The sequence below is a fragment of the Stigmatopora nigra genome, chromosome 11 (genome assembly GCF_051989575.1).
Source record: "Stigmatopora nigra isolate UIUO_SnigA chromosome 11, RoL_Snig_1.1, whole genome shotgun sequence".
NCBI classification, from domain to species: Eukaryota; Metazoa; Chordata; class Actinopteri; order Syngnathiformes; family Syngnathidae; genus Stigmatopora; species Stigmatopora nigra.
Genome location: NC_135518.1, coordinates 4,086,531 through 4,154,738, shown reverse-complemented (window position 1 = coordinate 4,154,738; position 68,208 = coordinate 4,086,531). Strand labels below are relative to the sequence as shown.

At 37.8% G+C, this 68,208-nt stretch overlaps 3 protein-coding genes across 3 annotated transcripts; all 3 read right to left on the bottom strand.

The window, feature by feature from the left end:
• Window positions 1-5,971: 5,971 nt before the first annotated feature.
• On the bottom strand, window positions 5,972-9,230 carry rpe (ribulose-5-phosphate-3-epimerase). Its single transcript, XM_077728791.1, has 6 exons — window positions 9,046-9,230; window positions 8,726-8,805; window positions 8,508-8,647; window positions 7,110-7,244; window positions 6,951-7,037; window positions 5,972-6,891 (listed from the first exon to the last, which is right to left on the bottom strand). Exons 1-6 carry the CDS (start codon window positions 9,165-9,167, stop codon window positions 6,769-6,771), a joined length of 687 nt encoding a protein of 228 aa, XP_077584917.1. The 5' UTR covers window positions 9,168-9,230; the 3' UTR covers window positions 5,972-6,768.
• Window positions 9,231-35,614: 26,384 nt separating this feature from the next.
• On the bottom strand, window positions 35,615-46,331 carry LOC144204606 (atypical chemokine receptor 3-like). Its single transcript, XM_077728672.1, has 3 exons — window positions 46,197-46,331; window positions 39,614-39,701; window positions 35,615-39,521 (listed from the first exon to the last, which is right to left on the bottom strand). Exon 3 carries the CDS (start codon window positions 39,468-39,470, stop codon window positions 38,337-38,339), a length of 1,134 nt encoding a protein of 377 aa, XP_077584798.1. The 5' UTR covers window positions 39,471-39,521; window positions 39,614-39,701; window positions 46,197-46,331; the 3' UTR covers window positions 35,615-38,336.
• An 18,702-nt stretch (window positions 46,332-65,033) lies between these two features.
• Window positions 65,034-67,417, bottom strand: LOC144204256 (NAD(P)H dehydrogenase [quinone] 1-like). The gene is made up of 6 exons (XM_077728123.1): window positions 67,263-67,417; window positions 67,020-67,193; window positions 65,990-66,120; window positions 65,799-65,912; window positions 65,434-65,535; window positions 65,034-65,370 (listed from the first exon to the last, which is right to left on the bottom strand). Exons 1-6 carry the CDS (start codon window positions 67,264-67,266, stop codon window positions 65,041-65,043), a joined length of 855 nt encoding a protein of 284 aa, XP_077584249.1. The 5' UTR covers window positions 67,267-67,417; the 3' UTR covers window positions 65,034-65,040.
• Window positions 67,418-68,208: the final 791 nt, after the last annotated feature.

The window sequence follows — 68,208 nt, the reverse complement described above, 5'->3', positions numbered from 1 at the left end:
TATAAGCAAGCCATATCATCGATTCAGTCATTTTTTGTCCAACAAAAGCAGCTTATATGCGAGTAAATAGTTGTTGTTTTATTACAGATTCTGTTTACAGTGAAGCTTTGGACCGACCGATTCAAGGCCAACTGGAGAAGACGCTTCTCAGTGTCAATGGCACTGAAGGTCACTTATTATCAGCCTTTCCAGTTAAAATACCACTGGACGGCTTGTTCCACTTTTCTGAGTCATACTGTGATGCAAGCATGAGTCAATACAAGGTCGAAATCTAGTCCGATGGAAGCCAGGAATTTGCCATTTTCCCAAACGAGGTATTCAAAAGCAGTGGAATGAGAAATGCTCGCCAGAGGAGATCGATAGTCTTGTATTAGGATACATAATACCAACCAGCCTCGGTGGGGAGAATGTTGCACTTATCACAACGGAAACAAAAACAAGTATAACGATTTGCACAAAACACATCTTGTTCATAAAGCACTCTGCACTCACAAAACCTTGCAGGATGTCAATGAGTTTTTTTTCACATTATTCATATTTTGAAGAAACAAAACTAAATCATGAACGTAGAGAGATGTTATTTTTTTCACCATTTATGCTTCTTAAAATGGCTTAATTTTCTCCCTGATAAATTGTTTCAATTGTGATGTATTGAATTAACTGCATTCTAATGTATAATAACATTATTTCAATTGTTTTTTTTAAAGCCAGTCCCAACCCAAGTATACAGTATTAATACTCTGAAATTTTTGAACACAATTTCTGTAATATAAGGTTGTGTATTGTTATATGTAATACATCGTATAGTGTTCGAATTAAAATCTCTGACAAAAAATGTATATTCATGCAGTCAGAAATATTATGAAGTACATGAATTGCATATAAAAACATAGAAAATACTGTAATTAACAATAACAAAACGCCTTTAAAAATAAACATCTTGTTTTACTGTATTAAATACCTTGCAGTATTTTTTATGATAGTTAACATGAAAACAAATACAATCAAAAGTTAAATGGGTTTGTGCTATTTGTGTAAATGTCTTTTATTTACCTTACTATTTGGGCAAAAATACTTTTTCCACTGTATAAAAATAGCTTAAGGCCATTTTTTTCCTTGGGAAATCATAATAGAACAAAGCGAATATTGTCATATTTTTTTAACTGTAAAACCACAGTCACCTTCAATTTGATTTTTATATCTGGTCATGTGCGCTTTTTAACAATTCCAGCCATTATTCTGAAGAAGACTTTCTCCGTCTCCATTTTTCCACTCATCCGAGGATTCATCAAAGTTTAAGTGTCGAAAACGCCGACTGTCGACATCACAGCCGCCGCTGAGCTGCTCCCGACATTCAAAAAAAACAACAACAACAAAAAAAAACAAAGCGCTCCCGTGGCATGCATTATGCATTGAAAATATGTACAAAAATGCAATATTTACCGTCAAAGTGAAATCCCCTTTGCCCATTCATAATTGATACAACTAAATCTGCTTGCATGTGCGTCGTGGGGGGATTAACCTGCAAAGGTTGTCGGTTCGAGTGGAGTTAATTAACTTTCATTCTTCTCTTTGTTTGGAGAATGCACATGAGTCCAAGCTATCTAAATAGCTACAATTACCAGAGCCGCATTTATTCAAACGAGGCTTTGTTTTGTCTTCAAGTTGTCACTTGAGAACAAAGTTGAGTACACAAACCAGGATTTACTTGCTCTTTTTGATGATGTATGTCAGCTTGGGGAATGACTTGTTTTGGCTTAATTGCTACATGGAGTATTGGCCGTTACAGTCCACTTGCATCATAGGCGAGCAAAGGAGGGCCGCAGTGCTGATTTTTGGGGTAGCAAGTAGATTTGTCAATGTTATCCAAGTATCGATATAAAATTTGTCATTTGAATCACAAGAGTAGCGGTACTCAGTTATTGATTTGTTTTTGCATCGGCACAGATTCCCCCAAAATTCGTTGTCATTTGAGTTTGCACTACAGTCGCTCCCCTACTTACGAACATTCGAGATACGAACAACTCTACTTACGAATGTCAGCGCATATGTCGAAAAATGTTCGGAAAGAGATGCTGTAAGTTAGATTTTGTATTGCGCGCCTTTTAGCGAGTAGTATTTCGTTCCGCCGCAAAAAAACAAATATATAAATATATAAATAAATAATTTTACCACAAAAAGCTCTATTCATTTCCAATGGGAAAAAAAACATTCACATTTTCTAACTTTAAAATGTATCATGTCCGTATAGAGGTGAACATTTTGAATCTTACTCGAGAAAAATTGTAAAATTAAATGATTTTAAAGGTACGGCTTATAGGCGGAGGAAGCTAATAAGTGAGAAAATACTTATTTTACAACTGCAGCTTCAAAACGTTAAGCTTTTTTCCTCTCCCTATCGCACGGCTGTCCAAACGATTCCACAAACGGCTATGGTGTGTGTGCAGGTTTTTTGTTCCAATTGACCCAGCACAGACAGTTTCACTAATTAGATTTCTTGTGAACCCAGCAGCACCTGACAGCAATCAACTGATTACACTTTAAGGCACCAGATTGGTGAAAATGTATCTTCTTCAGTTGGAATGAAAACCTGTACCCACTGCGGCCCTTGAGGACCAATTTGGATACCCATGTTCTATCCATCTGGTTTGCTAACACACCCTAACTTCATTTTTAGATGTATACCCCGAAGCTAAAGTTTCTGAGGTGGGAGTATATACATGAATCATTGTGTAAATCTGCATCCTGTCATTTGTTTTGACTTCCCAGTACGGGGAATTTGTTAATCACTCACGCAAACGTGAAGTGTGGAGGATGACGACAACAACAACAATAGCAACCAGCTCTTCTTCGCTTCTCTCCTTGGGGAGTTCAAGTCATTATAACAGTGAAAGGCAAGGCAAACACTTGCTTAATGCTCGCTTAGCGCTGAGGAACAGAGGAAAGCGTATTGCATAGAATGTCGGAGATGGAATGAACGTGGCAGAGAGTGCGGATTCCCCGGAGGCGCCGGTACTTCAAGCGGCCTCTTTTTTTGCCAGTCGACTGCATATTTGACGACTTGCGGCAACATTTCTCTCCTGGCGGTCAATTGTAGAACTCAATCATATGGAGTTTGTTCTTTTTTAGGGGATCACATGATCAGATTTTGGCTGCAAGGGATTCATTATTCAGTTGCCACAATCCTCCCTCAGTGGCGTCAGATGGGCTTTTGCGTAATGTTGCGAGAGATAAGAGAAGTGCCAAAATGGGGGGGGAAGATGCAGAATTTGGATGGCTACGCTAAGTCATTTAGTTTGAAAACTTTCATTTCATTTTCCGAACTGCTTTATCTTCACTAGGGTCGCAGTGGGTGCTGGAGGCTATCCCAGCTGACTTTGAGCCAGAGGCGGGGGACACACCCTGAACTGGTGGCCAGCCAATTGCAGGGCACAAGGAGACAAACAACCATACACGCCCACAATCATACCTAAAGGCAATTTAGAGTAGTGTTTCCCAACTTTTTTGAGCTGTGGCCCTTTTTGCATTGAAAAAATCTCAAGGCACAACCCTATCTTAAAATCTTCTCATTTAAATCTATGTCGCCTATATTAACATTATGAAGTCATTCTCAACAAGGTTTTATTAACAGGAATTAAGTAATCCCACCTAAATTATTCCAAAATGGTTTTTTTCACACCGATCTAACGTCATCAAAGTTGATGTTCGCAGACCCCAAACAGCTTTCAGTTCAACTGATGTTAAAATAATTACAGTAGTACATCGAGATACGAGCTTAATTCGTTCCGGAACTGAGCTCGTATGTCGACCAACTGTGAGGCCGACGCGCTAACCACTCATCCACCAGGCAGCGTTTGAAAAATTTTAATTATTGAAATGATTCACCGAATCAGTTTTTTAAGATCTAGATATCTATTAGCCTTTTTTGCCAAACCTATTTCAAGAGTGATAACCACAATTATTTCCTATCACACTACATATTTTCTTGGATTTTTTAAAATTATTTTAATTAGCTTTTATTTTCATTGCCCAACGGGGAACATTCAGATCAGAACATCATAATTATTTATTCTTTTTTTTTTTTTAAATTTTATTTCACTATACATTTTCTTATAGTTGGTGGCAGAGTTTACTTTTATAAATACTTTTTCCTTCATAATGGGATGATTTACATTATTGGCTGATTCATTCATTCACTCACTCATTTCTTTCACAACACTTAAAATAAATCAATAAAAACATGTATTCTGTAAATTCATGTATTTTTTCCTTGCTCAATTAGAAATTTAGATGAGATCATTTTTATATATTTTATATATATTTCTTGTCATTTTATCATATTACTACTCTGTGATTTTAAAATGATTATTCTTGTACCTTTGGAGAATTTAATGTTAAGCAATATAATTGTTTTAAAGTCAATTCTGTATATGTCAAGCTCTTGGTAACACTGTTAAATCACTACCAAAACCTTCTATCTACTCCCTCATTTATTTGACATTTTCTACTTTCTAATAAAAACTTTTTCATTAATCAAACTTCATCCTTATGTCAATTTATTTTATTTAAAACATTTCCAAAAGTGTTCCTATGAAAAGTGAGTGAGCGAGCATGACTCATCAAAAATCAATATCCGCTTGAAGCGCATTTCTTTCCAGTAAGGGCTACCGTTCTAGTAATATCATCATACATAATATAATGGAGCGTCATTAAGAAACTTCAGAAAGCCTCTCTCGTCAAACTTGGAGCTTTGTGTGCGCGAGAAAGGCTCTTTGAGGTGAAGCCCATCACTCAGGGACTCCATTAAGTGTCACGCAGTGAGAAAAGCGCACATGGCCATTCGTCCAATCAAATTAGCACTGTCGTGTGTGATGATGAATAAAGAAAGTGAGAAAGAAGCAGGGTAGAATTTGGGCCCGATTCCAAAAAAGATTTGAAGCTGTATTGTCATCAAAATGGCTTTATAATCATTTTGAAAAGTAAATGTTCATTTTGTCATACATGTATTCCTTGAATCTGGCAAAATAAGGATTTTAACATTGTCAATTTTGTAAAAGCCAAGAAAATACAAGGCCTTACTTTCTTTCTAGGAAATTATATAGGAAAAACAATTTATGGTCATAATGACTTCATCCTTGGACAGAGCAAATTACCATTTTATTATCTATTAATGGTTGATTAAAAATTGATGAGATTACTGTTATCGTAAATTATGATTTTTGATTCATGAAAAACTATTGAAAAATTACCTGTGTGGGTTTTCTCCGGGTACTCTGGTTTCCTCCCACATTCCAAAGACATGCATGGTAGGCTGATTGGACACTCTAAATTGCCCCTAGACATGTTGTGTGTCTCATCGTGCCATGTGATTGGCTGGCCACCAATTCGGGGCCTCTGGCCCGAAGTCAGCTGGGAAAGGCTCCAGCACCCCCACGACTCTAGTGAGGATAAAGCGGTTCAGAAAATGAGATGAGATAATGACTTAAAATAAAAAAAATACAATTTCATTTACTTAAAAAATATAAGCCCAATTATTTAGTAACATGAGAACATAATTATTTACAATTTATTTTACTAATATGACCTCATCAGCCCTCCTGGTCAAAATGTTTTGGATTGGACATTTGTGAACGTCAATGGCAGCCATTGTGATGACATAAGGAACGTTCTCACAGGAAACATACAAAATATATAATGATGATTTCAAGGGATGCTGTATGACGTTCGAGAAAGAAAACAGAGATTTGAGCATCAATAATTGAAGAGCCTGCGATTTGCTTCACAGAAACGTAGCTGCATTATTGAGCGCCAGCTTGAAGCGTGTTATCAGCGATTCTCAGCGATGGCTGAGGCGAGATCCCGCGCACGGGCTCGCACCCACGCCCGCATTTCGCTCAGGTTGGAGATTGCATTTCGATCGCAAGCGACCTTCAATAACATACAAAAAAAAGTGAATGATGAGCTCAAACGGTGAACTTTGGGTCATTTTAATTCAATTGTGGCTTTCAATATATTTTGTGTGGCAGTTGCATCATTTTTAGGTAGTACCCGGAGAAAAACCAGGCAAACTCATTTTCTGCCAGTTTTTGTCAAATCAAAACTATTTGACAACTGAGTCTACAACTAGTGCAATTTGAAAGTTCAATCGAGGAAAATTGTCACGTCTATTTGATAATTGGACTACAATTTGATGGCTCTTGTTTTGAAAATTGATGACACTTGTTTGACCCCAACTTCATCCTCTTTACCGCACACCCTCCAAGGGTTGACCTTATCCCAGCAGACTTTGGGCAAAAGGCAGACTACACTCTAGACTGGTCGCCACTCAGTCGTAGGACACACAGAGAGACAGACAACCATTGCAATTTGTTTTTAAGTCCAATCAATAACACTTGAAAAAATGTGTAAACCAATTTGAGAAAGAAAAATTTGGACCTTGAATTCCAATACATCTAGAATAGTTTTGGTTTAAAAATGTATATTTTTTTGTTTTTTTACCTAAATTTCATAATAATGTTATTGATCTCCAATTTGACGCATGTTAATGAAATGACTAGAAAAATAATTGAATGACTTTAAGGGTGTTTTAATTAACAAAAGCAACTCCCACAGAATAATAACAGAAATGTGTATGTGTAGATAGAAAAATAGATTTGGTCAAAGAACTTATTAAATTATTTCACCTGTGCAGTTATAAAACTCTTCAGGAATGTTTTCTGGTACTCTGGTAATTGTAGCGGGTCCGGCCCGTTTGCCATTCGGGTCACCTCAGCGATCCAGCGAGCGTTTCTGGATGGCTTCCACCACGGCGTCTCGAAGCAGGGCGATGACGCTGCGAGGGTCGTCACTTCCGATGATGGCGCTGCCCGACACGATCATGTTGGCACCGGCCTACGAACAAAGAGGCGAAGCTCGGATCGGGCATACCTCGGCCGGAAGGCGGGTCTTACCTCCGCACACTTGTGGATGGAGTTGGGTCCCACACCGCCGTCCACCTCGATGTCCAGCGAGGGGAAGTCACGTCTCAGATCTCTGACCTGAGACACCAGGAAAAACCATATTGCGACAAGTTGCAGAGTGCCATGGTCCGACAGCAATTCTGACAATACCTTTGGCATCATGTCCTCCATGAACTTCTGTCCTCCGAAGCCAGGTTCGACGGTCATGACTAGAGCCATGTCGATCTGGCCGGCCCACGGGGCGAGCATTTCCACGCTTGTGCCGGGTTTTATGGCTAAACCCACCTGTAAGCACAAAAACAAGCACCCCACGTCAGGTCCTATCTGTAATAAAGTTTTTATGTTCTAATGGATATCTATTTATACAATTACGCTCCTTAAAATGGCTTCTGATTTTTTTTCCCCCTGGAAAATTGTGTATCTATGGTTATGGATTGAATTAATTGCATGCTAATATATATATACATACACATATACACATATATACACAAACATATTCATATATATAGACAAATATAACAAATATATATACACACATATATACACAAACATATATTCATATATATAGACAAATATGACAAATATATATACACACGTATATACACATACACATACTCGTATATACACATTCTCATATATATATATATATATACACATACATACACACACATATATACACATACATTCACATATAAATACACACATATATATACATATACATACACATATACACACATATATACACAAACATATATTCATATATATAGACAAATATAACAAATATATATACACACATACATACACATACACACACATACACACATATATACACATTCTCATATATATACACATACATACACACACATATATACACAAATACGTACACATACATACACACACATATACTCATATGCATACACATATATACACATACACACGCGCGCACACACACACACACACGTATATATACATTTATGTATTTCTGTATTCCTTAACACTTTTATATGTATTAAGGTATATGATAATATATTTTAATATGTAATGTGGTTAGCCCTATATAGGGCACTCATTGGCTACCATTGACCGAACAAGGCGTCCAATCCACTCAGACTGGGAAGGCCAAAGGATCAGAGTGAATGGCAACACAACATGAGCTTTTGCAGCCAGTTGGTAGGCTGATTGGACACTCCAAATTGCCCATCCGCATGGGTGTGTGTGTGCATGGTTGAACGTCGCCTTGTGCCCTGTGGTCGGCTATCCACCGATTCAGGGTGTCCTCTGTCTTTGGCCCTAAGTCAGCTGGGATAGGCTCCAGCACCCCCACCACCCTAATGAGAATAAAGCAATTCCGAAAATCAGATGAGATGAGTTCAGATTCAACTTTGTCAAAGGCAGGAATGAGTTATACAAAAAAAATACCCCTTACAAGCCAAATAAACTGGATAGGGTGCTGTGCTTGCTTTATTTAAGTTTCTGTGAGGTGCATTTAAAAACAAAAAGTTTTAACGCAAGACACCACGAATGGCCGCCAATGAATATTTGATTTACCTTCATTCCACTCTGCCGGATCTCCTTGATGAGGTTCCCAGGGTTGTTAGTGGCCTCCAGGTGGAAAGTGTACTGGTTGGCTCCAGCTGCTGCCATGGGCTTCACCCACTGCTCAGGTCTGGACACCATCATGTGCATGTCTGCAACAAGAGCATCCGAAATTAAGCACAGGCACTTGGTATTTTGCAATGAAACGAGGGTTTCAAACAAGTTCTCACCAAAGAATGGCTCTTTGCCAAGTGACTTTCGCAAGCATTCCACCATCGGATGCCCAAATGTGATGTTTGGGACAAAATGGCTACAAAAATAAGAGGAAGTACAGATTAAATCCTGACTCATTGAAGTAAAACTATTCAAAAATGTATCAGATGATGAGGGGGGGGGGGGATACTGAAACAATTATTTCAAATGCTAAAAACATGACATTAATTGCATGAAGTTCGTTTTGAGTGGACACGTGAGCATCCTCGTGCACTCGACTTGGGTCTAGTCATTAGCATGGTGGCTAAACTCGCTGGAAACAAGTGATGAAGCTGACCCGTCCATGACGTCGAGGTGCAAATAGTCAGCCCCGCATTCTATCATCCGCTCGCATTCACTGCCCAGACGTGACAGGTCGCTGCTCAGGATAGATGGCCCGATTTTAGCATAATACGACATGATGACAACTAGTTTGATGTTTGCTCGGGCAGCGGAGTTACAACATAAGGGGATTGCAAGACAACAACCAAGGGCAACTTCCGCTAGGCACCACAATATAACGTGTAATCATTTTTAAGATAACTTAAATATATTGCATTTTTAGTCAACTACGTAAGCCTTTATCATTTAGACCAAAATGAATAGTATATATATTTTGTTTATTTGCAGGTAAATTACAAATATTGTACACTGACAGAATTACTGTTTTACTTTGTAGGGTCTTGTTTCCTTGACAGGAAATACAACTTAGGTTCGAACTGACTGACTTGATGAGCAAATAAAACAGGCTTGCGTATTACCACTTCCTCATTTAAGTGAACACGGTTACACTCACTCGTCGCTTGAGGGCGCTTTTGTCCTTGAAAAAAATAACACAATCGCCTTCTAAAGTTTACTACCAATACTCCAAAGTTATTACAAAATATGATAATATTCAGAGCAAAAATTAATAAACTTAAGAGAAACAACCATTCACACTCACACTCATACCTAGGGGCAATTTAGAATGTGAAACCCCCTGTCATGCATGTCCATGGAATGTAGGAGGAATCCGGAGTACCCAGAGAAAACCCACATAAGCCTGAAGAGAACATGCAAACTCCACACAGGTGGACTGGCCTGGATTTGAACCCAGGACCCCAGAGCTGTGAGGCTGACGCATTAACCACTTGTGACACTGGGCCTCATGAATTAGTTCATTTTTTTTTTTGGTAGAGACTTAATCAGTTTTCCCATTTGTCGAACGTGTCATATACATTTAGGTTAATTAGGGTGAAAAAATTCTGATTAAGGGTCTTTCTATATTTATACTCACATGACTACTTTTGAATGCTTCATCTTTTATAAATACAAATGGATTGGACTTCTTGAGCCGTCAATGGCAACTAGTGAGTTAATGGTCATTTATAACTATTTTTATCATAAGGTGAGCAGATGTTGACAACCTGTTTTTTATCGTCCATTTTTTACTGTGATTTTGTGAGGAGATTGATTTGTTCATTTAAAAAATCAATAATTAAAAAATAAACCAATGTGGCCAAAAGTTTAAACAGATCATAAACTTTAAATGAGACTATACACACAAACATAATTCAGGTCACCAGCAGTGGTGTGATTTACAAGTTTAGTGTTAAGAAATGAGGTTCTGGGTTGGTCATAAAAAGCGCAAATGGATTTATTTGAGTTCATTATGCTGTGCGGGAGTTTAATGTTGGCTGTAAATTCTTCTTTTCGCCCTCCGTGAAGGTATACATATGCGCTGAACGAGCTGAGATCTCATTCATTTTTTTCTGTGTCTCTAAGTTCTTCTGAATTTGGTATTTGGCCTGGCAGGAAGCAGGTGTGGAAACTCTTTATCGAGATCATGCACCCCCAAGTTGGAAGTGACCTTAGTTCTTAATAATCAACTCCTGCAGTAAAAAGAAAACGCAGTGTCTTGTGCTAGTTTGTGTCCTTCCATCACAATTTCAATGGGTCACATAAACACCATAAAACTGTACGTATTTGTCATTATTTAAGTCGCTACTTTATTTCTCTCCTTTTGAAATTTGCCCCGACTTTGGGTTTGTTTGTTGCTATATTTGCAAGAAGTTGAGTTATTTAGAGGTACACGTCACGACAAGTGTCACAACTGAAGAACTATTTAAAAAAAAAAAAGTACTTGGGTCTTTTCTTAACATCATCAAAACTGAAATCCATCAGATTTTACATTTAATCATTTGTTGATGGATGGCCCAGCGGATGAGTGGTTGGGGAGTTGGGCCATTCAGTTCTGGGGTCTTGTGTTCAAATCCAGGTCGGTCCACCTGTGCGGAGTTTTCCTGGGCCTGCGTGGGTTTCCTCTGGGTACTCCGGTTTCCTCCACCATGCCAAAACCAAGCATGGTAGGCTGGCTGCACACTCTAAATTGCCCTCAGGTATAAATGCGCTGCGATTGGCTAGCCACCGATTCCAGGTGTACCCCAACTGGCGCCCATAGTTAGCTGAGAGAGCATCCAGCACCCCCTGCGACTCTTGTAAGGACAAACGGTTCCGAAAATGAATGAATTGATTTATTGTTCCATCGGCAATAATTAATTTTAATGGTTAATAATAAAACAGCAAATACTTTGTAGCCCCCTGCCTCCATAAAACGGGTAAAACTACATTAAAAATGAAATAATATTGTAATTTAAAAAAACACAATAACCATTCCCAAAACAAAAAGGGCTAAAATCATTTTGAACAAAACAACACAAATATCATTGGGTATGTTTTTTCATATAACTTTTAGCCCCTAAAAGGTGGTCTGTATGTATTTTGCCGTTAATGGCAGTGCATGGGTTAAGTAGCCTAGGCTGTGTGTTATGAGAGTTCATCAGGTGTGCTGGATAGTGAGGTTTTGAGTACAATTTATCATGCGTGCTAAAGCATTTTACATGCCAAATCAAGTCGGCACTAAAAGAAATGAAGAGGGAATCATATATTTCACCCAAGCATGCTGTCCAAGTTTGTCTCTTGACCTCTGTCTGCTGTTTCTAACAGCTGTTGGACCCACTGTGGAGAGTGCTAAAGTGAGGAAGAGGGTCAGCACATTCCCTTGCCGCTTCAGAGTAAAGAACAATTTGGGATTTTGCCTGTTCCGTAAGTCCAAATCCCCTCAAAATAAAAAAAATAAAAACATTGAAATCACCTCCAAGTTGGAAAAGACCCATAGTAATTCTTGTTGACATTTTGTGCACGCTGAAGATGTTTTATTGGCCAACTGAGAAGTTGATGAACAGCGATGAAAATTGTTTATGCTCCTAAGTGTACTCAAACTGTTGGTAAAATTGAAATCAATCATGTCTTGGCTTCCGCTAGGCGTTCCGAGTCATTAGAAGAACGGCATGTTCACCAACATTCAGCCGGATATTCAAATAAACATTTTATAGCTAGCAGTTATTGGCCTCAATAATTCATGGTAGAGAATTTACAATACTTGGGGTTGGACAATCTGGCCAAAAAACAATTAAACCATTTTTTTTAACAGGCTGAAGACCTGTCAAGCCATGAAGTTGTTGTCATTGTTATTGTTCTTACTCTTATTCTTGTTTTTTATGGAATTTCATGGTTCACGAGACATAAATTCATTTTCTTAACCGCCTATCCTCACAATGGTGGCGGGGGTTCATGGGCCAATCTGCTTAAAACTTGGTAGCTATGTAAAATAGATTAGTACCGTTTGATCCCACTTTCTAATTTTGTTGTATTAAGGTGTGGTAAAGTGAAGGATTGATTTCCACTCGGTGGTGCTCGGTGACTGTAAATCACGTGTCAAAGTGGCGGCACGGGGGCCAAATCTGGCCCTCCGCATAATTTTGTGCGGCCCGAGAAGGTAAATCATGAGTGCCGAAATTTTGTTATGGGATCAAATTAAAATGAAGAGTATAGATGTTTATTATATGTCCTGATTTTTGCCCTTTTAAATCAATAATTGTCATTTTTTAATCAAAATGTTCTGTGTTTTTGTTTCAAAAATCATTTTGTAAAATCTAAAAATATAATATAAAAGCTAAAATAAACATTTTTATATATCTATAAAAACTGAATATTCAGGGCTTTTAATCCAGTTCTTTTAACCCATTTATTTTTAAAAAAAATCTAAATATTATATCTAAAATGGTCCAGCCCACATGAAATCGAGTTGACGTTAAAGCAGCCCGCGAACCAACCTTAGTCTGACACCCTTGGTATAGGGTGTAGTCTGCCTTTTGCTAGAAGAGTCAGTTGAGATCGGCTCCAGCACCCCGCAATCCTAACCAGGATTAGAGCTGTTGAAAATGATTGAATGTAAATCATGAAGAGCAGCATGGAGATACAGCACCCTCAATGGGAGGCTAGCAGAGTGTTGGGAGAGCAACTCATTCCAAATAAAATACAGGATGCTACAAGTGTATTTGCATCTCAAGGATGTTCGAATTTTCCCATTGGGGCATTTTGTAACTTGAATATTTTGTATGTAGAGACATTTGTAAGTAGAAGTAAAACTGCATTTAAAAGATGTGTCTTGTAGCATCTCCATATTACAAATGTATCAAAGTCAACAATAAAAAAAAAACGGTGACAAAGATTTAGTTATGTTGCCCTTTTCCATCCCTCTTTTGTGCATTTAAAGTCTAGGGGCTAACTTCCCAGCCAATTACCGGCACCAGACAGGGAAGACCCTAAATTAGTGGTCAGCTAATCGCAGGGCACAAAAGGACAAACAACCATTCCCGCTCATACTCATACCTTTTCGAGCAATTGTAGTACGTGTAATATTACTCTAATGATTATTTATTATTATTTTTTAATAGCATTTATTAATGTTTCTGAAGCATTTGTTTGTGAATTTGTTTCAGATACCAACACCACTCATAAAATAATACATTGCTAATAAACTAATCATGCAAGCAACACACTTATTTATTTATTTGTTGATTTATTCATTTATTAACTTATTTATTACCTATTCTTTTATGTCTAAAATGTTTTTCCTGTGTCTGCATTCTCACCCTCTTGCAACTGTGACAATGAAATTTCCCGAATATGGTATTAATAAAGTTATCCAACCCAATCCAATCCTTTGCTTACTGGTGAATAGATGCTATTTCTGCAATGGGCAAAATAAAATCATGATCTTCCCATCCAATCCATCATTTTCCTGAATAAAATCATGATCTTCCCATCCAATCCATCATTTTCCTGAATTCTCAGTGGGTTTGCATAGAGCGGTTCAAGCTGGGACGGCTCCACCCATGACAGATCATCCATTCTCCCCCATTGTAAGAGAATGTAACAACAATTCCCATAAAATTGAAAGTCAGACTTTGATTCCAGATCCCGCGATTAGTTATGCTGTCACCATCGACTCTAAATCTTGCCGCTATCAGGGCACCCACCCACAGCTTGAGCGACATTTTTGGGAGACGCGCTGACCCGCTGTCACCCTCCTAGCAATTAACCTCCCACAGTCAATGGGTGGAAGTCAAAGCGGCTAAGTGATGGTTTACAGCCCCCTTGAGACTGTTGGACCTGGAGACGGACGGCACTTTGCTATGGGGCACTAGGCTTTAAGTGTTTTCCTTTAGCTTTTTAGTATCCCTTTGAGGCGTTTTCCTACTCTTTTATTCCGTTTATTCTACCACTTGGCACTGGAAATGTCTAATATTGACTTTGCAGATGCTTTTTTTGGTGGAATGCTTGAGGCTTTAGTGGCCGTTGGTGTCTTTTGAGTGGCCCGGCAGGTTGCTGGCTGACAGCCTGGTGTTTATCAAAGGACATTGGGCTCATTGCACGTGCTGTAAAAAAACTAAACAAAATGGGGAAGCCCCCCCCCCCCCCGATTGTGCAGTTGTTCTTTTGCCTAAATTTGGTGTAGTGGTGGTGTGATTGTGAGTTCAAATGAGTGTCTGTCACTATTTATCCCCTACAACTGATTTGTGACCAGTTTCAGTAATTATCCCCCATTTAACCAAAGTCTGCTGGGATAGGCTCCAGCACATAGATAGTAGGCTAGTTGAACACTTAATTCACCCTAAGTATGAGTGTGAGCCTGAATTGCCCCTCGTCTCCTTGTGACCTGTGATTGGCTGGCAATCAAATCAGGTTGTTCCGTATTTTCACGACTATAAGGCGCACCGCATTATAAGGCGCTCCCTGAATGAATGACATTTTTCCATATATAAGGCGCACTGTATTATAAGGTGCACTGTATTATAAGGCGCACTGTATTATAAGGCGTATTTTGGAGAAATTTTATAGCCTTATAGTCGTGAAAATACGGTAATTGCTATTGACTTCCAGGTATGAAGCACTCACTACACAGTCACCTCTAGAGCCAGCCATTGTTAATGTTTTGGATTTTTTTGTATAAAATCTTGCAGTGGAGGAGGAGCTATATGATGGAAGATTTTGTTAACTAAGATGGCATCTGCATATTTAACAGTATTGTCTCAGTTCAGGTGTTTGTGTTTTTTTTAATATCCGCAGTGGTGTTTTTTTGTTTTTGGTTTTCTGTTTTTTCCCATATATAAATAAGGCGCACTGGATTATAAGGCGCACTGTCTATTTTGGAGAAAATTTAAGACTTTTAAGTGCGCCTTATAGTCGTGAAAATACGGTACTCTATTGCCCATAGTTGACTGGGAAACTCCATCATCCCTCAACCCTTATGAGGATAAGCAATATGGAGAATTAAGGAATGAATGAGTCCGCCCCTAAAAAATAATAATAATAACTCGACTACTGTCTATTGTCGTCCGCAGAAATGGAAAATAATTAGCTTTTCCAGTCCTTTATTTTACTGCCACTCGCTGTGCTTCATAAGGTAAACAAGCTTTTTGTGTTGCTGTTTTTAGCCTATTTTACTGTTGCTATGTTACAGTATTTCTTTATTTATTACAGTATTTGTGTGAAATGGATAGTATGCAAGTGACTATCCTACAGAGAGACAGAGATAATTTGGGGGTAAAAGTGCAATCATTATCTAATTCTGGGAAGATGTGTTTCCATCTATCACACTATCTGTGAAAGTCCAAAAACAAAATCCTGGGGATTAACATGTTTTCCCACTTGGCCTCATGGATCACAATTAAAAATCCTCACCAACACCCATTTCATTCTTTTGCTGTTTCCCAGCCAGGGTGGATCTTCCGTTGTTGGATTGTGCAAGGAAAACACCAGAGGTATGCGGTCCGTTATCAGTGTGTCGTCTGTCTGGGTGGAATCATTTGCTACTCGAAACCCATACAATGAAAATCATGATTTATACCTTTCATTAGCCTACCAAGACTTCAAATTCTAATCTGTGAGTGAGCCCAATGAGTCTACAGGTGAAAGCACTTGCCATGTGGAACAAAGCAACTTCATTTATTAGCAGAATATATCTGGTCTGTTTGATCTGTATAAAAGTGCTACAATTCTCCTTCCAAACAGTTTCTCACACAATATAATGACTTCACTGTTGCCATTCTTGGTTGCCCAGCAACGTGTCACATAATGCAAGAAAGAAAGAATGAAATAATTACGATGAATTGCTGTCATTTCCTGCTATAGACGTTAATACATTTGGACTAAGAGGTTTAGCAGCAAACATTTGATTCCTTCAATTGTGACTTTTGGCATTTTTGATAGCATGTTATACCTAGAAAATTACATTTCTGGTGTAATTGTATGGGGATACAATGTTCGACACTGCCTGATTCACGCCTTTGTCACCTTCGCCCATGCTTTACCAGGTGTAAAAAAAGATATATTGTCACCATCAGTGTTGTCACACTTGCCTGCTTTGGGACCCTCCTCCCATGATTGTAACAACACTGCCCTCAACTCTATAATGCTGATACTTATACTTCAAAAGTCAGGTTGCTTAGTTTTGCCAAAGCAGCCAAATTCAAACTATTGCCATATTCTCTGACCTCTGTGACCTTTGACTTTGTCTTTTCATCTTATCAACAACCCTAAACAATGGAGTTAAATAAACTAGTCTGTTGTCATCTCATTTTCTGAACCGCTTTATCCTCACTAGGGTCATGGGGGTGCTGGAGCCAATCCCAGTTGTCTCCAGCCAATCACAGGGCACAAGGAGACAGACAACCATGCACATACACACCCATACCTAGGGGCAATTTATAGTGTCCAATCAGCCTACCATGCATGTTTTTGGAATATTGGAGGAAACTGGAGTACCTGGAGGAAACCCACGCAGGCCCGGGGAGAACATGCAAACTCCACACAAATGGACATGACCTGGATTTGAACCCAGGACCCCAGAGCTGTGAGGCCGACACGCTAGCTAGTCTGTTATTAAGTTAAAAAAGAATTAGTTTTCTGACCCCGGAGACCTCATGACCCCAAATTTATTGTTTTCTTCTGTTTCATATTTCAAACATATCCTGCATTTTTTTTCCATTCTAGTTCTTTGCTCGTACAGACAACAACATAAATGTACTACTCGGCAGAGGTAAATCTAGATGAAAACCAGAGAGTGAAACTTGTTGTAAGGCTGATATGCATAAAACATGGATATATATTTGTACATAGCTATCCATCATGGAAATGAAGATAAATTAGCCAAACTTGGGCGTAGCTTCAGAGAGACAGATTGCATTTCAACTGGTGTATTTCCAAAGGCATGTTTAGTGAGATGTGTGACCCAACACTGGCCAAACACAAGCCTAACCTCTGTCTCTGCTGTGTCTTCACCTTAGCCACAACAAGAGTATAATCCAGAGCAAAAAATAACTTGGCATCGAAAAGCTTACATTAATGTTACTGCAGTATTTTGAATGTCACTAAATTGTACTGGTGCATTCCATAGACAATCCACATTCACTAAGAATTCCCCTTTGCTCACTGTCTGTTTTCTTCCCGAGGTGACGATCAGTTCAAATATGGCTTTGAGAATAACATTGCAATATTTCAATAATTTGGCATAAACCATTTATATAGTTTATTGTGGAGTCTTTTCATTCATTCATTTTCAACCTCACTTTTCCAGATCAGGGTGACAGGGTGCTGAATCCTATTCCAACTGACTTTGGGTGAAAGGCAGACTACACCCTAGACTGGTCGCCAGTAAGTCGTAGGGCACAGATAGAGGCAGACATCCATTCGCACTCACAATCCCATTGCTACCAAGAGGGGATCAATCCCACGCTACCCCCATTGAAGTAGGGCGAATGGACCACTAGCCCTTGAAATTTTTTATTTATTTTTTACTTTTTTTATTGCTATTGACTATTATAATCTATTATAACCTATAATTGCTAATATAAGCCCTCTTAGTAAAAAGGACATCGGAAGACTGATATTGTCAAGAGCACCAAAGGCTTTCATTTTAGAATATGAATAAGCAAAAAAATATATATATATACATATATATATATATATATATATATATATATATATATATATATATATATATATATATATATATATATATATATATATATATATATATATATATATATATATATATATATATATATATATATATATATATATATATATATATATATATATATATATATATATATATATATATATATATATATATATATATATATATATATATATATATATATATATATATATATATATATATATATATATATATATATATATATATATATATATATATATATATATATATATATATATATATATATATATATATATATATATATATATATATATATATATATATATATATATATATATATATATATCAAACAATAATAAGAGTTGTGGCTCAATAAAGTTCAATCTATTGAATTCAGTAAAGTAGTGGAACTTTGATACACTAGTTACAATAAAACGATTAATTATTGACATTGCAATACAATTCCGAGTGTTTAGCGCATCAGTTTCACAGTTCTTGGGCTTGAGGGTTCGATCCCAGGCTGGTTCTCACAGTCTGCATGTTTGCATTGGTTTTCTCCAGGTACTTCAGTTTCCTCTCCCATCCCCAAAACATGCCAAGTATGCTGGTTGAACACTCTAAATTGCCCTTAGGTATGAGTGTGATCATGAAATGGTTGTCTGTCTCCTTGTGTGCTGCGATTGGCTGGCCACTGATTCAAGGCGTCCCCCAAGCGCAGGGAATTAAACTGGTTACTAATACTATTTCATTACATTGAATTGACTTATTTATCTAATAACTATTATTGTTAGGAAAAATAAATAAAAAGTATAAAGTCTCTTTTTCTCCCCACTGAATTGTCATCTGTTGTATCAGTTGAAGCCTAGCCCCTAAGGTAGAACTGTACATTTGGTCAGAATCCAAAACGTTAGCGATGTCAAGGGAGTGCTGGTGTCGGGGTCACAGGGGTGTCCCTCCTGCTTTTCCTCGTCAGTCATTCCTGAGGCTCACATCATGTCCAGATGTTCCTGCACGTAAATGTTATCTACCTTTCTTCTGCTGCAAATGGGACTTACTGAGAAGTCAACACACCGTTCACATTTATAAATATACATTCACCATACGCAATCCTCAACAAGGGCGCCGTGTTATGACTCTCCATTTGAAGTCAGCTTTGACATGAGTTATTCTAGCAATTAGGACTATTATTGTGGGGATCCTCTGTAAATGCCCTTCATAGAACATTTAAATGTTTTTTCCGTCCGCCTTTTCGAAATCCCGCATAGCCTACAGACATTGACCGATTCAATGGTCACAACATTCCAACTTTGAATGTTCCAAAGATTCAAGTCACGCAGGTATACCCCCCCCCCCCCCAATTTTTCCGTTAAAATTCACACTTATGCCAAGAAATAGCAGTACAGTAGGTTTTATCTCCAAGTTTTGTTCCAGCATCTTTTTCAAATAAAATAACCACGGGTTGAACAAGCTGGCATTTACAAGAATACGAAAAGTACAAGAAGTCCTGTTCACACCCATGCTGCAGTATATCAGCAGTCATGTTATACTTTTTTGGCTTTTCTACAAATCATCTAAAAGGTGCCACCAATTCATTATTCATGTATACAGGACCACCTGATGATTTTACAAGACGGTTTGAGAAGATCTAAAACCACTTCATCCCACACCAACATTGCATGCATGGTGCTTGCACACCCACATTTTACTGCGTGGAAAACCTACCATCTGCGCAACACAAGTCTTGAATCACGAATGAAGAATTTGCAAGTATTTGGGTTAGATCAGTGTTTGCATTTACAAGCTAGGCCACCTACTTGGCACTATTTATATATTCATATAATCCTTATTGTGGGAAATAGCTAGAAGCAAAGTAGATGATAATTAAAAAGGCAGATTAAACGTGGAAAATAATTAAAAAGTTTGCAGACTATGCAAAAAGGCACCTGTTCTTTCTTGTGGGGGACTTTAATGCTGTACTTATTGTGTTTCCATGAACTGAGGTAAGAAAAACAAATAGTCCCAGAGTTTGGTCAATCGGATTTGTTTGTAGTACTTATGACTTCATAGGCCGAATTTCTGGATTGCGTTTGAATGGTCATGTTTCAATGGCATTAATAGTGAAAGACTTCATTTTTTTATGATTGAGCAGCTTAGCAGCAAAAACAACTCTCTTTCATACACAATTTGGACACTTTGATCATTTTAACAGATTTAGTTTGTAGTTTTTTGGGGAACGTATTAGAGAATTTACATATACCGCTCTATTTATGAAAAATCCAAGTTAAGAAACAAGTTCTGGAACCAATAAATTTCGTAAGTAGAGGTACCACTGTAAATACCTTCACAAACCTACTTCTTTGAAAAATTAAATTGTTATTTTTAATGGCAAATTATCTAAGTGGTCAATGTTTTGGAGCAGATGTCATTCATCTGCCACCATCGATGGTTTCCAAAATTAATCAAGTAGCGGGTTAACTGTCTAATTTTTATGCTTCCCCTGCCTGCTTTCCCATTCAAATGTAGATAGATGACATTTGGGACTAGTATCAGTTTACTGGGTGTTTTCTTCTCACAGGTGAAATGGACACAAGTCCCACCCTGAGGTGAAGACCCATGTATATGTCACCAGCCGTACAAGAAGTGGTCATTTTTCTATCTGCAACAGGCCTTAATTAAATAGAAGTGAAAGTTCCTTCATTTTTTTAGTCCTACAATGCTGGGAAAATTGACATTAGAAAAGGCTTTAGTTCAAACAACTACTCTTGAGTGTCTTGCTTTCCACTGTGGGAGTATTTTGCTAGGCATTGTTTCACAACGGCTTGACAAATGAGTTTGTAAAACAGCTCCTGAGAAATAAAACAAATCAGCGGCAGATAAACCAGGGGGGGAGCTGCCCTTTCCGGGCGCAGAGGGGCTCACGTCGAGGGAAGCCGAGGGGCAACACGCCCACCCGGTCTCAGCCTTCACCCACACAATCGAGTGAATGAAAACAGAATGAGAGTTGAATCCCCCCTCAGGCCAGTTTTGCTTATGAAAAGATTTCCAGAAGCTGAACTTGGTCATTTGTCCCGCAATGTCCACTGTGGTGTTGAGTCTCCTTGGCGTATCAGTTTCCGCCTTTATTTGTCTTCAGTTGTCAGTGTTGTCACAGCTGGGGGAATTTCATTGTTCGCAAACAGCAGAATGATGTAGGATTAACCCGGGCCGATGGGTCACTTTGAAACAGCTAATACAGTGATTAGCGCCGAGTCACGTCGCCATGGGAGAGCACATATTTGAAGTTGGGGGGCTGCTCCAATGTTTTGCTTAATTGAGTTGTAACGTGGCCAATAACCTTTCTCTTTTTTGGGGGGATTTGATGGCGGGAGTAATTCAATCACCCTTTCCAATTAAAGTATTGCTACTAAAATGTTGTGGGTGGATATGATGTTTGATTACATCAGTCAGGGTTGTTCCAAATTGTTTTGCTATAAGTCTGTTTTTTGAAGAGTCAACCTCTCCCAATCTAACACCAACCAAGATCAGCAATTATATCCATATTATGATATACCGTATTATACGGACTATAAGGCACACTTATTTTTTATAGTTTGGCCAGGGTGTAATTTATACTCCAGTGTGATTACGTGTGAAATTAATTATACATTATTATGTAATTTCACATGTTAGTTTTACACAGTTTAATAATTTCAACATTGGCGGTGGCTTATTTCCTCAGGGTTCACCAAGGTGAACCCTTACAATCACCTGCAACGTATAAAACAGGTAGTAATAATTGTAATTACTTTTCCAAAAACTTTTTGCGAAAAATTATATTCAACTTGTTGTTGCTTCTATTTTTATTATAAGTTTGTTATTTTATTTTAAATGCCTTTCAAGATGACATAGTTGTTCTTTGTTCGAGATTTTATGAAATAAAATTCCACCCAAAATGCAACTCCAGTCTGACTTATATATGTTTAATGCCCTTTCATTGTGCATTCTTATACTATTCAGGTGTGACGTATAGTCCAAATGGTGTGATTTGCATTCAAGGGACATTGAAAAATAATTTGTTTCATTTTTTTTAGTTACAAGTTGATCATATTCAGGTTTTCCCATCCATCTTCCATACTGCTGAATCCAATGACAACCAACTGTGGGCAGCAGGTAGTGGTTACACTGAATTGGTTGCCAGCCAATCGCAAGGCAAGATTTAATAGACAACCACTAATCCATACAATCCCACCACCACCGAGTGGTAATTGAACACAGACCGCCCATACCGAAGTCAGGCGGGCTACTGCATCAAATGGTGGCCAGTTTCTGGCAAAAATTTGAAAATTGCTGCATCTCTAAGACTTCTTCATTATTTTGCTGTCACTGGCCTCTGAATTTTTCATTTTATCAGGACTGTTGAAATTTGTCAACAGACAATTCACCATCTCTATTATTTGCCTGTTTTATCACCTACATTCCTCTTTTTTGTTGAATTTATCCGTGGCTATGACGCACATAACGTGTGGTGGAAACTCAAGTCTGATCTGGATTTAAATGTTTACAGTTTGAAATCCAAATAAAAACATTATTGTCCTGTGAGTAACCTCTATACTCATGCCGTAGCCAGACAACATAGAACAATGCCAGTTCATTCGTGAATTTTCTATACTCCTTATCCTGTTGCTTTTGTCTACGTGTAGATGGGCTCGATTGATATGTGGCCTACTGATTTGGATCAGTCTTCACCACTACTTTAAACTATGGAATCTTTTCCAATGTACCTCTAAATTCCAGTTAAATAGACAAGAAAATGAGAGAATTTCTTCAAATGCAAGCATGTGAAGGAGCTCATTACACTCTGGTCGAAGGTTATAGGTCAGACCTACGTTTCTCTTTGGCCTTTGTAAAAACAGACCAGCAAATATGACTTTGAAAGGTGATTCATTTAAATGTCACTTCTCTGAGACTCTTTAATATTGCTGGTGCCAGACTGGTGCTGCTTAAATACTGAGGTTTAACCCTCACAAAGGCACTGTGAGGATCATCATAAATCCCTGACTTCAAAATGTGAAGCGGCTTTGCATCTCAAATGTGAACTTAAAGACTCAAAAACCTTGAAACTTTTTCTCCCCTTATCTTAGAATAGTAGTTCTCAAAAGATTTTCAGGAAATTACCATCTAAAAAAAAAGCATTTCCCGTCGGAAGCTGTCAATGGCAAGCCGTGAGTTGAAATACCTTTGTGGCATAGGCAATAATGTTCCACAAAAAAATCACCAGTTTAATTAATTTTTATGAGCCAAAATTTTACATTAATAAGTGCCATTGACAGTGACATACATCCTTTAAACTGGTACTGGCAAGAAGGATGATGTTTTTTGACCATTGAAAGACGGAAGAAATCAGGTAAAGGAAATGCACACTTATTGCAATTAATTAGAGTTTCATTATTACAAATTGAATAAAGGGATGACTTGATGATAAAGTAGTTAGCGCATTGGCATCACTGTTCTGGGGTCGAGGGTTCCATCTTAGGTGGGTCCTCACTGTGTGGAGTTTGCATGTTCTTCCTGGGCTTGGGTGGGTTTTCTCCGGGTACTCGGTTTCCCTCTTCCATTCCAAAAACATGCACGGTAGGCTGGTTGAACACTCTAAAATACCCCTAGGTATGAGTGTAAGCATGAATAGTTGTCTGTCTTCTTGTGCCCTGCGATTGGCTGGCACCCAATTTGGGGTAAATTCAGGCCAAATCTTGAAATAGAATTACTGGAGTCTAATAAAACATCCCCATGACCTTTGTGGGAATAAGCAGAATGGAATGAATGAAATATAAGATAGAAACCCCATTCAAAAAAATCTCAAACAATTATTGCCAGTCACTCCCACTTCAAATGTATTGGAAATTTACAGCTGTCAGCGGCCAATGCCACTGCACTGTTTTACACCTAGAAATTGTTCCTATATAGTAGGGGTCAGGAACCTTTTTGACGAAGAGAGCCATATACAATTCATATTTTCAAACATTATTTTTTGAGAGCCATACTCAAAATTTAAAAGTAAAAATACATGAAAATGTGAGCATTTATTATTCATTTCACCACTTTGAAAGTAAAAAAAAGTCTGAATTCTTTTGAGAACATGATTTCACTGTTGCTAATCAATGAGTATCAATGAGAGAATGCATGCAGAAGAGTCTAATGAAGAAAAATTATGATTTAAAAGGCGGAGAGCCATATAAACCCATCAAAAGAGCCACATATGGCTCCCGAGCCATAGATTCCCTACCCCTGCTATACGTATAGTATTTGTAACAAAAAATTCCAAAAAATTAAATGCACATATTTATAGTTTAGGTTGATTATAACGGAATCTGTCTTGTCTTTTGTGTACAACTTGAGAAAACTCTCGTACCAGTTGTGGTACTCAGCCCAAACTTTGAGAACCGCTGCATATATTCTCATAATATCGTCCTTGTCTTTTCTTCCCGTCTTTTTTTTGGTATGTTGCGCTTACCTGCAGACTGATGGGTGATTATTTTCATTGAGGTAGAAGCTGCAACCTAATCCGGGCTCTCCGCCCTGACCTTACACTTGGTGCATGCTCCTGTAATTCTAGACGGGCAGTGAGGGGGTTGAAAAAACACACATTTAAGGTAGGAGCTTCACCCCTCTTTGCTACAGTATTAAATAGCTTCCTTTCACTTGCTAGTCACCTCATAATCAATAAAATGGGATTAACGTTTGGAATGGGAAAGCAATCATACACAAGCAAGCCATCACTCATTCTTCCTCTTAAACATCCATCAATGGTAAGAGTGTGGTAGCTGCTTGGAGAGAGTCAACTACAGCTCTGCGGCTTCCAGGCGTCATCTATCACTTGGGCCCAACCAAAGGGGGTCTCTATATGGGACACACACGTCCAGCGAGTCTGAACCGGATCAGGACACAAATTTGGACACATGGGGATTTTAGTGGAAAGAAAGGTTTACTCTGTAAATTGAAATATAAGAGTTAAAATCATAGACATGATGTGTATATGATATGTATTAGTGCTAGGTGATCACTGTGAGGCAATGGAGATGGATGTCATCACTTGTCGGTCATTCAAGTACAGAGTCTTTCGAGTGAAGTAAATTACTATATATGGCCATTTTGTTTAAAAAGCCTGACGATACATGGTCTTTTTTATTTTCAAGTAATACTATCTTTTTTTAAAAAGCCTTATTATACTTGGTCTTTTGTTTTAAAGCCATATTATACATGGTCTTTTGTTTTAAGGCCTTACTATACATGGTCGGAAAATCAACCCCCCCCCTAAAAATGATTAAAAATTACAATTATTGATTTAAAAGTGGGAAAATCAGTTAATTGAATATACATCAATATTCTTCATTTTAATTTGATCCTAAAACAGAAAGTCGGCACTCATGATTTATTTTGCCGGGCCACACAAAATGATGCGGCGGGCCAGATTTGGCCCACGGGCCGCCACTTTGACACAGGTGGTATACATGGTGTTTTTTTTTTTAAAGACCCACTATTTGGTCATTTTTTTATGAAAAAAAAGCCTTCCTATACATTCTCTTTCTTTAATGCCTTACTATACATGGTCTTTCTTTAATAACTTACTATACATGATCTTTCTCTAATGCTTTTCTATACAAAAAAAAATCTTACTATAACTGGTTGATTTTATGATAAGAAAACATGGTCATTTAAAAAAAACTCCTGGTGTCTGTGTGGATTTTCACCAGGTACTCTGGTTTGCTCCCACATCCCAAATGCATGTATGGTATCTGATTGAACAATCTAAACTGCCCGTACTTATTAGTGTGCGTTCTTTTTTTTAAAACTAACCCAAAGCGTATGTAAGTCTGTTAAGAATTAAGCTAATTCAGTATATTTTAGTGGAGTAAATCACTCACCATCTCAACATGGCCGCCAATTAGTGATTCCGCCTAACTTTTTGCTGGCGAAATAAACAGTTCGTCAGCGAATGATATGTAAAATTGATGCCAAATTTTCCTTTCTCTCCTCCTTGATAATTATGTTTTTGCAGTTTAATTAAAAAATAATCACACATGATACAGATTTACAATCAGTTTTTTTGGTGATAACATTTTAATTCATCTTTGGAATTTAATAGAATAAGTCATATTTAGTGGTAGGATTTTTTTTCAAATCCATTTCTCTAAAAATAAATATATGTGCAAAGATATTCCAATGGAAAATGTGTTAAATGTATTCCACCAAGAGGCTTTGTGTTAATTAAAACCTGCTTAGTGTTTGATTTCACAGAAACCTAACTTCCTGGGGAATGTGATAAATGTGTCATCTCTGCCAAAAAGACAAAATGCCTCCATGATGAGACTTTTATGAACCGTGTAAAAGTGGATTCATTCATTGCTTCTTGACCTGATTGGTAAAGCCGCATTTTGTTTGAATGAACAAGCCCATGTTTTTTTCTTTTTCTTTTTTTTTCTCTCTGTGAAATTCCAGTGTTTGACCCCAGACTGGAACCCAGGAGGACATTTGTCTACGTTTGACTTAATCGCAGACAAAACAGAATTTGCAGTTGAAAAGTTTTCATCACGTTAAGAAAATATCAATCTTTCATTGGAAATTGAAAACAAAGTAAGAAAGCATTGTTGTTCTATCATTATGCCATTACAGACAAAAAAGTTTCTCGACAACACACTTGGATAAATCATTCACGAGCCATTGAAACGAAATGGCTGATTTAATTTCATATCAACAAGCTTTATTCCCTTGAACTTGTTGGTTGCCATTGACAGCAATAGATGTCCAATTCAATTTGGATAGGGGTCTGGCAGAAATCGAAAAAGTGTGAAGTGAAAATTGAATGTCTATCGCCTATTATTGGTAGCCAAGGAGCAAGGAGTAGATAAGTGGATAAGCATGCTTTCTAGAGAACTACTAATAGTTGTTTGTTTGGTTAACAATCAATAGATTCATAATGTAATTTTTAGTGTGAGGGAATAAATAACTCGTATTTTTGTTGCAATAATATCATAAATTGAAGATTTTCAGACTTTTTCTACATTACTGCCACGGATAAAATAGAATAAATTGATTTAATTAAATAAATAATACAATATAAAAAATATACACTTAATTTTTATTATTTTTTTCTATTTTTTTTTTATTTCAAATAGATTTATTAAGAAATTCCAAATAGTCTCTTCCCGTTTGTTTTAATAAAAATAATTGAACTGTATTTGTGAGTAAATAATACTGTAACTATACATTTACATTTTTTTTCAAAATTACACTACAATAAAATGTGTTTAGTGTAAACATTTTTTGGTTGCATTTACTGTGAAGAACAAAAATCTAATTAGGATTTAAAAAAAATATATATATAAAAAAATACAATCGCACATTATTGAATGATTCCATGTTGCTTTATTAAAATATAAAAATGTAAAATACATGAATAAATACATACAAATATTTGTATGTATTATTTTAATAAATTAATAAATATATTGCTAACAATATATGAACAAAATATATGCTGTTTGTTTTTCTTTATTATATTTTATTTTACATATTAAAACTTGTGGGCAAAAATAAGTAATGACAAACAGTTTCACCGTTCTACTTTTTATTATTGGATAAACAATAATTAATAAAAAAATATATTGGACATGATCTATCACTGTCAAACACACACTCACCATTCAATGCTAGCCAGCTCAGTACAATTTATTCATTTTTTATTATGACTTTATTCTCCATTTAATTGTATTATCTATTGTTGTCAAAGGCAATAATTGAGTTAATTGTTTTTACGTTTTATCTTTAACTTCAATAAGTAAATAAACTCACAGAAAGGGGGTTTTCATGTAATTTTGCTGTATTTTTATCACGGGAATCAAAAGTGATTGTTCGCATTTATTGAAAAAATGGGAGCCCATTCTAATATTAATATTTTTGTCTGGTATTACATTCAACATCAAAATATAACTTCTATTGCCAAAATGCATCTGCTATGGCCAATACTCCAGTCAAAACAGACTCATTGTGTTCCAAAGATAACCGCAGCCCTTGGAGTGAGGATTCCTGCTGTTTTCTCTGATGCTCAACTATCTGATAGGAGGGTTCAAGACCTCGTAAAACCACCCGTGGCTTTTCCGAGAGTGCGAGAAGGCTTAATCCTTTCCAGATTTGCAGAATGTAACTGTATAGCACAGAGAGACCCACCTGGATGTTGAAGGCTCCGACACAGGCTTGCTGATTTATTCTGAGTTCCTTGCCAAAACCAGTGTTTAGACTACGCGCCTCCCCGTCCGTTCATCCGGCGTTTTGTCGGACGCTTGGAACTCGTGATGGGCTCTGCTGGTGTCATTGAAAACAAATGAAAAGCGTTTAGCTAAGGAAAGAAGCAGATGCTTTTAAGATTAGCCTTTCATAATACTAAGTACAAGTGGCAAAAGTTACCAATAGGGGCCTACGGGGGTTGTTGCGGTTGCTACGCCCACCGGCGAGCAGTCAGCCAGTTTACGGGTGTCGACAATGAGACTACGCAGTTTTACTCTGTTAATAAAAACAAAACTATTCTAATTTAAGATAAGATGGAGACTGAGGTGGTGTATGTGTGTTGAATTTATAGTTTAAAAAAAAGAAGAGGAAAAGCACAAAACAAGTCAACATTTTTTGGTACTTTGGTAATCATAATTGTTATCAGTGGCGGGCCGTCAGGGCCTTCAAGGCCTTCTCTGCTGGCCTAAGAAATATCTGAATCTTATATTATATTTTGTCCATCAATACCTATTAAATAATTCAAAGTTGTCTGTTGGCTTCCTTTCATTGCTTTTCAACCTGGTTGCACTGCTTCAAGATGTGTTTTCATATTGAAGCATTTAACCAATCACATTTCAGCCATTATTTGTAGCCAGGGTCAGAAATCTGCCTCAAGGCCTTCCCAATCAGTTCTGCAGGCTCTGCTGCATTAAACAAGCATCGTTAAGACTTTAACAAATCAGATTTCGAGTTGGCAACACTACAATGCCTTGTCGCAGGTGTAGGGATGCATCATCGCTTTCACCAACTATGATTGGCTAGCCAGAGTGAGCAAGCTAGAGCTCAGAAGCTTAATCCACAATAGCCGACGAAGGAAAACAAATTTGGTTGCAGATTTGCTGACAAAACCATTTTCCAGACTGACTTTTCAAGAAAAAAAGGTGGAGGTTAGACACCTCCAAAGCAAGCAATCCTGTTGCAACCGGGAATGAACATTTTCAGCAATAAATCGAATAAAAACGTATGCCAGAAATACGACAGAATAGGCTCGACTTTCAGCATTAGCTTCGATGGCGATAGAAAAGATGGACGAAGAAAGGAGGATGGATATCGTGTAGTTAAAAAGGATTTTTGTTGAGCAAAATATGGCTATATTCCTAAATAATATTTCAATTGTTATTAGGAAATTATTGATGTTTTTTTATGTGTCGCAGCTGTATATGTTGTAGAGGTTTTATCGGCATAAAATAGTTTTTGAGGGTTGGATTGATTCGCTGTGAAAGCGCTGCTAGAAAATGCACGGACCGCCACTGAATTTTATGGTGTTTTTTTCAACACAGATTCCTTTTCCACAGTAATTGTCATGTTGTCAGATAGTGGTTGACTCCTCCTCCAGTTTGGAATCAAACTGTCACCTTGGCAGTCAAACACACTAACTACTGAGCTACTGTAGACAGGTATTGTGTGTGCAGAAGATTATGAAAACATGACTCCCTGCGACTTCAAAAAGAGTGTACGTGGCAGGTGAAGATAGACTTTGCTGTCTGCTCAGTAGCTTGAACACTTGATAGACATAGTGACAGCTTAGGTTGAAACACAGTCTAGCTAGGAAAGGGAGGGTGAAAAAGGAAGGAAGCACTTTGATCACAACACCATCAGAGCAGTTAAAGAGCTTTTACTTTTACAGCAATTGATGTAAAGCAACAGCTTTGTGTTGTACAAATATATCAAATAAAATACAATTAAATCAAAAAATATTTTTAGCAGTAGTTTGTCATTAATTTGATCGTTAATATAAATGTCTTGTACATATTAATGTACTTTTTCCATGTGAATTATATCATCCATAGCTGCAAATAGTATTTAAAAAATATTTTTCTTCCAGGAAGAGCAGGCTGGGTTTCCTTTTCTTAGGTGGGATAATTTAAAACAGGATGTTGTTCATTTGCTGCTAGGAAAGGTCAAGAATGACTAAAAGTCCTGGGTTCAAAATTGCATGTAGTCCACCTCCAAATAATTTTAAGTCGCAAGAAGACCTATTTAATGGAGGAGTTACATTAAATAAATAATTCCTTCATTGTCCTTACCACTTATTCCCATTAGGGTCCCCTAGCCCAACTATGTATGGTGGCCAGGCAAAGGCTGGTCATAAGGGGACAGACAATCATTCATGCTCAAACTCATAAGAGAGGACAAATTAGAGTGTCCAGCCAGGCTAGCATGCATGTTTTAGGGATGTTGGAGGAAACCCATGCAAGCCCAGTGAAAACATGCAAACCCCATACAGGAAGGTCGGAACCCTTTGGGGATTTGAATCCTTGGCATCAGAACTGTGAGGCAGACGTGCCAACATCGCATTCATCCCAGCGGCTAAGTAGTTAGCGCGTTTAAATCAGCCCACCTGTGTGAAGTTTGTACGTTCTCCCAAGGCATGGGTGGGTTTTCTCTGGGTACTCTGGTTTCCTACCACATTCCAAAAACATGTATGGTAAATTGATTGAGACCTCTAAAGTAGCCCCTACGTATGAGTGTGAGTGTGAAGGGTTGTCTGTCTCCTTGTGCCCTGCGATTGGCTGCCCACCCATTCAGGGGTGTTACCCCCTCTCTGGCCCGAAGTCAGCTGGGATAGGCTCTAGCACCCCTGCAACCTTTGTGAGGATAAAGTGGGATGAAAATGAATAAATGAATGAATGCATTTCTGTGGCTCGACAATAAGAATTGCATTCATATGGTCATCTCAATCACGTCATCAAGTCTGAAAACCCACTCCAGCTTTCCTTTCTTTATTTAACAAAAGCTTATTAGATTTCCTCTCCATTCTCAATTAAAGAGCTTTTAATTTGCGGAAAGTGGGGTCGGAAAAAACCTTAGAGTCTGGAAAGAGGCCAGAAATAATAACTGTGTTACGGCTGATCATGTACGCACTTGCCTGTGTTTAAAGCACAGATGTTTAAATGACTCCATTCCACCTCTTTGTTCATCCACTCTCTCTTCGCAAGCTGTGAAGTCAAGTTCCATTAAGTCAAATCTCATTGGCTGCCATCGACATCTATAGATATCCGATCCATTTGAACTGGGATGGTTGCAATAAATATTTGCCAGCTAACCTTCCCAGTCTATTTAGTCAAATTCATCCATATTTAATTCAGTTATATATCAGAATGATGAAGAGACTCACCGTATTTTCTCACATATACACCGTATTTTTAACAAAAATAATGATTGACTGAATCAAGGGTACGGCTTCACAGCTCTGGGGTCCTAGGTACAAATCCAGGCCACGCCCACCTGTGTGGAGTTTGCATGTTCTCTCCGGGCTTGCGTGGGTTTCCTCTGGGTACTCTGGTTCCGTCCCACATTCCAAAAACATGCATGGTAGGCTAATTGGACACTCTAAATTGCCCCTAGGTGGGTTTGAGTGTGCATGGTTGTCCTTCTGCGAATGCCTGGCCACCAGGTGTCAGCTGGTGTAGGCTCCAGCACCCCCTGCGACCCTAGTGAAGACAAAGTGGTTCAGAAAATGAGATGAGATAAATAGAATGAGTGGGCGACTGCCCTATCGTTGCCAGCCCAGTCCTAAAAGGTTTGGATGTCATTATCAATGGGAGAGAATGTTGTTTTCTAAAATAACATTAAAGCCTATCTGACAGTAGGCAGGTTATTGTTTTTTCCATGTTTTATGTACGTGCGAATTTGGAAAAAAAGAGATGCGGTTGATGTAAAAACAGAACTGTTGTCCATCACAGGCAAACATAGTCACTGGTCCGATAAATGGTGAAAGGGTGGATTTTTTTTTAGGCTTTCCTCCCACATTCCAAAAATTTCAGTTCAGTGAAGACTCTAAATCTGGGATGTCAAAGTTGCTTTTACTGCTGCCCACGCTGAAGATATGGTTGCCCTCATGTATATAAATCTATCATTGCTTGTGACAAACACAAAACTAAGTTAGTTTTGTTGATTTATTGATTTTGAAATAGTTTGAAGAAATTCAAATTAATATATTAATGAAAGAAAGTTCAAGTGAATAATGGTTAAATAAATCAAAAATTATATTCATTATTGTATCAATTCAGGATTTGATAGGATGAGGTAAAAAAATGAAAAGCAAAAGATTACTGTGGTCTCACATTTTTAAAATTAAAAATTAACCCTTTGTTGCCTCATTTGTTAAATACATTGGAGGAATGCATAAAAAATGTATTTTTCACAAATATACAAAATATAGAAAACTAAGTTAAAACCATTACAATAAGTGATAAAACCCTAAAATATAATTCTTTAAAACAATAAGAGATAAAAAAAATTTATAGCAAAATACAAATTGTATTTAAAAATACAGAATACATAAATTATATAATTATATATTAACATTTTTGTAAATAATAACTCCACAAATGAACAAAATTGTTGTTTTGTTGTCTTTGTATTTTTTTAATCATGTGTTTTTTTTATTTATTTTAGGACCAATATGTTATTTTATTTGTCATTGTAATTTTTTTGTATTTTATATTATTATTTTTATGAATTTGTTTATTTCCCCTAACTTTTTCATATACTATGTTAAGCGTAAATGCAGGGTTAAACATGATCAGCAAGCATGAATCCTTTTTAGAATTATTTTTAAATCATCTATTTAATGATTAGTTTTTGCACTAAAAGAAATAAATAAACAAACAGATACATAAATAACCAGACAAACAAATTAATTAATTCAATTAAATACTAGCCATAATACACGCCACTCTGACTGAAGCTGAGTGGCACTGTCTTTGTTTACTGGTTAGTTATGGTATCATTTCTTCCCCCAATGTTATCTTCATGGTTCTCCCCATCTTTACTGGACTTTCCACCGCAATGCAGTTGAGGTCTGCGGGGAATGCGGGCGAGCTTCCAAGCTGCTGATTAGTGGGAAGGAGATGATTGCGAGGAGGTTTGCAGGGTTATCACATATCCTGAGGCCAACATTGACATCGCAAGGTTAGAGAAACACAAGAGAGAAGGGTTCCCTCAGCAAGGTCAACGGCTCACAAGTTTTACACACCTTGAAATTGTTCTCTTCCTCCTTCAGGGTACGCATCACCGAGAGAGTATTTTTCTATTCGTCAGACCAGAATAGATGATTGTTCATAGGAAAGGGTGGAATCGGCTAAACCGTTTCATGGAAGACATTTTATTTCCCCCAAATATCCACTTATCTAAGAAAATAAATATTCCTTCTGGCAAATAATTGTGGCGTGTAAGCTTGGGGTGGAATTGGGGAAACCATTAAAAGTAAAACAAACAGCACTTTAGTCACCCTGTAGTTCCCATCAAAAAAGAGTCCATTGAGGAAAATCTCCTTTTCTGTCCAAGCCTCACATAACTGGAACTCCCAACCAAATATTGTAACGTGGATATTTGGTAAATATCAGTATATTCTATACTGAATTACCCTTAAAAAATCTTCCAATTTTGTATGGAATATGTATCCACAATGTATGTATTTATTTAATAAAAAGAAAATTATATCAGGAAATTACGTATTTATTCAGCCTTTAGAAAGAATAAGGAAGGCAAAGACATTTTGTGATTGACAGCTGAGTAAACATACATACATAGACATAAACAATTAATAACTTACCGTCAAAAACTATTGAAATATAAATATTTTTTATAGTATTTTTGTCTCGTTACTAAGTACCAGTCAACTTCTCATTGTTGGATTTCTATATTGAATTGTTAAACATTAAACAGTTTTAATAGCCAAATACTAAAGAAGATACTTAAAATTAGCAACAGCGAAATAGCTTTAAAAAGAATACTTATAAAATGTCTTTATTTTTTAATATTTTTATTTACCATGAAAATATCATGCTCTTATATATAAATATACATACATTCCTACTTAGGTACAATTTATAAATAGCAACCATCCTATCCTGCATGTTTTTGGGATTTTTTGGAGGAAACCACAGAAAACCCACACAAGCCCAGAGAAAACATGCAAACTCTACACGGAAAGACCAATCTGGTTTTGAACCCAGATCCCGAGAACAATAAGGTTTACGCGGTAACCACTCACCGCTTGACCGCTCGAGCAAAACACACAAAAAGTATAAATAATATTTTTTTTGTTTAAATGTTACCAAAAAGACGATTTACGATTTACTGTTTATCCCCCACAATAAAACACTGAGAACCACATCTGCCAGTACTTTATTCTAAACATACAGTATGCCATTGAATAATAATTTACATCTATGCCAAAGCACTACTTGACTGTAGTTTATTCACCTGACTTTGATGCAGGCAAATATGTATATATATGTAAAAAAAAAAAAAAAAAAAAAAAAAAAAATATATATATATATATATATATATATATATATATATATATATATATATATATATATATATATATATATATATATATATATATATATATATATATATATATATATATATATATATATATATATATTTATATTTATATATATTTATATATATATATTTATATATATATATATATATATATATATATATATATATATATATATATATATATATATATATATATATATATATATATATATATATATATATATATATATATATATATATATATATATATATATATATATATATATATATATATATATATATATATATATATATATATATATATATATATATATATATATATATATATATATTTAAATTGGATTGAAGGAACTGGATCAAAAGCCCTGAATATTCATTTTCTATAGATCTAAAACAATGTTTCTGTGAGGGAAAATATTTTAATTATTTGTTTTTAATTTCAGAAGGAAACAATATATTATTTTGCAAAATATGTTGAATATCAAAGTGGAAAATAGAATATATTTTTATATATTTTTAGATTTTACAAAATGATTTTTGAACTAAAAAACCCAGAAATGAAAACATTGGATTAAAAAAAATGCTGTCATTTATTTAAAAAGTGGAAAATCAGGAAATATAATATACATCTATAATCTTCATTTTAATTTGATCCAAAAACAAAAAGTCTGCACTGATGATTTACTTACTCAGGCCGCACAAAATGGTGCGGCGGGCAAAATTTGGCCCACGGGCCGCCACTTTGACACTTGCGGTATAGGGTGTAGATTTCCTTTCACCCAAGGTCAGCTAGGATAGGCTCCAGCAACCCCCGCAATGCTTATGCACGGCACGGTTGATGAATGAATGAAACCTACTAAATTTGAATAATTAAACAAATAAACATCTTATGACAAAACCCAGTCAGGACAGAAACAAATATTTTTTACTGTTTAATATAATTGACAACACTTTAACAAATAGCACTGGAACATCACTCAGTCTAAAAAGCATGACATCATATCAGCATATGAAATGAAAATATTCCAACTCAGACTCTCAAAGCAACCCACATTTAGTCCTCTAACCAACACTGATGTTGCACTCCACAACAGCTGCCTACATGTAAGTAATAAAGCTAATCATTTATGTTTTTTTGGTTGTAATGTCATCATTCACTGAGGTTTTCATACAGCAGGACTCTGCAGTGTGAGTGACAACGTCAAGGAGTTCAAGAGAGTATAAATAGATTGATTAAACATGCAATTTCTCAGGTTCCAGCAACACATGCCAGATTTTCCTCTCCACATGCAAGCATACATAATTCTGCTAATAATTCCTAACCACTGTGTCACATGATACAAAATACACTGGGAAACAATTTTTGTTGCATTAAGTCTGACTGAACTCAGGTTTTTCTAACATTTTTTGGGCAGGGAATAATAAGGCCCCTATTTTCTTGAAAACATAATTTAAACTTCTAAAGGGATTGTTTGGCTCTCCCATTGATGACTTCTTTCACTTTTCAGGTAATTTATTTGTCATTGGTCGCCATTGGCGGAGATAGATGTCTAATTCATTTGGACTTGGAGGAGCTTAAGAACCAATATTAATTGTGTGCGCCAATTGAAAATGAGTTGGACTAGGATGAGCTAATGAACAAATGTTCATTGTCATTGGTTATGAAAGATGAGTGTTCACACCCAGTACTCCCAGTTATGTGTAACTGGATGTCTATTGTCAATGGCAGGCAATGAGTTCATTTCGATCACTTCCTTGATAAATTTGGGGAACTTATAAGTCACTGCCTGTTCATTCTGGGTGACTTCTTATGTTATTTCTGTCATTTCTTGCCCATTGAAGGCTTGTTTTTGGGGCACTTTTGTATGAGTGTCATTTCCTGTAAATTTTGGGTCTGTGTTGTTTCATTTTGAGACAATTAGAATAATTTGGAGGGTAAAAAAATAATTACCACCCACGGAGGCTTGTTTTGCAGGTCTGTGTGGAAAATGCACACATTTTGGAGGTGTTAAATGTGCAATGAGACGATAATGAAGCTACTGAAAAGGATGCTGTAGGCAGATTTTGAAAAAATAGTACATATTTGACAGAAATGTTAAGTTCTCTTCACCTTGATTTTGGCAATGTGTCAATTTGTGATTTCGACAAAAATTGCAGAAAGAGTATTGATTTGAAATTTTAGATGTTTTTGCCATTGGAAAATAATGTGGCATTTTTTTCTTTTTTTTGAGAAATTGTGAATCTTAGATGAGAAATCCAAAGACAGCCTGGGAAATATACATTTTTGGAAGAGTGTAAAGTTTGAGTGGTGCGAACTGGGAAAAATGTCGGGAGAAAAATAAAACATCAAATCTGAGTTTTGCAAATAAACCCCACCATTGAAAAATATGCGTATCTTATAAAAAAAAAATCAAATAATGACGTACAATGACATTTGAAAGAAACAGACATGAGTCCAACATTTGTGTACGTGTAACAACTAGGGGTGTAACAAATAATCAAGGTAAATAAATACAACAGTTGCCTAAGCACAATCGAACCAAATTAGATTGATTGTTAAACGTCGGGTGAGATGTAATCCTTTTGTATACAGTTTTAGCAAATAAAATAGTTTTCATTAAAATATCTCAATGTTTCAGAAACATGATTGTCAAAAATGGCATCAGCAAATATTAAACATTTGTCATGAAATTGATTATTTATACCCCTAGTAATAACAACATAAGTGGGGAAAAAGATTAACTTGATAGAGGAGAAAACTGAAAATAGGCACCCAAAATTTAGTTAGGAAAACAACTGTCAGACCTAAACCAACTTTAAAAAAAAAACCAAATTGAAACCCGGTATTATGTGTCATTCACGATTGGCAATGTAAAACTATAGCAAAAAAATAGAACAAAAACGTAATCATAGTATATAGTTATAGTTCTCATACAAAATATTACATGTTGGGAAAAACTGGATTGAAAAATCTTACAAATATGTGCACTGACAAAGTAAAATTAGTAAGAAAAGAAATTACACTTTCAATGACACTGAAACATGACTATTGAATTCCAACCATCTCACCTCAAATTGATTTAATTATAATAACTCAGATTTCTTGTTGATTTTGGTCATGTAAAATTCATTCAAAAGTCCGGAACTGCACATTTTCCGTTTGTTGCTATCAGTGGCAGTGAATGATTTAACGTTTACATAAGTTACAGAATGAATTAGAATAGTGAAATGAAAGTCATAATTACCTGAATTGTTCCTCCTGAGTTACTTTACTATATTTGGTAGTTATTCAGCATCAGTTGTTGCAAAAAGCTGAACGCTTATCAAAGTTTTCCAAATCAATATTCCCCTAATTTTGGAAATCAATGACACACAAACCACCCAAGGTCAAGTGGCCAATACTTACTTTTGAAAATGTGACAAATGTTGCTGTGCAGGGTAACATATTATGTTTTTCTGTACAAATCACTTCTATATATGAGAAACTACTGCTAAGTGCTTATTTGCAATCAGTCTGTGGATGTTAATCCACTCATGTCCACAGGAGTTCTTTCAATACAGCTGCGGAAATGTCTTAAATGTCATTTAATGTCAAATATGACAATGGGCCAACAAAATTTGGACATCAAAGGAAGTCCTCCTCATATTTGTGGCGGATTGTCGGCAGCTACGGCCGAGTACTCAGTATCGGACGCGTTGGAAGTCTCGATGAGGCGCGCCAAACCGGTCCGTGTAGAGTATTTGAAGATGAATGCCTTCATGAGGTCGTAGCGGTAATTCCGGTTGATAAAGTTATAGAGGATAGGGTTGAAGCAGCAGTGCAGCAAGGACAGGCACTGAGTAAGATGCACAGCCACGTAGAGGAAGTTCTCCAGGCCGCAGGTCAGAGGCAGTGCACCCATCTGGGAGAGCGAGTCGGCCAGTAGCACGCCGTGGTATGGCCCCCAACACCCCAGGAACACCATGATGTAGGCCAGGATCACACGCCTGCTCACACGCCGCTCCTGCTCCACCATGGACGATGGCGGGGATGCACGTGCGAAGGCTCTGGCCAGTAGTGCGTAGAAGAATGCGATGACCGGAAAGGGGAGGACGAAGCCCAAGAGGATGAAACTCAACTGGATGCCGACCATCCACTCACCAGGGTTCTCTTCAGGGTATACGGCTCTGCAGAGCATGCTGCCCCCATGTGACGCCTTCACTGTACGTACAAAGTACGTATCCGGCAACGAGGCTACAAGTGCTAGGAACCAGACCCCAACACATACCGAGCGGCGGGCAAACTTGCGTCTTATACCGCCCTGGTTTTCCCGGTGGCGCGTCACGCTTAGGTAACGGTCAACGCTCATGCAGGCCAGGAAGAAGATGCTCCCAAAAAGGTTGACAGAGAAGAGTAGATGCGTCAGTTTGCATGCTACCTCGCCAAAAGGCCAGTGGCCGTGCTGGGCTAGCGAGCTAACCCAAACGGGAAGTGTGAGGCAGACGCATAGATCAGCCACGGCCAGGTGGGCAATGTACGTGTGGGTCTCGTGGCGAGGGGCGGAATCCCGCTGGGCACGAAAATTCACCCAGAGGACCAAAGCGTTAGCTGCCAAACCCACCACGAAGATAAATGTGTAGAGGACACACATGGAGTGGAGGAGTGCTCGACGATTGAACGCCGTGGGGCACACTGTGGTGTCCACACTGTGTGAAATGTTGGAAAAGCTATCAGAGAAGTTGAGCTCGCCCAAGGACTCCCACAGGTCCTCCATATCGCTGGTGCTCAGGCTCATCTCCGCAATGGCGGGGAGTTCACACAAACCACAGGCGCAGGCAGAGGAATCCTGTGAAAAAAAGACAATACCCTGTCATTTACGTGTTAAAACATGGGTGGAAAAGGGAAAACAAGAAAGTAGATGAAGGGAAAAAACAATACCAGGAGCCCGATTTCTTGAGTGGAAAAGGGATAATCCAAAAGAACCGTGGATGAAGGGTTATTCGAGCACTGGTTTCTTTAGTGGAAACTGTAAAATAAGAGGGTGGATGGGGAAAAAACAAAAACAATATGATTACCCTGGTTACATAAATGATTGAAAAGAAGAAACAAAACAATGGATTGAGAGGATCAAATATTAGCAACCCTATTCCTTGGATGGTAAAGGAAAAAAAACAAAAAGAACACTAACAACCTTTCTAGAGATGGAAAAGGACAAATAAGATGATGGATTGATTGGGGGTTATTCCTGAATTGTTAGTTTTAGATTTGAAGTCAGGCTATACCCAAATTGGCTAAAAATAATATGTAGTAAATAGATTTAGCTTTTTGTGGCGGGAATCTGAACAGTTTGCACCACCACTTCTCTAGTTAATGTTCTCAAGGGCCGCTGTGGGTGCAGGTTTTTGTTCCAACCGATCCAACACAAACAGTTTAAGCAATGAGGTTTCTGCTGAAACAAGAAGCACCTGACTGCAATCCACTGATTGCACTTTTAAGATATCAGATTGGTGGAAAGATTTCCTCTCATACGTTGGAATGAAAACCCGCACCCACTGTGGCCCTTTCTGGAATAGTTTGGAGACCCCCTGATTTATTGGGAGAACAAAGGAGGGGAGAGACAAAGAAGCGACATTGAAAATAGAAAGGAATACATAGACGTCATAATGGCCCAGACATAGGCTAGCAAGATCGTCATCATACGATAAGGAAAAGCATGAGTTGGTCAATGTATTCACTCATTCATTCATTTTCAGGTCCACCCATCCACACAAAGGCCACAGGGATGTTGGAACTTATCCTAGCCAACCATTGGCTAGTAGGCGGGGACACCTTGAATTGGTTGCCAGCCAATCGCAGGGCACAATAGGAAAAACAACTATAAACTCTCAAACTCATAATAAGGGACAATTCAGAAGCTTCGCCAACAAGGCTATCATGCATGTTTATGGCATGTGGGCGGAATCTGGAGTACCCACAGAAAACCCACGCAGGCATAGGGAAAACATGCAACCCCCTGGGGATTGAACCCTCAATCTCAGAACTGTGAGGATGACATACTAAATTGGTTAATTTGTTAAACACAATTGCTCCAACAGTTGCAGGGAGACAAAGTTGGAAACCTTCACGTGGTGTCTCCTGAGAGGCCGCTCGCCGCGGCCTGCGAATTCCAACAAATACCACTCAGAGCTGCCAACAAGGAACGTGGCACCCTACGTTTTTCATCCAGCCGGAGATATTTGACTGCCCCTCACCTCCGACTACCCCCCGGATGAACTAATCCGCGTTCCAGTGGCAGCTCTAGCGCTGTCTGAGGGTAATCCTCAGGCGCTCGTAGTGACTCAACAACAACAACAACCAACAGTTGCATGGAATAGGAAAACAGAAGGGTGGCTGTGGGGTATATTATCTCGCAAAACATGAGAAGGTGAAAAAGGGGGGAACAAACATCTGGAGTGCCCACATTTCTCAAAATTAAAAGGAAAATTAAAAAAACAAGAAGGGAAAACAACAAGTCTTATGAGGGTGAAAAATGTAAGACTGCTACAATTGCACAGATGGAAAAGGGAAAACAAGGGGGTGGGTGAGGGGGAAAACCAATACAAGTATTGAAAAGGGCCAACAAATATGAACAAAGATAATTTCTGTTTTTCTTAATGGGAAAGTGTAAACAAAGGGGCTGATGGGGGAACAAAAAAATTGCACCTTAGTTCTTTAGATGGAAAAGGGTGGGGGATTGGGGGGGGGGTGTCTAGGCACACTGTATAATTGTGGAAATAAAAGAATACTTAATATTCCAAAAGTAAAAGAAGGCTAGATTTTTTTGTCACTGGAAAGTAGCTGTAAAGAATATTTATTGAAAGATACATTGTGTTTCAGGGACCAGGTGAACTGGCAAATGGATATTCAATTTTAAATTAAGATCATGGCACCCTAGTTAACCTTTTATTCTCACAGACAGCACAATCTCATAAAATAGTCACTTATGGTCTGACACCCAACTCTGAAGAATCTTAATGCAGTTAAACTTGTTCAAGCAGAGTTTTCCAAATTTAATAGAGCCTTTCTGGCGTCCCATTCATTGTCAGGATGATGGATGGATGCATGCTGAAGGAGAGTCAATGTGGGCGTACATACGTTTACAAGGAAATGTTGACATTAGCTAAACTAGACATTAGGAAGCGGCATAGAAACCCAAACAGTGTATTTCCGGAGCGTTCCTAGCATTCCGAAATAAAGCCGGGTCACTTTTGCGAGAAATTTGATGCCACTTTATAGAAGGTTTTCCCTAAGGAAGTCAAGAGAAAAACTTTTTTTTCTCGCGGGGTCGCAAAGGAACTGTCACCGAGTGGTTGATCAAAGAAAAGGCAGCTTGTAGCCTTGAACACAGCATTTCTACAACATCTGAAGCTAATAAGGTGAGTCCATGTGCAATACATTTCAAATGGCTGCAGTGACGTAAATATAGATGTGACAGAAGCATTATGAGGCGGTCACATAAACACTGTGCAAAAAGGGCCTAAAAATGTTTCCTGTTTTATTTTAACACGAGAAACTAAAGAGTAGTTCAACTTTTAAGTCACATATGAAAGAAATATTAAAATTAGATTTGCCAGCCTCCAGAAAAAAACACTTCTCAGTCATTATTTAAAACTGCATATACGTATGTGTGTGTATATATATATATATATATATATATATATATATATATATATATATATATATATATATATATATATATATATATATATATATATATATATATATATATATATATAAATCCATTTGAACGATGTAGGTTGGCAGCGAATGAATGAATTGAACACCTATCACCGTCCACGGCAACTAACAAGTTAACTTTCAGGCCCCACCCAGCTTCAGTAGTTGTATGTATTTTTAATGATTAGCTTCTGCATGTTAAAACGGCTTCTAGTAACATTTGGCCTAAATCCATCAATGGTAAAGTAGGATCATAAAACTGGCAGTCACCAGAGGTAGAGTTACAAATCATTGACCACAACTCTTGCTCGTGCAAAGTGTTTACTGCTGTTATAATAGAAGATTTGGGACTTAATAGGCTCATAAATCACTCCAGAAATTCTAATTACTGGGAATCACTTTAACATTATTAACGAAGAACATCTTGTGTGATAAAAGATTACATTGCAACGCTTGTTTTTTTTTGTATTCTACTTGATAGTAGGGCTACCGTAATCAACTAATCGACAACTCATTAATTGTCACATAAACCACCATTGATATTTGAAGTCAGATATTTTTTTAGGAAACTGTTTACCCAAAAATGGCCAAAATCTTATTTGACCATCTTAAATCATTGCGTGCCATTGACAATAGACATTAAATTCATTAAAACTGGAAAACTGGCCGCAAATAACCATCTTTAAGTGCCATTAACAACGCCAGATGTCCAATTCCTTTTGACCGGTACTGGTTTCATTCAACCCTCCCAGTCAATAGAAACAGGACATCTGGCTCTACTCACAACAGCCAATAAATTGATCGTAAATATTGTTCTATTTATTTCGAATGTTTTCATTTTTATTTTCCACCATTTTTTACATTTGATATCAAAAGATAGGGAGGAAAGTATTTTGAATGGTGTGCTGAAGGTACTGTATTATCTAGATTTTTAAAAGTAGCAAAAACAAAAAGGGAAAACAATATATATTCCCAATGGACATTTCCAGCTGAGGTCTTTACCCAAGAGGAATTGATATAATGTGGTTTATATATGTGAATTGATTAGTCGACTATCAAAATAATCTTTTGTGGGAGTCCTACGTGACATTACATTCTTCAGAACAGGGGGATCATCTCACACAATGGCCTTCTATTCCTTTATATTATATGGAAAAGACCTGAGCCAGGTAGCTCGGCAGGTTTCAAGCTAATCAGTTCTTCAACACTCACAGACATCAGATAACACACACACTGCCGAATCTTTGGCTCAGGCTTCCTTGATTTTAATCTGAGTCTCGTTAAGACAAAATACGGGAATAAAAGGTATTGAAATGATTTGTGCTTGGAGGTTTTACATGTTAAACAGACAAAACATACACACCCAACATCTTTGGATTAGCCAGTGGAAAATATGATAATGCCTAATCAAGCAAAAGGCACAGAGAAGAAATCTGGGACAGAAAAACAATACAAATACAATAGCCGATATGACAAATTTTTATCACAATTAAAAAAAATATATATATATCAGTTGATATCGATAATTGTCACGATAACTATCACATCCTTGGTCCTTCAAATTTAAAACTTCAAACTTCTATGAATAAGTAAATAAATTACTTTACTTCAATCATAAAAGTAACTTTGTGACCTCACTTTTAAAAACTAAATATAAAACCTGATGAGTTTAAAAAGTGTTTTTGTTAAAGATAAGACAACTCCCTCTTTACACCATAAAAGTAATGAAGAATAAAACCTGCAGAAATTTTGACAGGCATCTTTATTTGTATAAGTTTGCCTTCAAAAGTGCGATGCAATAAGAAATGAATAGAATAACAATAATAATCAACTGAGGACATCATCAACATTGGCAAGCAACTATTTTCAGCCTCACAAAAAGAAACAATGTAAATTCACCTCACATGACTATTTAGAAGGAATACCATTTTAAAAAAAGAAAGAAATTCCTTCTAGTCTTTGTTTATATGATATTTTGATGATATTTTCCCTGCGTTAGCCAATCAATAACCTCTTATGGCATGTGCTGTATACACGTTAGTGAGAGAATTAAGACTTTGGACTGATGTCTTAAACCTGTACCTGCAGGTTTGAGAGATGGGAAGATATATTGAGCGCTGCTGAGATTTGGTAATCTTGTTTGTTGTCAGTGTGTCTCACATGCCTTCATAAGTACAGATAAAGTACACAACAGGGAGACTTCCCATGGATCTTTTAGTGGGTATGCTCGGTGTTGTCCTGCATCTCATGATCGCTGATTTTGGCTGTTCTATTGTCCTTTTGCAATCATGCTCATTGTATGTCGCTCTATCGCTAAGCCTGCTAAGCCTCCTCATCATCCTCTTCATCTACTGAACATTCATCTGGAACTAGCGTTCACAGCCTACTGTGCATGTTTTTGGGTTGTGGGAGGAAACCGGAGTAAAAAGCCACAAAGCCTGGGGAGAAGATGCAAATTTCACACAGTGAGGATCAACTTGTGACCCCAAAACTGACCACATCGGGCCATCTGGAATAATAATAATTAAAAAATCAAATTAACTTGATTCATCGCCCAGCTATTATGATTGTTAGTGCAAATGGTCGTTTGTCTCTTTGCGCGCCCTTCGGTTTACCGGCGACCAGTCTAAGGTGTATTCTGCCAATTGCCTGAAGTCAGCTGGGATAGGCTCCGGCAACCCCTGAGACTCATAAAAGGACACACGGTACAGAAGCTGAATGAATATATTTATTTTTTTTCCTGTGCTTGTGGCCCGGTGGCTGAGTGGTGTGGTCTGGTGGAAGAGTGCATTGCATGTGTTTTACAGTTCTGAGATTGAGGGTTCAAGCCCAGGTGGGTACTGACCTTTCAGTGTAGAGTTTGCATTTTCTCAGCGGGCTTGCGTGGGTTGTTACCAGGTACGCTGGTTTCCCCCCACATTCCAAAAACATGCATGGTAGGTGGGTCGAACACTCTAAATTGTCCCGTGGTATGAGTGTGTGAATCGTTTTCTGTATCCTTGTGCCCTGCCATTAGCTGGCCAACCAATTCAGCTGGTGCCCATAGTTGGCTGGGATAGTCTACAGCACCCCCACAACTCTTGTGTACATTAATGAATTAATTTTACCTGCCCAAATGGGGATTCTTACTTTTATAAATAATATAAAAATAACACAAACATTATTTTTGTTATGATTATTCTACGGTTAAGGAATATAAAAGCCATCATCACATCTTCAGCATTATTTTCCAGGCTGGCATGAACATTTTCTCACATTTCTGCTAAAAAAAAATCTAAACATAAATACAGATTTATTTGATTAAAGGAAAGATCCAAATCTTTTCTGAACAGCCCCCCACTCACAGACCCCCTCAAACACGCGAAACAGTGGAGTCGCGAGAGGTGAACCGCATTATGGTGAGACTCTCCCCCTGGTTGACTTTCAAATGAGCTCCAAACATCAGCTTGTGTCTCACAATACACATGCAAAAAACGTCTGTGAACCAGTTATATGCAATGCAATATGTTTTTGGGTTGTTTTGTCGCAAGTTTTTACTGTCGAACATCAAAAATTAAACCCAAATACAAAATAATTAGGAATATTTCTCATATGTACCAACGCGTTTTCGCCAAACTTCTCCTCTCAGCAATAATTTAAAATAAAAGCAATACAGCAAATTGCGCGAATTGAATTTGGAAACCGTGCAAACATCTTTTAAATTGACATTTTGGAGTAAAGTGTGGAGAAAACATGAGAAAGAAAAGCTGCAACAATAGCGTGAAAAGTCTCTCCCACAGCACTTTAACGCATCATTCCAGTTTACCTTTTCAGGTCTTTTCGCCGCTTCTCCGCTTTTTTTGCTTGGCTTTGCATCAAGTCCGGACAAAAAGTGCACGTCTATCAGTTGAGACGTCCTCGCGAGAGTGTGCCTTGACTCGTACTAGTGCACTTGCTGAATGCTGATACTGATCGGGTAAGCGAGAGAGAGAGAGGGAGAGCGTGTGGGGGTGGACGGGGGTAGAGGGGGACAACGCCCCCAAGGCTGGATTATTGACATCGTCGGCATGGACGGGTTTCGGCCAGAAGAGGGACATTGGTCGAACGTGCTTGTCCTGCTTTAGAAGATGAAACTATACTTGTTTTACTACTTGCACAATTTTAACTTTAAACCTCAGGGCGGAGGTCAGATGGGATTGGCTCCTGCACCCTCTGTGACCTAAGTGAGGACAAGGCGGTTCAGAAAATGAGATAAGATGAGAAAATGGAAGAATCTGGTCTCATACTTTACTTGTAACTGTGACATGATGACCTTCAATCAACCTTCTGCTGTCTGAACTGGGAAGCCATCAGTGATCAATGTCATATGTGACTTGATTCAAACAGATTTGTGTTAGGTTAAGGATTTTTTTTAGGGTCAGGACACTCAACAAAAAGAAGCAAGGAAAAATATCTGTCATAAACGTTTATTTATGTTCATTTCAGGGGTCATGTCATGAATATGACTATTTTATGACACAAGGCGTAAGAACCATTCAACAAAAAGGTTACTGCGCTGTTGTTACAAAATAAGTAATTCAATATTACAGTACACGATGAATTAATTACTCTGGCTTGTGAATGGAAATAACATTTTTTACTTTTTTGTTAGTGGAAAAAACCTCTCAAACAAGGTGGTTGAAAGCGTTGAAAAGCGAAATTCCTTCACACAACTATTGAAAATGTTGAATAATAGTGTCAGAATGACCGAAATTATTGTGTCAATCTAGATTCAAGTTAGCAGAGTGATCCACTTAAACACACATACTGGAGATTCAGTTTTACTTAATCAATTCATGCTGTATGATTTGAACAAAAACAGAATGTGAAAGCAATTTAAGCGCAACTGGCTCTCCTGAGGGGTTTTGAAGGCCTCGCCTTGCTGTTTCTTGACTAGGAAACCACACACAGTCAACCACATTGACGGTTGATCGGCTTCCACCCAAAACCAACTAACGTTTTCTCTGAAACACCCTTTGAATATCTAACAATATCACGTTATGTCGAGTTATGATTTTAATCAGAGGCCTGTTATTACAAGTAAAACTGTCTGTTTAGGAAATGAAGACAGACAAAAGAGGGTTCAACGTGAAACCTTGTGATTTTTCTTATGATAGTGATTTCATTTCCATCTGTATTGGTGACATCATTCAACTGAAAAACTCAACTGCATAACCACTATGTATATTTAGACATAAGCAGGTAGCTTTGGCTATGAAGAACAAAAGACAAAATTTCATCAATAAATACATTAATAATAATTTAATGGTATTGGTATATACTATTGGTAATGATATATATTTAATGGAAATTGGTCTTTCAATGGTATTGATGATGATTTGTTGATTAGACATTAAATTATTTTATTAATAGTAGTAGTACAACTTCAAATGTATTGAACCTCAATCGGCATCAATGACAGCTAATGATTCATTTGTTTATTCATCTTGCGTGCCGCTTGGTTCCGGAGGTGCTGGAGTTTATTCTAGCTAACTATGGGTGGAAGGAGAAAACCCTAAATCAGTGGCCAGCCAATCACAGAGGGTGCCGCAAAGCAGACGTTTGTGAATTGTGTGATCAAGTGTGTGCACTACTACATTTTGGGAAATTTCCTATCTGCAGTCACATTCCTTCATTCATCCCCTGTCGTCAAAAAAGTGCCTTCAATGGCAGCCAATGAGTTAAAAGGGACCTTTAAAATGCCCCCAAACCAATAGGAAGTAACCCGGAAATGCCCAAAAGAACCGAAAAATCCCAGACAGTTCTTCCAAGGCAAAAGGAAATCATCCAACATGATGACGGAAGTATTAATTTTCTGTATCGCTTATCCTCACAAGCCTAGGGGAGAACATACAAACTCCACACAGCGAGGACTGATGTAGGGTTGAACCCTTGACCCCAGAATTGTAAGCCGGATGCGCTAACTACTTCGGCTGCCCTTGCTGGAATTAATAACTTTAAAATCAAAGTGAAATGAAAATTCAATGAAAGTAAAAAATAAGTGATTCGGGTGGCCCAGCGGCTTAAGTGGTTGGCGAGTCGGCTTCACAGTGAGAGTCCTGGGTTCAAATCCAGGTCGGTCCACCTGTGTGGAGTTTGCATGTTCTACCCGGGCCTGCGTGGGTTTTCTTTGGGTACTCCAGCTTCTTCCCACATTTCAAAGACATGCATGGTAGGCTGATTGGACACTCTAAATTGCCACCTAGGTATGAGTGTGAACGTGAATGGTTGTTTTCTCCTTGTGCCCTGTGATTGGCCGGCCAAAAATTCAGGGTGTCCCCTGCCTTTGGCCCGAAGTCAGCTGGTATATGCTCCAGCACACCCCGCGACCCTAATGAGGATGGAGTGGTTCAGAAAATGAGATGAGAAAATGAACTCAATGCCTGCTATTGACAATGATAGATGTCAAATTCACTTATAATGGTTGTGGATGCTCATTTTTCAGTGGCATTGATGCTGCTAAACATCCAATCCATTTTGACTCGGAGGTCAAATTGGATTGGACGTCTTGCAGCATCAATGGTAGCAAGTAAGTTACATTTTTGTGGCCAAAACTAAACTAGTCCGACCCATATAAAATCTAGTTGGCATTAATGCGGCCCACAAACCAAGCTGAGTTTGACACCCATGATTTAGGGTGTTCAATCATCCTACCACGCTTAATAGTAATCTCCTTAAATGACTCCTGCCCCTTTCCTTCTGTTCTGCTTATCCTCACAAGGGTCGTGGTGGTGCTGGAGCAAATCCAGGCTAACAATGGACAGTGGGTTGGGAACATCTTGTGTAGGATGCCAGCCGTTTTCATCTCTAAATTAATGATCTATTAGTATTTTCTATTGCAGTCCATTCCATGTTTTAGTGAGGCATTGCCATGTTAACTGTGACGTTTATAGCTTCATCATAGTTTTAGGATGTTTTTTTTCCCTATTACATTTAAAAAGTTCACCTGGCAAAAAAACTCAGCAGTTTAGTATCCTTAAAGAGACAAGGCCCCTCACAATTTACGATGTATAGCTTGTTTGATGTTCCCCTCCCCCATGTCTGTAAAAAGGCCTCCTTTACTGAGGAATAAAAAAGGTTTCTCCTCTTCATGGTGATATCATGAAAACACTTGTGAGATCAACCTTTCAATAGTTTTCTTTCCACAAGTTTTTAGTGATAATATCTTTTCTCACATGTTTTGACAGCCAAGTGTTTCACACACACACACATTAGCGGGCTGGAGTGATGCTCTGTCAATTTCAGGAAGGCCTTGACAGCTTCATTTTTCAAGTGAGAAGCCGCGTCGCTCTTGAGCGTGCACCTGCGTGAACAAATCCTTCAGGATTTCAAAAGGTCGGCGTCTTTATGGTATGCGGGGTGTCAACGATGTGAATGACAACAACAACCCAAAAACTCATGCGTGAACTAAATGGCTGCCAAAACAGCTTTAGAAAGTAACAGTTGAATTTTCTTAAAAGGTAGTATTCATGTTATATTTTTCCATAACCTTTTTAAATTACGCATATTTACAATTTTTGTTAAAAATATCTTATGTTTATCTATCTCCTCTCATTTTCTCAACCACGTCATCCTCACTAGGGTCGCGGGGGTGCTGGAGCCCATCCCAAAGGCGGGGGACACCCTGAATTGGTGGCCAGGCAATAACAGGGCACAAGGAGACAAACAACCATACACACTCACACCCATACATAGGGGCAATTTAGAGTGTCCAATCAGTCTATCATGCTTGATTTTGGAATGTGGGAGGACACCAAAGTACCCAGAGAAAAGCCACACAGGCCCAGGGGGAGAACATGCAAACTCCACACAAATGGACCGACTTGGATTTGAACCCACGTCCCCCACTGTGAGGCTGACATGCTACCCATTCATCTGCTGGGCAACTCATGATTATGTATTTCTAATATGAAAAATATAGAACATGTTATTTTGAATAGATTACAACAACAAAATATAAAAATAAATACATTTATCAACTAAGATTTTTAAAGTAAATTCATTGTATTTTATGATTCATTACTTTTATCAGAAACATTTTTTTTAATTCCAAAGTAAAGAAAGAAAATCAACAGCAAGATACATTAAAAATACATTAAAAATTAATAAAAGTAAATAATGATGAATAAAGTTTAATTTAATCTAAATAAATGAACACGTGAGTTGGGATTTTTCAAATGACGAAACTCATTTAATCTCAGCCAACTGTGCAGTGGTTCTGTTCATCTCCTTGTGCCCTGCGATTGGCTGTCCACCAAATCAGCAAGTTTAGGCTCCAGCACCCCTCGTGATCCTAGTGAGGATAAAGCGGTTCAGAAAAACAGAGGAGATGAGATTCTTTTCTATAGAAAAATGTGGATAACATTAATAATCATTAAAAAAATGCCTATCTGCTCCAGGGTTGTTTGATGACCAATCTGGAGACATCCCACTCCATCATACGCCAGCTGGGGAAGACTCCAGGTCCCCGTTCCCTAATGAGGTCAGGCACTATAGAAAATCAGTGTATAGATGGATAAAAAAGGAAAGTATGGCAGGAATTTGAGAGAGAAAATGCAGAGGAGGTAGATTGCTGAGGCCATGTTTGAGAAGGGGATCCACTGAATAGACATTTGCACAAAAATAGCAAGAGTCTGTCAGACCCCCCAGCAGCTAGACCACAATACAAGAAGTCATTAGCAATAAGTCACTCAATCTCTTCAAGCGGCTGGCTCTCCCACATTCTCTTCTTTCTATGTCGTCGCCCACCCTTTCCCTTTCCACTTATCTCGGCATCTTTCTGTTTATGACTATGAATAATCAAAAGAAATAATGACAGGAGCCAAACACTTTATAATAAGGGCCTAAAAGGTCGGCATGTATTATTTTGAGAGCGGACGTGTAAGAAAAGTACACTCAATTGTGTTGAAATTGAACAACGCGGTCTCAGGGCTTTTGTGCTTGGTGACGTCTACTGAATCGGCCAGAAAATGCGGCACAAACACTTGAAATCTTATCAGTTGTCAACGGAAGTCAGACTCCTCTGCCAAGAGTGGCAGACAAGCAATGGGATTTCCTTCTGTTGTTTGTATTTCTGTACAGTACTGGGAAAGAGATTTACAAGTATGCTTTACTGAGAGAAGTCGCGGTCAATTAGGCTGCCACGGTTCGTATAAATGTCATCGTCTAGCTAATTAGTCCACAAGCATTTAATCCTGTGCATACATTGTTGATTCCAAAGTGGTCCAAAATCTTTTTTTGAGCCTCCTGATAGAAAATATTCCCTTTTTTTTAAATCTCTGTAATTAAAAAAAGAGTAAATACCCATTTATAATTTATTTTTTAATTTTTTATTCATTCATTCATTTTCTGAACCACTTATCCTCACAAGTGCTGAAGCCTATCCCAGCAAACTATGGGAACCTGGTGGAGAATACTTTCCATCGGTGGCCATCAAATCTCAGGTTGTTGTTTTTTTTTTTTTAATTTTAAAAATTATTTTAAAAGAAAAAAAGTGGGGAACATATTCTCCTGTTTTTTTTCTTTTTTTTTAAAGAAACTCCCTTAAAAATTGCTTAGATCCTATATAGTAGGCCATTTATTCCTATTATTCCTATTTTTTTAAAAACAGTAAATATTTTCTTTTTGTTGATTGTATTTTAAAAATATACAATCTAAACACATGTAAATGAAATGGATGAAAAATGAATGTTAATTTTTAAATATTTTTTTATGTTGAAAAATGTACAAATACTCAATAAGAAATGTTCTCTTGTAAATATTCTCAGATGTTTTGTTTTAATTTATGTAAAACATTTAAAAAAAACTGTAAACTCATTCATCCTCCATACTACGCATCCTCGAAAGGGTTGCGGGGGTTCTGGAGCCTACCCCAGCTGACTTTGGATGGTAGATGATGAAAAATAATGAATGAACTTATAAAACTTAAATACTTAAACTAAACTTAAAATACAGGAAAAAACAGTATTCGGAATGATGGCACTAACTCTCTGATTGAAAAAAGACGGTGCAATTCTTGTCAAAAAGGCAAAAATGAACAAGTGAAAGGTAAGAAAGTTAACACCTTCAAATAATGCTGCCAAAATTCAAGTGCATTCATAGGCAGTCGATGGACCATTTTTCTTTCCTTCCTCTCTCTGATGACAAGACAATAGGGGTGAAAGTTAGCAACCTTACCTGTGAACTTTATGTCATATCTGGTATGTGGGGATAGGATGACACATTTGACCTGTGGGCAACCAAACCAGACTTGTCAGTGGAAAAGAAGCTGTCATTCCGGGATCTGTATTGGATACACTAACCGTCCCCCGGAGCAAGACATTTCCCTGGCTATCACTTTTTTTTCCAACTTTGGCATAATCCCTCCATAACATGATATGTGAACGTGAAGAAATGCATGCCGCTGGTACGGATGAGGGAAAACTTGACGTTTTTAGTGAGTTACCACTGTCCTTGTAGATGACAGACATAGTCAATGGAGGGAACCACAGCTCGTCATGGTCAATGGTGTTCCAGGGAGGCACTGACAGATTCAGTGAGTTCACAGAAGAAGATTGAGAAGCGTAGGTTGAGGAAAAGATGTAATAGAAAAGAATAAGATAAGAAGAGATGAAGAGAAAGAGAAAATGGGCAGAGAGAAGAGACAAGGATAAAAAAGAAGAAAAAGAATAGGAAAATATGTACATGAGATGACTTTAATGCTACTTTCAGCCAAGTCAATTACAAATCTAACTTTCGGCAGGTTCAAACGCTTTCATTGTTTTATTCAAACCGGTAAGTAAGGTAGCATAAATCCTCGCCAACTCATGTTTTTGTGTCACTATTGTATCCTTCTATTCTACTCATCTATCCAGCATTTTCGCAGGAAACACTTCATTGTAAACCATTCGATCATTTTCTGAACCGGTTTTCCTCACGAGGCTCACAGTGGGTGCTGGAGCCTATCCCAACTAACTTTTGGGAACCAGGGGAGGGGGGGACAGTAACCCAAAGAAACCCCATGCAAACTTCACATACTAAGGAACAACCTTGGATTAAACACTATACCAACAACTGCAAAATGAGGATAATGTGGTTCTTCAAAATATTTACAGCAATAAATGGATTCCAATCTACCGTTCTGCATGTCCAAATAGCTGAAAATACAGCTGATGTTATACATTTACCTCATCAACCTGCACATCTTAAGCAGAACATAACCACTGGTAATCAGACAATGATTTCCTCGGATTGTAATTAAGTCACTAAGCAGTTTGTGACCGAGAATGATTGCTTAAAAACACATTGCCGGACTTCGGGGCATGTCTGAAAAGGGATTTTCCTGGATTTTGTATGTCCCAAAGGATAGTAAAGCAGGTCATCTGTTGACCGAAGGGTCAGTGCTTTCCGTTTCAGCTCCGACTCCAGCTGATAAAGCTTCACTGTGCTAGACACTGACCACCAAGGCAGCAACTGCTATCTAAGTTTGTCCTGTTTTCACTGGAGTCAACAACAAAAAAACAGTAAATACTTTCCCAACTTAGAGTTCTTTAGAGTCAGACAAGCAAATGTCTCACATTTTTCTGCTTCCAGCCCAGCAATTAACCCCAAGTTCAAGGCAATCTTAGAAAAGACTAATGTCTGGTAGGGTTAGTAACCCCATGTCTTGATAAGAGAACGTTGGGGAGATGTTTTCATGTGTTATCGTCGCCAGGTGGACGTCATCCGAGAAAGAAATTATCGCAGAGTGGTACAGGTCATCCCGACTTTATTATGGCTGAACTGGTTTCATGAATTATTGTCAGGAACCCCCCAACTCACTGCTCTCATTAACTCATTGGCTCTCTTTGAGTGTGGAACAAAAACCAAAGTTGCTTTAAAAATGAGCTAGTTCCATGTTGACAACACTAAATTTGCTATATTAACACTTAGAACACTCAAACTAATTAAAAAGTTAGACTTTTTCTTCATGAAAAAACTTGTGATGGATGTCCATTCAACTTGGACAAGGAGAAAATTCCAATTCTGACCTCTGTAACCTTTGACCTCATGACCCCGAATTTTGCTTTTTGAGTTTCATATTACAAACATATCTTACAAGTTTGATAATAATAACTTACTTCATTGAAATGATCACAAAATTCCTTTATTGATCTCTATGATCTTCTACAGTCTACACCAAAATATCATCACGTCTGTTTCATATTACAACTACAATATACAGAAATTATTATATTATCCCCTTTATTCTTATTGAGTTGAGTACAAACATAGAGACAAAGGGTTGTTCATTCAGCCCTTTCAGTCCAAATGTATTGGACATCTATTGGCAGCAATGGCACTGAAACATAATCAGTCAATGCCAACCATCCCAATTAAAATGAAGTTTATTTCTATTGTTGTCAATGGCAGTAAATGAGTTAAATCACGCTATTATACTCTGCACACATAGGCATTGTCCTCAGTATCAAGAGGGATTTAGGAACGTCTCGCGGAAACATTCTCAGCCTCGCACATGGTTGCCAAACTCTGTTATTGGGGGGGCCACACTGGGAAAACAGGTGTGTGAGGCCTGAGAAAAAAAACATTCCGGCTCAGGGAAGTAAACACAGCAGAAGAAGAGGAGATATTTGGCAAACCAAATGGAAGGATGTGATGAAACACGTTCATAATGAACTACGGTTTACTGGCTGAGAGTCCGCAACACACAATCCACTTGCTAACACACAAGCCCCAGGTAACAACAAATAACTGCAATAATAATGACTAATTAAGCAGGCAGTCTACAAGAGTGTCAGTTTAAATTTATCTTACATCGAACACCATCAATGGCAGGCAAAATATTTGTTTCCCTGTGGTTATTCGTGCACTTTGTGGTGAAAGCTTTAGTATGACAATGAAAGTATTCAATTCAATTCAGGTCAATTCAATTTAATTCAATTTCAATCACACCAAAACATGACCTTTAGCCCGCAAACCTTCCCAGTTCAAATAAATTGGCTACTGACATCAATGGCACCCAGTGATTCGGGACCCTGTGACAAAAACCAGAGGACATCTGGTATTTTTCCTTCAATCTGTCTATTTTTAACGCATTACCTGCCATCAAATGAATATACGAAATTAATATATCTCAATTCAATCTCTGAAAGACAATATGCCCCATAACCCCTCCCAGTTCAAATGGAGTGGACATCTATTACCAGTCCCTCTATAATGGGAAGCAAAGGAAAACACATCATTTTCATCCACGCGTTAGAAAAATATTGCAGTCAGGTATGTTGAGTCACTCAAGCACAAATTTGTCCTCCGCTCACTTATTGACATTTAAAGCTGCGTTAAGGCTTCGCGAGTCCCTTCAAAATAAACAAACTGGCATTCCACTCGCAAATGAGAAAATGCTGTGATTGGCGAGAGCCAGGCTCGCACCCAAAACCCAACACTGCAGGCTTTATGTACGTAAACACGTAAGGCACTCAGGAACTTCAGCGGGATGTACAGTAAATACTCTAGCCTGAAGCAGAAAATGAAGATGGATAATAAAACTCAAAACAGGTGTTTTCTATTGGAGGTCTCATAGCCGCCAGGATATGACGATCTGGAGAGCATCTGCAGTTTCGGTCTCCAGTTTACTTGCTCTTAAAATCCATCCTTCAAAACTGATTTATTGGCAGAAATTAGTTTTTAGAGCTGATAGATCAAATGCCAAGACTAAGATGTGAGGAAATACCAACATCATTTAAGAAGTACAAGAGGCGGGAAGAACACAAAATCGTGGGAATCAAAGACTATCCCAGCTAATACGGGCATTTGTTGGGACGACCCTGAATTGGTGGGCAGCCAATCGTAGGGCACAAGGAAACGGGCAACCATTCACACTCACACTCATATCTAGGGGCAATTTTTAGAGTGCTCAACCAGCCTCGCAGGTCTGTTTTTGAGGATGTGGGGGGAAATGGAGTACCTGGAGAAAAACCAGACAGGGCCAAGGAGAATATGCAAACTCCACACAGGAAGGTCGGAAGCCAATCAGTCAACTCTCAATCACAGAAATGTGAGGCGGACGTGCTAAGTACTCTTGCCCCAGACTTGACCCATTATTTGTATGTGCATAGTGTATTTATTTAGATTATTTATTTATTTTAAAATCTTGATTGACAACTGATTTTGTCCCTTTACAACCTGATTGCTAACTGGGAAGGTTTGTCTAGGGATAAACTGGTTAATTTGCTGCTCGTTTCAACTCCTAATTATATATCAGAGACTCTTTGTTATACATATACTTATATGTAATCATGACTATTGGTACATGAACTGCTTTCATATGCTGGTTAGTGCAAACACGTTCTATTTTTCATATTTTCATCTATATGGTAAGACAGAAAGAAGACTGACAAAACACATGTAGGCAACGTGTTGGAGCAAATCTGCTTCTAGTTATGGCATTATAGAAATGATTGTGACAGGAGTTAAAAGGCTACCATTTCATCAATCCAACATTGAAAGACAGACCTCCCGCCACACAGTCTTCCTGCTCATAAATATGATCGCTCACGTCAGGCGGTAAGTTGCAGGCACTCCATACATCAGTTCCTAAGTGGAAACCTGGATAGGCATGATTTCAATCCATCTAGTACGAAGTGGCAGGCTTTACGTGGAGGTTTTTGCCTGGATCCTATCAGAGCGGTTCACCACAGTCAATTGCCTGTCAGGGAAGGGAAACCCAAGGGGGAGGGGTGCTGAAAAATGCCACCGACAACACTAATGAACGAAAAAGTGTGTGAAAAGTCTGCTTGCGGAAGAGGTTTCCTGTGTATTTTCACACAAAAGAAGGATGGAGACGAGGATGAAAAGGCCTGAAAGACACATCCTGCGCATGCTACGTGGAAAAAAAGAGGAAGGAGGCAGTGATTGTTATTATTTTGCTTTTCTCTCACACACTTAGGAACTCACAGAGAACTCCAGCGCTCTATTTGTAGACTATCCTCCACAGCTGCTGAGATCTTTTGCGCATTATTCTAACCAGCTGCTTCATTTGCCATCATATCCTGGAAGTTTCTACGGTTTTAACACCTGGATTTAGTGATAATAGCACCATTAACCCAAGTGATATCCTTTCCCACTAAAGACAGGTTGCAGGGAAAAGCGCTCAATACCTTTGGACTGAAGGAAGGGGGATCTATTGTGCATGGAATGATGCCAACCCTCCCAGTCCAAATTGAATTGATGTTTTTGTTTGTGAGCACTGGCTGTGAATGATCATCTTTCAGTTCAATTTCAGTTAATGGAAGCAAATGGGGTGATCGGTGACCATTTTGAAAGTAAAATATGTGTACTTATATTTAACTTTTTTTGTGTTTTAATTTTTCTATTTTAAAATTCCTATAAAAAAATATAAACATTCAAATATTCAGTTAATTCATGGGAAAAAATATGATTAGTTGACTATAAAAATGAATTGTTTGTGCCAATGATGAATGAATGGTGATCAATGATCATTTTGAAAGAAAATACATCTTGAAAAATTAATATACATATATTTATATATATATATATATGTACATATATTTAAAATCTTGAAATTTCGATTGAAAAATGTAAACATTCAAATATTCATTTAATTCATGGAAAACAATTGTGAATAGTTGATTATAAAAATGAATTGTTTGTGCCAACGGGTATAAATATAACATCTTGTCTTGGTTGCATCACATTTCTGCCTATCTGGCTTAGCCAAGACATTGCATGCGATGGCTTTTTCGCCTTCAAAATGAAAACAGACAATTTCTTGGAAAACAAGCGGTGACCTTAAATTAGCGGAGCAGGAAACTGAGCAAATGAGCTGATAACACAGCATGACTTTGGAGAAACAATGTTGGAACGCTGCTTATTTTAAGACACGTTTGAAACCTCAAATATGCTTTAAAATTTTGCTTCAACTCTTTGGCTGTCATTGACAGAACTGCTAATCATATCAAATGGATGGAATTTTGATGGCCTTTAATGACACTCAAGCTGTGCACTCATAGCTTGTGTTCCCAGTTTAGATGAATTGGAGGTTTAACGTCACGGATTCCAGGATTGAAAAATAAAACAATAAAAAATGTAACAAAAAAAGGGCTGATTCAATTTTGAAGTAATGACGTTGAAGGTTAAAGAGTTTACAAACATGTTTTTGTTCGACATAACCCGAGAACGAATTAAAAGATTATGATCAAACTTGCAGGATATGTTTATATTTTGAGAATAAGTGATTATATTATAGGATCATCAGGTAAAGAGGCTAGAATTTTTTTTCGCTAACTTGATTCATACGAACAAACATCTTTAACTAGTTATTATAGTGATACTTATTGGTTTTCCCCAGTAGTTTATGAGTTTTGACAATCAACCAATTTACAACGTCGCATTCAGCCCTCACCTCTTAAAATGGTTCCGAGACATTATTTTAACTTAGCAACATGTTTTCGGCCACATGTAACCAAGAAGCTTGCCGAGTCTGACCTAATGAAAAATCAAATGCTGAAAACATGGAGAGAAAAAAAAATCGACGTACAAAGCAAGTGAAGTGTTGATGTAACTAAATCCAGCATATTGGCCCAAAACATGGAAGCCCATTTTTCAAATGATTTTCATAAGTCAAATACGTTTGTTCAGTTACAAGAGAGGTGTGATTTGAGTCATTGATTCAGTGGTGTGAAACAGAGCCAGATGTGTTTTGAGTAGGTTGTAAATGCTACCCTGTGTTCATGCCACATGTCGCAGGGTTAACAACGGGCCAGCTATTACGGCCAAAAGTCCAGAGAAAACGTGGTTGAAATGAAAGTTTACGGATGAGGTGAAATATGCCATATCGTTTATCAGGAAATAAGGTTGCCGAGTGAAATGGGTTGTAATGAAGCACGATTGGTGCCCCAGAAGCAATTTATTTTACCTCTGTGTCACAGTGTGGCCTTTGTGTGATCACTGTTATGACAGGAATGAGGAATTTGCTCTCACGCTTGACTACATCATCACCAACCACAACCATTAACCAAAATGGCCCATTGAGTGGGGATGGGAACTTTTTTATAGTAGAGGTATGAGCCAAAAGAATGATCAAGATTACTACACAGGTTTTAAAAATGTAATTATTCAATTGGTTTTTGTTTTTTTAGTTCTAATTTATAAACAGGGGTTGTTGTTTAGCCTGTCAGTGTCACAGTTCTGGGATCGAAGGTTTGTGTGGAGTTTAGTTGTTTTCCCCTGGATTGTGTGGGTTTTCTCTGGGTACTCTGGTTTCCTCCATCATGCTAAAAACATGCAGGATAAACTGGCTGAAGACTCTAAATTACCCCTAAGTATGAGTGTGAGTGTGCATGGTTGTCTGTCTCCTTGTGCCCCGCAATTGGCTGGCTACCAATTTAGGGTGTCCACGGCCTTGTGATTGACTCCAGGGAAGCTCCAGCTCCATAAGGATAAGCGGTTCAGAAAATGAAAGAATTTGTTGATGGACAATTTTAATTTGATAGTAGCACAAAAAAGTTAAAGAAGTTCTGCTAAAACTGTTGTAAATTGTTTTTGGCAGCATACAAAATATAATCGGGAGTATTGTTCTGTTTGAATTTATGGAATTCCTGAGGCTTTTGTCTGGGAATATTAATTCCTTTAGGAATTGATAACATTTCGTCAGTATGTGAATTTTTTCTTCTGTTTTATGTCAAATTTATCCTTTCCTAACTACCTAGTGGCAATAGGCGGGAGAAATCCTGAATAGCTTGCCAGCCAATCGCAGAGCACACTTTGACAAACAACCATTCATGCTCACACTCATACCTAGGGACTATTTAGAATGTTCAACCAAGCTAGCATGCAATTTTTTGGAATGTGGAAACCAGAGCGCCAGGAGAACACCCTCACGCAGGTTTGGGGAGAACATGCATACTTCACAAGGAACCCACCAGGGATTGAACCCTCGATCTCTGAGGCAGACATGCCAACCGCTTTTCACTGTACAGAATGTTTTTATGGTTGCCATTGAAAAATATTTGGTGGCACTGAAACTGAAAGCCATAATTTAAAGGCTTGGTCTGATGATAAGTGTTAAACTTAATTGTCCAAGCATGGAAGGGTGGTCCTAATGTAGGGGTGGGCAATCTTTTCGGCCCGGGGGCCACATTGACTTTAAAAATTTGACAGTTGCGCCGGGTCAGCACAAGATACGATACATATAAAAAACTGAATCCGTTAACAGTACATATGAAACATCAACAGAAAAAAAGGACTAAAGTATTAACATACTCATCACTCATCATTAAAGTAAAAAGTATAAAGTACAAAGTAAATTGAAAAGGAATGTATTAAGAAATATTAAAATATAATTTAAAAAAAAGAGAGGGGCTGTAAAACACGAAAAACAAATAAGAGTGACGGCAGCATCTTGAAAAAATTCAATCAAACTATGATGTTGGTTATCAAACCCCTCAATCTGAAGTTTTCATCTTTTTTTTTGTCTGATGTAAAGGGGTCCCACCCGACTACAAACTACGATATGCTCCATGGAAAATGAACGGATGGGTTAAATAGTAGCCATGCATGCAATGTCTTCCCTATTTCATCAACAAAGAATAACGACACACATGTCAAGCATGTGATTACAAAAAAATAAAGCACTCCTAGCTATAAAACTTAATAATCCAAGTGACTACTTTGAGGATTTAAGAATAAAAGTTAACCCCATAAAGATCTGCCATACCCTCCCGGTAAAAATTAATTGGATGTCATTCATCGCCAATATCATCCATTCATACATTTTCTGAACTGCTTATTCGACACACTAACCACGCGGCCTTCATTAATCCTAGGCACGTACTAAGCATTTAGGTAACCTTAAATTTGGACACAATTATTAACATGTTTTTCTTCATATGCCTTGGAACAATTGTGACATTTAGAGTCAATACACTACGTTATTACTAAGTTTTAAGTGGGTGCATTCTATATTTGGGTTACTCAAAAAGCAAGACTGACCTTTTCCGAGACTGGTGAGTTGGTGCCCACTTCCTGCTATTGAAGCTTCAGAAAATGGCTCCACAGTGGGAGAACTGGATGGACAATGGCACAGCTCAACAGACAATAGATCAGAGACCATTGACTGGTCCCTGACATATAAACACAAGTCACTTCAAAACCCGGCGATTCTATGCCAACACTAGGGTTGTAAAACTTTGACAATAGTCAAAAACATGATTTGCTTGAGACATGGCAAAGTGTTTTATCACGTCATTGGCTGCCACTGATGAAATGTATTACTGAATTTATTCTTTATATATATATATATATATATATATATATATATATATATATATATATATATATATATATATATATATATATATATATATATATATATATATATATATATATATATATATATATATATATATATATATATATATATATATATATATATATATATATATATATATATATATATATATATATATATATATATATATATATATATATATATATATATATATATATATATATATATATATATATATATATATATATATATATATATATATATATATATATATATATATATATATATATATATATATATATATATATATATATATATATATATATATATATATATATATATATATATATATATATATAAAATTGTGGTCTACAATTGATTTCAATGAGAGTTTAATTAGGGATTTGAAAAGCATCAACACCGCTCTCTGTTCCCTATATGTCACAAAAGAGCCAGGCTGCCTTTCCAAACACATTTGACTTATTAAATATGTCACAACCAATCCAATTTAGATCGAATCAATTTTTTTCTCTTTATCTCCGACTTAATCTCTAAATTTAGGTATATGACAAAAAGTTATATTTAGTATGGAATGCAAACAAATGGGTATGATTACAATCTGCACAATCACATTGATATTTATTATAAACAAGGGGTCAGTATAAAAAATCACATTGATATTTATTATAAACAAGGGGTCAGTATAAAAGTTTAGTTAATGAATAATGATGAGTAATGATGAATAACATAACGTTGACTTTCGGTAAGTAAATATTGTTCTTTTCATTTACACAGTTGACTTGATTGAAATGAGCTTTTAGGAGCAAAAATATCGGTCATCTGCAAACAAACTTGAAGTCATTAATTTTCTGAAGCACTTATCTACACAAGGGTTGCAGGGGGTGCTGGAGCCTATCACAGCTAATTATGGGTACCATGCGGGTCAGACACCCTGAATCGGTGGCCAACCATTTGATGGACAACCATTCATACTCATACCTTGGGGCAATTTAGAATGTCCAACCAGTTTACCAACTTGTGTTTTTGGGATGTGGGAGTAAACCAGAGTACCTGGAGAAAACCAAGCCAAGGGAGAACATGCAAACTACAGACAATGAGGTCTGACATGGAATCGAACCCTAGAACTGTGAGCCTGACGCGCTAACCACTCGGACGCTGGTCCGTGAACCAATGTTAAAAATTTGGCTAACTATGGGTATTTGCCTGCATGTTTGTGCACTTTGAATGACATCTCTGTCCACAAAAAAATTATAAAGTCAATGATAAACCTCAAGGCAAACAATACTGAATTTTCCTTAGTTTTTGTGGACTGAATCACTTAGTTGTTTGCTACTACGGCTATTATTTACCCGTGCCAATACACATAGTGTAGTAGTAGGTAAATAAAATCCCCCAAGGCAAGTGACTAAATTGTTCCATAACAAAATAGAAGCAATGCACGCATGCGCTCCTGAGTTGTTGAAGATAGCAACAAACTGCTGGCAAACATTCGGCCCAGCCACAAACAGGGAGGCGAACACTTGAAACCAGATGGTGTGCAAAGACGATTCGTTCAAAGGAAGCAGTGACATGAAATTGACTCATTCAAGCTTTCAACTTGACATCTTAAAAATGAAATACAGACCTTTTTGGAGTGTGTGAGAAGAACCAAAAGTCTTGTTCACCCTACTTTGTTCTTCTTTGTCATTAAAGCATTCCTTAAGGCAGTCTAGGGGAAGACAATGTAGATATTGAGTGAGGAATCAGGGACAAATGGAGTGTTTTAAGTCATTTGCAGCCATTGACAACAATAAATGTCCAATTAATGTAAATTGGGAGGACTGGCTGACTATCATTGTCCATCTTTTAGCTACATTGATGTCGCTAAACATCCAATCCATTTTATCTCGGAGGGAGAATGAACAAATATTGGTTTTATTTGAGTCGTTCAATTAGTACCTTTTTGGGGAGAAACCCTTCTTTCACTCAATCACTGCCAGTGAGAGAGTTCAAGTTCATTTGAAATAGAACACCTTGCATGGAGGGATCATTTTTCACTGAGATTGACAGCACTACACATCCAATCTAATTTGTCCAAAAGTAATCTTTAACGTCTCACATTACTCACTGGCTGCCATTGAAGGTGAAAGTCATCCCTTCCATTTTGACAAGGGGCTTGAAATAAAAGATCATGATTCATTAGAAGTGAAAGTTTTTTTTTGGGTGAGAGTTTATTCATAAGTTATTGACTACCGTTAATGGATAGATGCATTATCCATATTAAATGGGAGGGGGCGGAAACAAAAGAGTCGTCAGATGAATGTTCATGAAATTAGTCTGATTATAATTCATTGACTGCCACTTTAGTCCAAAATATTTGATTTACGAGGGCCTTTTGGTATTTCTAACTCATTGAAAGCAATAAAACCCCTATGTGCACCATCAAGTCAAAATTTATTTGATGTGTTGTCAAAGAGAGCCAATGTGCTGGAGAAATTATAGTAGTAACTATAGTTGGGGGTGTCAAAATAGGACCCCAATAACACTCATCCAAAGTGTGGCTGTAATCAGCTTATTAGCTCAAGTTTTCTTCCTTGTAAAAGTCAAAACTTGGTTTCCCCAAAAATGTCAATATCTTCAAAGCAGATAAGTGCCATTCCATGCAATGGCTTGGCTAGTCAAGATATTTGCTACCAATTTGGTTGATTGCTAAACCATAAAAATGTCTACCAAAACTGATTACTTTGATAGTCATGTCTACCACAAGTCAATATATTAGCTCATTACTCAGACTACATTGGCCTTGACATTATATCTTTTGCATTAGAACCCCTTGTCAAATTAGGACTGAACATCTGTCATCAATTGCGGTCATTGAGTTGAGCAAACATTCACCTTGACCTCCCAATTAAATCACTTTATATTGCATTAAGTATTGGAGTATTTCATTTTAAAGCCACAACTACATTACAAGTGAAGGTAAATTGCGCAGCAACATTCTAATCAATCTAAGTAATGGGCATCTATTTAACCTGTGTGGGAGGGGAGCATTGAACTATGAACAAATCCAACTGACAAGTTTAAAACTAGTTATACCTTTGTCAAATAAGTCCAGTGTAGTCAATGGATTAACTTAGGATTCCAAGCTAAATTCTCAATTACATGAGAATTTCTACACCAAAACGGTTCTTAAACCTGCCACCGAGGCCACCAAGGCTTTGCATTTGATAGCAAAAGAAGACTAACCCATTAAGCTGAGAGCAAGCGAGTCAACTCGTCAAACAGATTGAATATCTAGTGGCAGTGAAAGACTTTACATGAATCAGTCCAACTCTAAGGTAGAGTTTCAAGGCTTTTTATTTACAATTTCCAAATAGCAGACTCCCGCCTTCATCTGATTGTTTGGTGGCACCGGCATTCCCATGTGAATTCCCACTGTAAGCCCAACTTTCTTCTCAGCTTGCCTCTCCTGGACCTCTTTCTTGAGTTGGAAGCCCTTCTCAACATCAAAACAGTCCATGGGTGTGAAACACAGGGGGGCTTCACCCATAAGAGCATCTAGCCGACCACGCCAGGCCTGAAGCATGGCAGCACTGGCCTCCTGGGGCAGAAGAGCTGGAGCCCAGAAAATTTGTGGCGGCAAAACTTGAAAGCCACAATAGTGCAGGATGCCGTTCTGTTCATATGCAGAAAATTAGAATTGCTTCTCAAGAGGAAAAATTGGAAATAGAAAGTATACCTGAATTGGCCAAAGTGTTACATTCATGTCTCCATTAATACCATCAGCACTAAACATTGATTCCTGAGAGCCAGTGGTGAATGACAGAACAGCTTTTTTGTCCTATTGATAGAAACAAGACTGTTAGCCAAGCAATTTGCCCCTATCAGCACATTAGATTAAACCGGAAGAAAACAAAGTAGACCTTGACAATAGTTGATACGAGTTGCTCACAGCAAATCATAAACTGAATATTTTCTAAAGAAATTAAAATGCAACAGTAAATTATCTTTGAGATAAGTTGATAGGCATTAGGTTTACAGTTCAGCTTGTCTTTAAATTAAATTCCCAAAATTGATCATCGCTCAAAAGAGTTAGGACCTCACCTTAAAGACACCCTGACTGAATCGCTTCTCTTTGGTGTGAGCATAGCCAGGAGTAAGCACACGGTCGATCCAACCCTTCAGGATGGCAGGCAGACCGAACCAGTACATGGGGAACTGAAATAATTCAAACTGGTTTTCAGGTCCACATACCAAAAGGCAATTGATGGCCCGTAAAAGAGTTGAATGCCTACTTGGAAGATGAGGATATCAGCTTCTGAAAGTTTACATTGCTCCTCAGTGATGTCAGCAGAAAGTTTTCCATTCTCCCACGCAGTTTTGGTCTCCTTAGGATAACTGAACGACTCAGTCTGCTTGATTTCACCTGAAAACCAGTTGGAGATGACATTAGGAGCAAAATGGGAGCGTGTACAATATGATGTCCAGAAACCATGACAGGTCTAAGACAGCCAGATTTAATGATCATGTTTCAGCACCAACTAGATATGTTCTTTTTCCCACACCAGGGTCATACAGGAGGTTCTGGAACATATCCCAGCCAACTATTGCCACCAGAGAGGACTAGATATTCAAAACTTGAAGTAGAAGGGGCTGATACGATTTGCCTGTGAGAGGACTTAAAAGTAAAGCTCAAACTTAGTCACCAAATTTTAGTTAGTTTAATTACAGGTACCAAACCATAAAATTTTAACTAGTTTGGCTACCATTGATGTGACTCATCAATTCATCAGAACTGGATTATATACCCAGTTAACCTTTCTAAATAGCAACCAAACAGGGGGTGCCATGATAGTGACAGCTTATTGATTACCGGTGAATCAGTGACATTGCCGAGCCTAAAACTGTCCAAATGCACTTTTGAGCTTCACAATAGCTTAAAATGTATGTGTATTTAAAAGACTTAAAGCAGCCAAATTCCCCTTGGGTCGGAAAACATAACTGTTCAATGGAGCGTGACAGTCTTAAGTAAGGGGGCATCCCTATCAAGTTTCCAAATGACCAGTTTTATACTTTATTTTATCCAAAAATAGCTCATCTGCTCAATATCTAATCAAAGCTGGCATGAAGCCTTGTCACAAAGGCTTCTGCAAAAACTTGATTTGTTATTGTTATTAAATACACCAAAGTTCCTGTCTGGTCAATGTCAACACAACTTGAAAATAAATATGGTTCACACCCAATGTATGGTAGCCACTGCATTAACAGTCAATGAATTAAATGAGCGGAGGGGGGATAGAGTTAGAGTTAAGTTGTTCCCCTCACCAATGATGTCCTCAGCTGTAGCACTGGCGTTAAACTTCATGGCATAAAGGTCAGACACTTTGACAGTGTGGCCTTGGGCAGTCAAAACTTCCACAGCCACATCCTTGGCAGCAGAATTGAAAGACCCAGGGCTCTGGTGGGCATACACGATGAGCACTTTCTTTGCTGCCGATGCTAGACAAAAGAAAACGTTATTGCTTTTTATATAAAGTCGTTAAAGACAGTTCCAAGAAGCAAACTTACCCATTTCTGAAGTGAGATGCTACAAAGCTCACAGCAAGACTGAAGAACTACTACAGTGACTGATACTGCTTGTGAAGGCTTTTTATACTAAGACTAATTGGTTCTCACAGGTGCTGGCAATCCGCTAGCAACCATTGAGAAAGGCTTTCTACAGGTAGCATGTTTCCTGGAAAAATGAATATCCTGGGGCGGCATTGCGACTGAGTTTTGGCTGCCATTAATGGCGCTAGACGCCTAATTGATTTTAGGTCACTTCCTGTTTTGGTAAATGTTTTCTGGGGAAAAAATATGATTATTTCTCAAACTTTTTGTCTCTCATCTCATCTAGGGTCGCGGGGATGCTGGAGCCTATCCCAACTCATTCCAGGTCAGCGGCAGGGGAGACAAAGGACAACCATGCACACTCACACCCATACTTAGGGGCAATTTAGAGTGTCCAATCAGCCTACCTTGCATGTTTTTGGAATGAGGGAGGAAACCGGAGTCCCCAGAGAAAACCCACGCAGGCCTGGGGAGAACATACAAACTACACACAATGATTGCGTGGGTTTTCTCAAGGTTCTCTGATTTCCTCCCCCAAAACATGCATGGAACACATTGAATTGCCCCTAGAAAAGAGACTTTAAATGGTAGGTGTGTCTGTCTCCTTGTGCACTGCGATTTGCTGGCCATCAATTAAGGGTGTTCGCCACCTGATGCTCATAGTCGACTTGTATTGGTTTCAGCACCCCTCGTGACCCTTGTGAGGATAAGGAGTCAGCAAAATTAATAGCTTTAGTCTTTATAGCTGGACCTATTAATCATCACCTGAGCAAACCCAGTCCAAATGGATTTGACCTCTATTGCTGTCAATGTTAGCGATATCATTAATGTAACATGTTTGTGATTCTTTTCCTGGAAAGGTTCAATACAAGAACCACCAGGCCCGTGGCGAACGTTGCATCTC

What these genes read in the sequence shown, in the direction of transcription:
- rpe (XM_077728791.1), bottom strand. Translation starts at nt 9,167, where the DNA reads ATGTCGTATTATGCTAAAATCGGGCCATCTATCCTGAGCAGCGACCTG. An exon ending in TGGAGGACATGATGCCAAAG is followed by an intron (nt 7,038 to 7,109) that starts GTATTGTCAGAA and finishes CTGGTGTCTCAG; the next exon opens with GTCAGAGATCTGAGACGTGA. An exon ending in CCATCCACAAGTGTGCGGAG is followed by an intron (nt 6,892 to 6,950) that starts GTAAGACCCGCC and finishes CTTTGTTCGTAG; the next exon opens with GCCGGTGCCAACATGATCGT.
- LOC144204606 (XM_077728672.1), bottom strand. Translation starts at nt 39,470, where the DNA reads ATGAGCCTGAGCACCAGCGATATGGAGGACCTGTGGGAGTCCTTGGGC.
- LOC144204256 (XM_077728123.1), bottom strand. An exon ending in TACAGCTGAGGACATCATTG is followed by an intron (nt 66,121 to 67,019) that starts GTGAGGGGAACA and finishes ACTGGTTTTCAG; the next exon opens with GTGAAATCAAGCAGACTGAG. An exon ending in TAACACTTTGGCCAATTCAG is followed by an intron (nt 65,371 to 65,433) that starts GTATACTTTCTA and finishes GCATATGAACAG; the next exon opens with AACGGCATCCTGCACTATTG.